Source organism: Actinia tenebrosa, unplaced genomic scaffold, assembly GCF_029948245.1.
Source record: "Actinia tenebrosa isolate PJP-AT-01 unplaced genomic scaffold, QUT_ActTen_1.0 PGA_scaffold13__45_contigs__length_12533684, whole genome shotgun sequence".
Classification (NCBI taxonomy): domain Eukaryota; kingdom Metazoa; phylum Cnidaria; class Anthozoa; order Actiniaria; family Actiniidae; genus Actinia; species Actinia tenebrosa.
Genome location: NW_028292573.1, coordinates 7,706,044 through 7,777,349, shown reverse-complemented (window position 1 = coordinate 7,777,349; position 71,306 = coordinate 7,706,044). Strand labels below are relative to the sequence as shown.

At 37.7% G+C, this 71,306-nt stretch overlaps 8 protein-coding genes and 1 long non-coding RNA gene across 9 annotated transcripts in view; 6 read left to right on the top strand and 3 right to left on the bottom strand.

Moving 5' to 3' along the window:
* Window positions 1–1,111, bottom strand: part of LOC116287373 (alpha-1,6-mannosyl-glycoprotein 4-beta-N-acetylglucosaminyltransferase) — a 7,927-nt gene extending 6,816 nt beyond the window's left edge. The window contains exon 1 of the mRNA XM_031694046.2: window positions 688–1,111. Within this exon, the coding sequence (XP_031549906.2) occupies window positions 688–781 (94 nt within the window). The 5' untranslated portion in view covers window positions 782–1,111. The remainder of the gene's footprint in view (window positions 1–687) is intronic.
* A 3,031-nt stretch (window positions 1,112–4,142) lies between these two features.
* Window positions 4,143–6,847, top strand: LOC116287376 (vesicular inhibitory amino acid transporter). The gene is made up of 2 exons (XM_031694050.2): window positions 4,143–4,454; window positions 6,378–6,847. The coding sequence occupies exons 1-2, from the start codon at window positions 4,352–4,354 to the stop codon at window positions 6,833–6,835; spliced, it is 561 nt and encodes a 186-aa protein (XP_031549910.1). The 5' UTR covers window positions 4,143–4,351; the 3' UTR covers window positions 6,836–6,847.
* A 53-nt stretch (window positions 6,848–6,900) lies between these two features.
* Window positions 6,901–13,546, bottom strand: LOC148911734 (uncharacterized). Its single transcript, XM_089029221.1, has 2 exons — window positions 7,058–13,546; window positions 6,901–6,990 (listed from the first exon to the last, which is right to left on the bottom strand). Exon 1 carries the CDS (start codon window positions 13,544–13,546, stop codon window positions 7,331–7,333), a length of 6,216 nt encoding a protein of 2,071 aa, XP_088885347.1. The 3' UTR covers window positions 6,901–6,990; window positions 7,058–7,330.
* A 513-nt stretch (window positions 13,547–14,059) lies between these two features.
* LOC148911733 (vesicular inhibitory amino acid transporter-like) lies at window positions 14,060–15,871 on the top strand. Its single transcript, XM_089029222.1, has one exon. The coding sequence runs from the start codon at window positions 14,078–14,080 to the stop codon at window positions 14,891–14,893; it is 816 nt and encodes a 271-aa protein (XP_088885348.1). The 5' UTR covers window positions 14,060–14,077; the 3' UTR covers window positions 14,894–15,871.
* A 61-nt stretch (window positions 15,872–15,932) lies between these two features.
* On the top strand, window positions 15,933–18,774 carry LOC116287243 (F-box only protein 5). The gene is made up of 3 exons (XM_031693898.2): window positions 15,933–16,492; window positions 16,678–16,792; window positions 17,760–18,774. The coding sequence occupies exons 1-3, from the start codon at window positions 16,074–16,076 to the stop codon at window positions 18,192–18,194; spliced, it is 969 nt and encodes a 322-aa protein (XP_031549758.1). The 5' UTR covers window positions 15,933–16,073; the 3' UTR covers window positions 18,195–18,774.
* A 2,319-nt stretch (window positions 18,775–21,093) lies between these two features.
* On the bottom strand, window positions 21,094–22,509 carry LOC116287215 (biogenesis of lysosome-related organelles complex 1 subunit 5). Its single transcript, XM_031693864.2, has one exon. The coding sequence runs from the start codon at window positions 22,468–22,470 to the stop codon at window positions 22,018–22,020; it is 453 nt and encodes a 150-aa protein (XP_031549724.1). The 5' UTR covers window positions 22,471–22,509; the 3' UTR covers window positions 21,094–22,017.
* Window positions 22,510–22,933: 424 nt separating this feature from the next.
* On the top strand, window positions 22,934–44,304 carry LOC116287235 (zygotic DNA replication licensing factor mcm3). The gene is made up of 24 exons (XM_031693886.2): window positions 22,934–23,085; window positions 24,319–24,431; window positions 24,921–24,960; window positions 25,566–25,648; window positions 26,354–26,439; window positions 27,220–27,350; window positions 28,119–28,193; window positions 28,868–28,951; window positions 29,606–29,685; window positions 30,101–30,206; window positions 30,358–30,488; window positions 32,804–32,860; window positions 33,756–33,853; window positions 34,850–34,923; window positions 34,996–35,130; window positions 35,314–35,403; window positions 35,888–35,972; window positions 37,266–37,453; window positions 37,857–37,946; window positions 38,891–38,980; window positions 39,618–39,668; window positions 41,600–41,816; window positions 42,607–42,721; window positions 43,229–44,304. Exons 1-24 carry the CDS (start codon window positions 23,017–23,019, stop codon window positions 43,428–43,430), a joined length of 2,490 nt encoding a protein of 829 aa, XP_031549746.1. The 5' UTR covers window positions 22,934–23,016; the 3' UTR covers window positions 43,431–44,304.
* Window positions 44,305–48,663: 4,359 nt separating this feature from the next.
* On the top strand, window positions 48,664–58,561 carry LOC116287225 (tonsoku-like protein). Its single transcript, XM_031693874.2, has 4 exons — window positions 48,664–48,750; window positions 54,654–54,803; window positions 55,620–55,777; window positions 56,873–58,561. Exons 1-4 carry the CDS (start codon window positions 48,664–48,666, stop codon window positions 57,006–57,008), a joined length of 531 nt encoding a protein of 176 aa, XP_031549734.1. The 3' UTR covers window positions 57,009–58,561.
* A 4,234-nt stretch (window positions 58,562–62,795) lies between these two features.
* Window positions 62,796–64,921, top strand: LOC116287209 (uncharacterized). The gene is made up of 3 exons (XR_004196047.2): window positions 62,796–62,861; window positions 63,675–63,755; window positions 64,716–64,921. It is a non-coding gene; the product is annotated as an uncharacterized LOC116287209 (long non-coding RNA).
* The last annotated feature ends 6,385 nt before the right edge of the window (window positions 64,922–71,306 follow it).

Sequence of the window (71,306 nt, the reverse complement as noted above, 5' to 3'; positions counted from 1 at the left end):
CCCGCTTTGTGTTTTGTGCTATTTCACGGCTATAAGGTTTGCAGTCCATTTAGCATAATGTTTGAGCAACAACGCTATATTTCCAAGCCCATCCGCTGGGTCCGCTAGATGATGACTAACCGAAAAGGAAGATTCTTCGTTCAGGAATATCCATGATACGAAAAATCAATATCCTAGTAAGCTTTTGCTTTCCTTCTCGACTTTCTTTGGCAATATTCTATTTTTTACTGCTTGGGTCTTGTTTTCAGTTGAATGTGCGAAATGGCTTGCATTCTTTTTTGGCATAATTTTTGGGCCATGCTATATTTCCTCGCTCATCTGCTGAGTTCGCTAGATAATACCAGCATATTTAGATAAAATGTAACACGAAAAGGAAAATTCTTATTTCATGATGAAAGATACGAAAAATCAATATCCTTCTAAGGTAATTTTGCTTTCCTGTCCTTCCTTCTCGACTTTCTTCGCCAATATTCTAGGTATAACATATGTATCTTTCTTACTACTTTGGGCTTGTTTTCAGTTGAATGTTTGTAATCTGTCAAGTATTTGGCAAGATTGGAGGTAAAATCTCGTGTTTGGAATAAACGGAAGATTCGCTTCGCTGTTTCACTGTCTTCCCTGGAGCTCGAACCGGTAGGAAGGAAGAATATTATTTAACTGTTAAAATTATTTTTTTCTTATTCTTACCTGAAGTCTTAAGCCAAACCGTGATGTTAGCAAGTATTATAAAGAAGCCACCGAATAGTAAGCATTTGGCTAAAGTTCTCTTCGATCTACGCATCTCTTTTGGTGAGGAAGGTCAGCATACAGCTATTTCAAAAAACGCGTTGAATCATACTGATTACTGCACCAGAGGACACTCAAGAAAAACGTTTGCGCATGCGTGCATTTCAGCACGTTTTCTAAGAATTTGAAGCGTTCGAATGAGAAAATAAATGTTTGTTTTCTCCTAGTATACTGTTGTCAGATCAAGATACTGTATTAACAAACACAATATGAAAGAATTAGCCTTAAGTTTCAAGCATGGACACTAAGTTTTGGCTTTTTGTGAAGTCCAATTTATCAGGCACGTTTATCAGACGTTTTTCACTCGTGTCGATTAGAGCCGCAGTTTTCGTATGACTGTGAAAAGCTCAGTGCCGTAAGCGTGACGTGCCATGACCGTGATGCTTTCTAGAATTTTAATTGGCTGATTTTTTACACGCGCAATGCGATTGGTCTGGCATTGCCGTGACCTTTGCGTGACCGTGTCCGCGCCGTGTTTATGCCGTGTTCCGGGTATTTGATTGGATGGAGAGTAAATTCTCGTGCAATGTGATTGGTCTGGCGTATCCCTTGCCGTGTCACGACCGTGTTCGTGCCGTGAATTTTTCACAGTCATACGAAAACTGCACTACTGCACCAGAGGAGGTTGATCAAGTGGCACGTGACCTAATCGACCAATCACAATCACGATCACAGGCAACAAAAAATATCACAAGAATTTCATAGTCGTCGTTAGTTTAAGAACCATTACTTTCCCTTCATATTACTTATCATAACCTCATATTTTTTAACTGTTGCATGGATTAATGGCAGTAATCCCTGTACTCTGACTGCATACTGAATAGTTCATTCCAAGACCCAAGTGCATTGTGGGTCATAGTGACGTTGTCTAAAGTAGGATCAATAATCATTATTTATTCTATTTTTAGTGTATTCCATTTGAAACAATATACTAACTACACGTAGAGAGTTAATTGCTGTATATTTACTTTTTATTTCAAATTACTTTTGGTCTTGTAATGCACTATTCAGTATGCAGTATTCAGTATTCAATATTTTTTGAAATAGCTGTATACTGATAAATAGTATATAGAATGATACAGTCAATTCAAAAAACGTTGTAATCGACCAACCTTAAGCCTACGTGACTGGGCCGACAGGGATACTGAGTAGAAAGAAGAGAAAATGAACTAAGAGAAGGAATTCCCCCTATATAGCCTTGTAACCCTCGAAGCACAGGAGAGAACCAACCAACAACTCTACTCACATACTACACAGGAGAGAACCAACAAACAACTCTACTCACATACTACACAGGAGAGAACCAACAAACAACTCTACTCCCATACTACACAGGAGAGAACCAACAAACAACTCTACTCACATACTACACAGGAGAGAACCAACAAACAACTCTACTCACATACTACACAGGAAAGAACAAACAAACAACTCTACTCACATACTACACAGGAGAGAACCAACAAACAACTCTACTCACATACTACACAGGAGAGAACCAACAAACAACTCTACTCACATACTACACAGGAGAGAACCAACAAACAACTCTACTCACATACTACACAGGAGAGAACCAACAAACAACTCTACTCACATACTACACAGGAGAGAACCAACAAACAACTCTACTCACATACTACACAGGAGAGAACCAACAAACAACTCTACTCACATACTACACAGGAGAGAACCAACAAACAACTCTACTCACATACTACACAGGAGAGAACCAACAAACAACTCTACTCACATACTACACAGGAGAGAACCAACAAACAACTCTACTCACATACTACACAGGAGAGAACCAACAAACAACTCTACTCACATACTACTCAGGAGAGAACCAACCAACAACTCTACTCACATGCTACACAGGAGAGAACCAACAAACAGCTCTACTTACATACTACACAGGAGAGAACCAACAAACAACTCTACTCACATACTACACAGGAGAGAACCAACAAACAACTCTACTCACATACGACACAGAACCTGGCGGGAATCCAATCTGGGTAGCATTGATGGGAGGCGAGCGCTCTCACCGCTACGCCACCCATGCTTCACATACGCCACCCATGCTTCCCATATGAAGACACTATATGGATTAACAAAGATACTGTGCAACGAAATACTCAAGCAAAGCACAGCAGTGGAGAATAAGAATGGAAACTTTCTCAGCATGAAAAGCGAAGTACAGGCTACATGGATGGAACACTTTAAAGAGGTGCCGAACAGAGAACAACCAGCAAATCCAATAACCAGCGAGGAGGAAAATGGGTTTGAATTTAGTGCAGTAATGGAAGAGATAGCTGTCAATGAACCAACTATAGGCGAGGTAAAAGAAGCAGTCAAGAAACTGAAGAACGGGAAAGCACTGGGAATCGACAACATCACAGCAGAGTTACTGAAGACCAACGTTGAGTTTTCAGCACACGTGATACACTAGCTACTGTCGAAGATATGGAAATATGAAACCATTCCAGAGGCCTTAAATCAAACCGTCCTGTGGCGAACTCGTGGTAATACTAGTTGCGCTATTTTTAGAGATTTCACATTTTAAATATTCAATTTAGCTGGTGAGATTAGAAAACGTCCTTTTATTTATTTTCCTTTTAACACCTACTTTGTTTAGTTCTTTGATATTTCGTTGAGTTTGGAAGCGAATTCTGTGATGAATTACACGTCTGAACTTCAATTACGAAAGACGTCTTCCACTTCGATGAAGTCAATTGATTTTTACAACCCAGGGCCCGGTTGTACGAAGCCTAGATAGCGCTATCCAGCGGATAAATCCTTATCCAGTGGATAAGTCGATGCTGTAAACCAAAATATATTTATCCACTGGATAAGATTTATCCCTTGGATAGTGCTATCCAGGCTTCGTACTACCGGGCCCAGGATACCACTTTTTGATCCATTGAGCATGCGCTTAGAGCAGTAGCGCAAAATTCTTGATGCATGTACACTCAATAAGCCTGAAGCGAGATGACGTTTTACCCCCGACTCTTATACCATAATAGTTTTTTAAATTCTTTCATATTAAAATGTTTGATTCCTTAGAGAATATAGGACAATAGTCATAATTAAAGAACAAACTGAAAGCAGTGTAAAAAGAATTATGGTCTAGAGACGGGGGTAAAACGTCATCTCGCTTCAGGCTTATTGAAGAATCGTTGTCGGGTTCAGAAACATAGAACATAGAAGCTGAGACTGAAATGGCACATGGGAAGTACGTTAATTAAATGCATGATGTGACCGGCGACCCGTGGCATCATCCACTGTTTTTAATACGCGTTTGGCATCCTAAACCGACTGCATGGATGGCGCAAATAAATAAATAATAATATAATTATGTCATTTCCCAACTGCCATTTCGGTCTCAGCTTTTATGTTCTATGTTTCTGAACCCGACAGAGCTTGGGCTGCGTGTGGATTTGACTGACGTCACGCTTAAAAGCTCTATAGAGACGTCACCTTAAAGGTTGTTTGATTAGCTGCAAGTTACTAACTAGATCTATATGCTTCTGATGCTGGAAACACATTTCATCGAAGAACAATGGCGATCGAGCTTCTTTCATTCAAACAACTTCAAACATTTAACAATAACGACAAAGCTGACATGGAACGAACAGAGGCCGATAAAAATCCACGCTTCACTGGTAAACTATAAGAAAAAATATGTATATGATTTTTGATAAGTTACTGAATATTTGACCAAGACATAGTTAAGATAGGTTTTCAGTGATATTGGTAATAGCATGCTCATGGGCTAGAGTCGCCGTCCGTATGATATTTCTACTATACTTCTCATAGAAGCTTGATACAGTCACTCTTTGACCAGGAATCGTTACTTAGATTTAAATTCAAATTTAAAAACTTACATGCAGCTAAGATATGAACCGGGTACCAAAGAAGAGGCCTCAATCTTCAATTGAGTTTCGACGAGTCAGCCAAAAACTCCGTAAAATAGTTTAAAATGAAATCAATAAGTTTTCAAACAATAATAAGGAATCCTGTATTCAAATGCAATGCCTGGATTGGAACCACAGCCGAACATTAAAGCAAGGCTGCAGTAACATAAAAAATGTTTTGACTACACTATTAAGCATAAGTCTGCTGATCCGAGGAAAGACAAACGCGTCAAATCGAGCAAAGACAAACACATCAAATTGAAATCTTAAGCAGCTGAGAATCGCTTGAAGTTTATCTAGCAAAATATGGAAAGTTAAACTAAGCTTTTCTAGAATTCAGTGCAAATCGGTAAACTGCGCGCAAAATGTTTATTGGGAAACCTACTGTTCTAGGTTTTTGTTCGACTTTATCCACATAAAATCAAACAAAACCAGAACTTTTATTAAACAATAAATTCGTCTTTGTATGATGAATGCAAGGGTGGATACAGCCAAAATTTTAAGGGGGGGGGGGCTAATTGAGTTTAGGGGGGGGCTAATTCAGTTTCTTCCGTCAACACAACTGAAAACAATATAAAAAAGCATCGTTTTTTTTCTGCTGAAGGGGGGGGGGGGGATTCAGCCCCCCTTTGCCCCCCCCCTGGATCCGCCCTTGGAATGTTCTGGTTGAGTGATAGCAACTATTAGATACTATTTGTCAGTATTTAGTTTGATTTTACTTCACGGTTTAATTGCACCCGCTCTATGATTTAAAGAGGATGTACACTTAATAGTGTAAAAACACTAACCGAAGCTTGTTGTCCTCTAACCGTGCACAGAGAAGGAAAAGTTGCTCCGTTTGTTCACAGAATTAGGAAATATAGAAGTTTTTTCCCTTAAAAAAACGTTCTGAAATATTTATTATTTGTTAATTAACCCTATATGATCAATATTAATTATTTATTGAAAAGGAAATTGCTCTTTTTAATGCTTTCTTATTTATCATCTAGTATCTTGACTGTATCTGCGCGGAAATATTTATTCGCATGGTTTTTGGTCATCAAATGAAAGTTTTCATTTTCAAAATGTTCGTACATGAAAATAATAAGGAAATGAGTATTTTCAGCCATACTTGCTTTGGTTCATTGTGCACGGTCAGTATCACATGATGGTACGGTTCAACCTCAAATGACCTCAAACGCAAAACAATAGCTTTGTTCTATAAGGGGTTTACAAACTATTCCGCTTCATTAACTATGGTCTAACATGCTGCAACTCGTTTCTTATTTGTAGCAACTCGTCTAACATGCAGCAACTCGTCTAACATGCAGCAACTCGTCTAACATGCAGCAACTCGTTTCTTATTTGCAGCAACTTGTCTAATATGCAGCAACTCGTCTAACATGCAGCAACTCGTCTAACATGCAGCAACTCGTCTAACATGCAGCAGCTCGTTTAACATGCAGCAACTCGTCTAACATGCAGCAACTCGTCTAACATGCAGCAACTCGTTTCTTATTTGCAGCAACTCGTCTAACATGCAGCAACTCGTCTAATTGCTGCATGTCCCTTTTGGGCCACCGTACGGCAGGCTATTGCCCAATTTCCCTTTCGCGACTGAGTGTCATCTCGAGTCAGTGGGTATACGACGAAAACAGTGACTTAAAATGACACTACTCTTTTCAATTTCAGCAAACCGCGAGATATTGAGTTTTGATAACCTAGCTTCAAGTAGAAATAGTGTTGGAGCAAGTGGAGACGAAAATCTTGACGACACTGACATCGTTACTGTCGAAGAGATAGCCCCACACACGACAAAGATGTCAAGCTGGAAGGCTGCGGCTAACTTCATCTGCGACATCGAGGGGATTGGTCTCTTAAGTTTACCATATGCTATCTTAAAAGGGGGCATTGCGTCGTTAATAGCACTGCTCGTCGTACCAATTATATGTCACTACACTGGAGTAGCTATGATTGAGTGTTTATACGAAGAAGACAACGAAAAGAGGAAAATTCGAGTTCGTTCGACCGTTGAAGACTTGGGCGAGGCGTCTTTTCCCAAATATGGTAAAAAACTCGTAATCATCTTACAAAGCATTGGACTCCTAATGGTGTCTACGTCATATTTGGTTCTAAGTGGAATAATGTAGCGGACATCTTCTTTCGTTCAGTGGGGACATCTAATTCGGTAATGGGTACACAACGCAAAACGCTCGTCGATTATATCAGCGATTTAATTCTCGATAATCTTGATGTTCTTCAGTTATTTCATTCACAATAGACAGATTTATAATTACGAGGTTCACTAGAAATAAAAAGTTACAAATTAAAAGCCTATATCTTACGGAAAATCAAATATAATCTTGACATACCATATGGTGTACGTATTACGATCGTCTTGCTGCCTGTCCCGGCTTACATCCCATAATTTCAACTTATGAATATTAATAACCTACGCTAATTAGGAAATCAAATAGTTGTCGTCTACATTACTGGCCCCAAATGAGGCATTTCTTATGGATCATTTCTTAAATCATTGTCCTGACGACAATAACAAATTAATTTGGTTTCATAGCACAATTATCAATTAACTCAACAATGTTCTTGTGTAATTCGCTAACAGTGTTTCCTTGATTCTTGAGGCTTTAATCAACTCCTTCCAGCAAGCACAATTTGTGAATGGGACGGACCAACTCTGTCTTAGACGTCTTGACTCTTGCGGAGCGTACAAGTCCCTCCCTTGCCTTGTAAACTTCTAGTACACATGCCAGAGGCCACTGGCCCCGTTTAACGGTCTCGTCCACCACCAAAACAACATCACCTTTCGCTAGGTTCCTTTGTGGGGAGATCCATTTCTGCCTCAATTGTAAAGTTGGTAGGTACTCTTTGAGCCAACGGCGCCAGAACAGATTGGCTAGATATTGACACTGTCGCCATCGACGTCTGCCATAGTTATCAGAAGCCGTGAATACACCTAGAGGCATACTCGCTCCTGGACGCAGTAACAGGATATGGTTAGGCGTTAAAGGGGAGTCGTCCTTGGGATCATCACTGCAAGTTGTCAACGGCCTACTGTTAAGAATGGCCTCCACTTGCGTCATTAAAGTCAACAGGACTTCGTCTGTAGTAACTTGCTCCCTCAACAGGGCCCTTAAAATGGACCTTACAGATCTTATGATTCTCTCCCATATTCCACCCATGCTGCTGGCTCCTGGGGGATTAAACTTCCAGACGATTTCTCTCTGTTTTAGGAAACTCTCGATCTTCTGAACATTCCATTCTTGTAAAGATTTGCGTAGCTCTCTCTCACCACCCTTATAGTTAGTGCCATTGTCGCTTCTGATTTCGATGGGTCTTCCTCTGCGATTCATGAACCGCTGCAACGCATTGATGAAGGAATCTGCTTCCAAGCTATGAGCAACCTCTAGATGTACGGCTCGTGATGTTAAACAAGTGAAAATGCATCCATACCGTTTCTCTGTGCTCCGACCTCTTTTCACTAAGAATGGACCAAAGAAGTCTGTTCCAACAAATGAAAATGGTGGTTCGTCAGGGGTGAGCCTGTCAACTGGCAAGTTTGCCATCTGTTGGGATATAGGCGGGGCCTTACGTCTTCGGCAGTCAAAGCATGTCGTCAGCACACGTCTAATTAGGGATCTTGCGCTTACTATCCAATATCGCTGTCTTACAAGGGCCAGTAGGTGTTCTCTTCCAGCGTGGCCGTACAGTTGGTGATAATGTCTAATAACAAGCTCGCAGACAGGGTGGTTCTTCGGTAGAATTGGTGGATGTTTGGCTGCATCAGAAATTGGGGCGTTCTCTAAGCGGCCTCCAACTAATAAAACTCCTCCTTTAAGCACGGGGGCTAGCTTGAAAATGCAACTTGCCTTTGGTAGGGGTTTCTCTCTTGTGGAAACTTTGACTTTCGACTTCTCAATCTGTTTGCTCAAGATATTCACTTCCCTTGTGAAGCCTTGGCCTTGTACATCCTTGATAATTGCAACTTCTGCTTCTCGAATCTCTTTCACAGTTATTCTTCCTCTTGTAGCAGGCTTAACTTCAAAATCATGCTTTGAACTTCTTAACTTGTTTACGAAGTAGTTTCTGAATCTCAGCATCCAGGCAATGGCCACCTTTAAGCGATACCAATCAGAGTAATGCTCGTACATTCGTTGCAGGAAGTTCTTTGAGTCCCTTTGCTGTGCCATATAGACCTGTCTCTCTCTCTTCACTTCTGGGTCGTCACTTGGTACCTCAGATATCTTGAGAACTGGTGCTGGCCACGAATCTTGGCCTTTCCATAAAAACTCAGGGCCGCACAACCATCGCCTTCCTTCGTCTCCTGTAATTTTCTCCGCGGTCAAACCTCTGGACGCATCATCCGCAGGATTGTCTTTGGTATTCACATATCTCCACTGCTTGGGGGTAGAAAATTCGTGAATGATAGCAATCCGATGTGCCACGAAGATGTTGAATCGTCTTGAGAAGTTGTTGATGTATTGAAGCACTGTTGTAGAGTCAGTCCAGAACGTCGACTCAGTCAGCGGCAGATCTAGCTCGGCTGTTAACATCTTATCAATTTTGACTGCTACAACGGCCGCCGATAGTTCTAAGCGAGGAATGGTCACTGGTTTTACAGGAGCGAGCCTTGACTTCCCGTTCAGGAACGAACAATGTACTTCCCCATTAATGTCAACCATCCGCAGGTACGATACGGTGCCATAAGCTGACTGGGAAGCATCTGCGAAATGGTGCAATTCATAGGTGACGATGTCTCCAAGGTCAGGTGACTTCAAGCATCTCGGTAGCTTCATATTTGACAGTCTTGGTAGGTCTTCTAGCCATCTCTTCCACTCAACGAGGTTATGTTCAGGGATTGGGTCATCCCATTTTAGTTGCTGTCTACAAAGTTCTTGCAAGATTAGCTTGGCTAACAGGACGAATGGAGCAGCGATACCCAATGGATCATAGCCAGAACTCGTTATGGATAACATCCCACGTCTTGTAAGAGACCTTTCCTTTACCTGTGTCTTAAATCCGATGCAATCTTTCTCGACATTCCATTCAACTCCTAAGGCTCTTTCCGTCGGAAATCGTTCAAAGTCTAGTTCCTTTACAGCCTTAGCTCTTTCAGATTCAGGTATCGACTTGAGGACTTCCTTACTATTGCTCATCCACTTTGTGAGACGAAATCCTCCTCGTCGTAGCAGTTCAGTCACTTCAGATGCAGTTCGTATAGCGCCTTCAACAGTACTTGTCGACTTCAGCATATCATCCACATAGAAGTTCCTATGCACGATGTTCACAATCTCATCATCAAATTCGGTTTGATTGTCGTCAGCTGTTTTTCTGAGTGCAAAATTCGCACAACTTGGCGAAGACGTTGCACCGAAAATGTGGACTAGCATTTGAAAATTTGCTGGCTGTTGACTAAGATCTCCATCAGGCCACCAAAGGAATCTAAGCATGTCACAGTCCTTGGGCTCAACCTTGACTTGCAAAAACATAGCTTCGATATCTGCTGCTAGTGCTATGGGCTCTTCGCGAAATCTAGTAAGGACGCCTACGAGATTGTTCGTTTGATCAGGTCCTTGCAATAGTTGGTCATTTAATGACATGCCTTTCCATTTGGCGGCGCAGTCGAATACCACGCGTAGCTTCTTGGGGGTAATCACAGCATGGTGGGGTAGGTACCACACTCTCTTCTGGTCAAAATTCTCGTTGGGAAGGCGACGGGCATAGCCCTTAGTCAGATGGTCATCTATAACTTCTTTGTATTTCTCATAAAGTCCAGGATCGTTCAGGAATCTTTGTTTTAATGTTGCAAGTCTAAACTCAGCCATCGGTCGATTGTTCAATGTACAATAACTGCTGTTTCTCCACGGCAGGGCCATTTGGTAGTGACCCTCAGATAAAACCGTGCTTTCCTGCATGATAGACAACGCTCTTTTATCTTCTGCTGACATGCATTCTTCGGAACTTAGTACTGCATCTCCGAAATCGGTCCTCCAGAATCTTTCAACTTGAGCCTTAAGCTCATCACCGTGGGAAGATATGTAGTGTGCGTTCAAGCTTTGTTGATGCGTAGACTCAGTCATCGGTCCTACGATGGTCCATCCAAGGAGTGTCTTGACCGCATACGGTACCTTCCGTTGTCCTCGTTTCTCTTCTAACGCCCAAAAGGCTTCAGGCGTATCATTGCCGATGAGTAAAGTAACTTCATCAGTGTCTATTTCAGGTATTTGTATTTCTGCTAGATGTGGCCACCTACGAATGTCTTCATCTCTGGGTGCACCTTCTGTAGTGATGTGCAATTTTTTGACTGTCCATACGGTCGGTATCTCGACGACATTGTCTGAGTCAAGAGCTGTAACTTCCAAACTCGCGGTTAATCCCTTTCGCTGAACGTTTGCCTTTTCGATAGTTGTCAACGAGAATGTTCGTTCGGCGCCTTCGATTCCCAGCTGTTCTATTAGGCGTTTCTCGCACAATGTCGTGTCGGATCCTTGGTCCAAAAGAGCGTAGGTGACAACAGATCTCTGACCTTTCTTTCCACGAACCTTTACGGGCACGATTGGAAGACATACTCTTTTCTCCTTGGCAAGAACATCGACGCTGTTTACGCTATCAGCCTTGACGACATTATAATTTTTAGCACTGTTCGTATTGTTACTTGAATCCTGGCTCGGCTGTTGATTAAGGTTAGAGCTGTTCGGTGGATGCAGCAACGTGTGGTGTTTTCCCTCACAGGAATCCACTTCACACTGTTTTTTCTGATAGCAATTCTTTGCTCTATGTCCTCGCTTAAGGCAGTTGTCACATAACCCTTTGTCTCGAACAAACTTCATTCTTTCACCTTGCGTCTTCTTCTTAAATTCATCGCAGCTTGTGAGAAGATGTGCTTGGGCACAAAGACCACACTTTACCTGGTCGTTTAAAGTATATGCGGCCCTCGAAGCTAATTGTGAATCCTTTGTTGTTGCCGTCACTTTCGGCGTTTCTGCTTGGTGTGTCGCTAGGGTGGTAGCTCTTGGCGGCCTTGGCGTGTTCTGAAACGGTTTACTTCGGGGTCGCATTCTGTCCCTGGACGTGTCCTTTGAGTCCATAATCTGTCCGAAAACAGGATCATTTGCGGCCTTTGCTCTCTCAGACAAAAATTCGGACATATGGTCTATGCTGGGTTTTCCTCCTCCGCTTCGTATCACTCTAGCCTTCTCGAGCCACCTAGCCTTTAGGTGGACAGGGAAACGTTCTGCTATTTTCTTCAAGTTGTCAGCATTGTTCAAGTCGTCATAATATCCAACGGCACGTAGAGTTAATTCACAGTCCTTTAACTTATCGGCGAAAACTTGCAGGCCTTCTCTATCATACGCCCTCAGCGGGGGTCCCTCAGTTACAAGATCAATGTAGGCCGTGGCTATGACATAAGGTTCGCCGAATCTTTCAAGCAATAACGTTCGTGCTGTGAGGTAGCCGTCGGTAGAGTCCAATACTACACAGTTCTTGATCACTTCTTTAGCCTTGCCCGTACAATATTGCAGTAAATAATTCAATCGTTCTCCGTTATCCTCAGTCTTTGCTTCAATGTTCTGTTCGTAGTTGCGAATAAACCTCCAGTAGTATAATGGGTTTCCATCAAAGGTTAATAGCTCTGGTTTAGGAAGCATTAAAGCGTTGGTCATGGCGCTGGTGATCCTTTCTTGCTGCCTTATCAGTTGACTGAGGACCTTCTCATGGACTGCTGGCTTAGGTGGTTCATCGTTATTGGCAGTGTCGCTTAGACGGTTATCATAATCAGCGACGTAGAACTCGGGTGTGTTCAGGTCCAGCCATGCCTGTGGTGTCGGTGCATGCGCAGCATGAACAAACTTCGGTTTGGGCTTCCTGTGTACTACATCAGGCCATTCTGTCGTCGTAAACGGGTTACTTGAGCTTCCCCTTGTCGGTGTTGCTAACGAACTGCCAGGCGTCTGGGCCATCGGGGCTGCGAATGGGTTAGTGGAGATCGGTGTTATCGGAGTTGCAAACGGGTTCACAGGGAGGCGCTGTCTAAAGTCTGCAACTCTAGTCGATTCCTTTGGGGCACTTCTTGGTGTGGAGCCAAAGGGGTTTGAACCAGGTAACACGTCGTCGTCGTCGTCGTAAAAATTGTATAGCTCAACTCGTTCGGCCCTTTCATAGATTTTTAGTTCAGTGTTTCTTTGTTCCATTTCGTGTTGAGCTTTTAGTAATGTGTGTCGACGTTTTATTTTATTGACTTGAATTGCCTCCTCTAACCGCAATTTCATCGTCATCTCTTCAATTCTTTCTTGCAATTCTTGCTCTTCCTTCAACTGTCTAATCTTAAGCTCGGCAACAGCTTGATCTGCCCTCGCTTTCAACTTTAACTTCGTTGCTGTACTTGATTGGGAACTTTCGTTAGAGCCTGCTTGGCTACTAGAATCGCAGGGTTCGACAAGAGGCAGATCAAAGTCAATGAACGGTCTTTTGTTCCGGTGGGTCCACGCATCAATTTCTCCCTCAATGTCTTTTTTAGCTTCTAGCTCTCTACTGTAAATGCCTTCAGCTTCTTCAATATCCAACTGTTCCTTCAAGCATTCTAAGTGCTGTTGACAACACCGTTCGAAGTTATCAAATGTGTTCAATATTTTCTGTCTTATCCTCAGAACGGTATCAATATCATTGAAATTCTCTGATTTCATCACTTCTTTTATATTTCGATAATTCTTTGTCAATTGGCCAATATATCCCGATCTTGAGCGTCTTAGAGCTTCAGCTCTCTCTTCTCTCACTCCGTCACAACTTTCACGATCAGCGGGATTCTTGCGTCTTGCCGGCGGGCTTCCTGTGTCATCATCCATCGCTGCACATGGAAATTCGAGGAATTCACAAGCCGTACGATTCTTGTAAACACTCTTCGGAGATGAAATAAACGCTGGATAACTGCAGAATCAAGCTTAATAAATGTCCATCAGTCGGTGAATGACATATGTGAACAATAATGTAGCGGACATCTTCTTTCGTTCAGTGGGGACATCTAATTCGGTAATGGGTACACAACGCAAAACGCTCGTCGATTATATCAGCGATTTAATTCTCGATAATCTTGATGTTCTTCAGTTATTTCATTCACAATAGACAGATTTATAATTACGAGGTTCACTAGAAATAAAAAGTTACAAATTAAAAGCCTATATCTTACGGAAAATCAAATATAATCTTGACATACCATATGGTGTACGTATTACGATCGTCTTGCTGCCTGTCCCGGCTTACATCCCATAATTTCAACTTATGAATATTAATAACCTACGCTAATTAGGAAATCAAATAGTTGTCGTCTACAATCATTCCTTACGCATGCGTTTCCAAAAGTACCGCTGAGTGAGAGAATGTGGATAATCGTGGGCGCAGTTGGTGTTCTGCCAACTATTTTTCTCAAACATCTTTCCAGGATTGCCTGGGTTAGCTTGCTAGGGGTCGTAGTTCTTATGGTACCAATTGGATTTGTTCTATGGCACGGGTTTTCGCATGCATCTTCATGGAGATTTGAAAATCTATTGTTTTGGGACAGCCAAGGGTTTTTTGTAGCTTTTGGGATCATAGTCTTTAGTTACACAGCTCACCCGGCTCTTCCTCGCCTAGAAGGATGTATGATATACAAGAAATCCTTCAGTAAGGTCCTTGGCTTTTCATTCTTATTTGTCACTCTTATTAAAGTTGTCTTCGCGTTGACATCTTTTTTGAAATTCGTCGGCTTAACTCAAGAAGTAGTTTTGAATAATTTTCCTGTAAACATTCTTTACCACGTTATCTGTGTGTTTCTTAGTCTTAATGTCCTCTGCTCGTATGCTTTTCCTGTCTCTGTCGTTGATCAAGTTATCCAAGAATCAATCGCGTCAGATTCATGCCTTCACAGATTACCCAGAATGCTTTCGTTCTCGTTGACTCGTTTATTCTTACTGTTCGTTACCTTGGTAACGGCTCTTGTAGTCCCACACTTCGCTCTTCTTCTAGCCTTCTTTGGGAGTATGATAGCGTCTTTGTTTTCATTTGTTTTTCCGTGTTTGTTTCACCTTAAGCTCAAGGGAGCTTCTTTGAGCTGGTGCATACGTTTTTGCAATGTTTCTATTATACTTCTGGGAATCTTTTCTGCTGTTTTAGGCACCTTTTTCTCAGGCAAAGCTCTCGTAGAAATTTACCAATGAATAGGTGGACACCAGTAATAAAATGCCCCCTTCAACCAAAGACATCCTCGATACAAGCTCATGCTAGGCTATAGAGTGACTCTATCTATACACAAATAACTTGTTTCAAGAGAATATGAACTAAGAGAAGGAATCCTACCTATATAGCCTTGTAACCATCATGTGCACAGTTTGATGCTATTTTTAGCTTGGAGATATTTTGAGTGAAGAACCCGATTGGTTGATTTCTTGAGGGTAGACGTCTTCCAGACTTTCAGTAAACAAAGCCTGTGTTTTTGTCATGGACGTAGCGAAATATGGCGCTTTTCGTGTCCTGAAACGAGGCATTAAAGGGAAGCATGATTATCGCGCGGGTATGGTAACGAGTTAAAAATAGCATCAAAGTGTGCACATGATGGGGCAAGGGGATTCTTCTCTTGCTTGTTTACCATACATGCATACACTACAGGCAGCTGTACATTTATTACTTAAAGTGTCTATTACCGCTAACGAAACGATATTTACAGTACTGATTGTATTTTAACTCTTAACTCGTCATATGACTAAAGCATTTGAGTTTATTTGTCAACATTTGTTATCTTTTGTTAGAAAAATGGAACTTTGGAAAATTGGAACTCTGGCGATTTAGGTCACTGGGAATTGAAAAACCAATGCGAAAACATTGTTATATCATTATTATAATTCATTCTAAATGAGATTTAAAGTTTAACTAGCGTTAATGGTAGTTTCTTGGGCGAGAGTTCAATAATGCTGTTTGACAATTTTATCCATTTTCGTTGCCAAAACCTTCTCAAACCTTTGATTTTTCTGAGAAGGCTCTGGGTACGAGAATTCGAAATGGGCTTCCTGTGTAATTTGACAATTTAAAAGTTTTTATCTCAGTTCTTAGTCATTAGTCACGAAAACAATGTTCAATTAATAAACCGAGACGTACAAGACTCGGCGTGAATAAATGTTATAAAAATTTCATAAATGAAATTTAGTTTTATGAAGAGGATACTTGATTTGGGTTACCTGTGGATTTTTTTTGGAGGGAGGGATGTGATGCTGATCGCTGATTGGCTGAAGCGGTTTGTGGCGCAGAAATCAAACTCTTGAAATCAAACATGGAAAACGCCATCAAACAATGTTGACTGCCTAAATTTTGCCTTAATTTTCCCAAAAATCTCTCGCGATTATCATGAGTTCAGCAGAAATCAAGCAAAAAAAGACTCCAAAGAACACTATGAAGCAATTTTCTACTCTTCCAAGCTGTTTTTTAACGCCAGAAAGCGACGAAAAGCCTCACAGTTTTGGAAGAGTCACCCCAACACAAGATCAGTCTTCGTCTGTATTTCTGAGTCCTCCTCCGTCTTTGGAAAGGAAATCCTTACCAAACTTTGGGATTTCTACTCATGAAGATCCACTAAAGCTTGAACTACATTTTGATGATTACCCAACAAGGATATCTTCTGATTTAAGGAGTTTGAGATCTCCTTTGCTACACGGAGGCAAGATCGGAAGGACAAGGATAGATTTAATTACAGAATTAGTACAACGCAACTGCTTCAAGATATGTCGAAGTATTTGTGAATATCTGAACGATCGAGAACTCTCCAGGTTAGTACTGATCCCTCAGTTTTATTCTATTGCAGCGATTGTGCCTTTTTTGATTTTCTTTTTTTCGTAGAAGCAAATTCGCGCCAAATATCTCAACAAAGCACGCGTTGTTTTCACAAAATTGAATTGCACATCAAATTCAAAATGATTATTCATCAACATTTATTTTTATAATAATTCTACAGGTTTGCTTCAGTGAGTAAGAGTTGGAGGAGTTTTGTTAAGGAAGAGCCTCAGATTCGCGATCGGTTGAGTTTTTATTTATTGCAGCGCAAAGAGTATTGCATTCTGAAAGGAAAGGTATGTTTCACTACATTTCTTGCACCAGCACCAAAGCAATAATAAAAATGACTCTTCTAGTCTTTTCTCTTGTATATTTTCCTCCAACGGAGAAAATCATATTTGTTTATTCCTTTGTGAGTCAATTTTTGGCTAATATGTAGCAAGATTGTTTCAAGAACAGTTTTAAAATTAAAAATTCTTATTGCCCTCCTAGTACAGCTCTATTTCTTGCTGGTGTCCAGAGGGAAGGAAAAAAGGAGGCACGATCCAATTTCATTGTTATTTATGCTATAAATTTCCTTGCAATAGTAATCAATTCAAATTGATTTGAGCTGCTGCTCCGGGGACTTATACATGGACTGTATAGCCACTGCCAAAGGCACTTTCTTATATATGCTTTTGACTTTGACCCCGTTGAATTGCACCACTGGTGTATTTTTGGTGGTGATTAGCCATGACAAGTTTTTTTTTTGTGTGGCTTAGTGGTAGTACACTCACTTCTGCAAAACTTAACATGCTAAATTCCAATTTCGATTTCGGAGTTACCCATGTCTTTTCTTAGATCATCCCAGGAGTTGTTTCCGGGTTCAGTCTGTGAGTTGGCTGTGCCCTGACTTAGATCAGTCCAGAGGTTGTTTCAGGGTTTGATCTGTGAGTTGGCTGTGCCCTGACTTAGATCAGCACAGAGGTTGTTTCAGGGTTTGGTCTGTGAGTTAGCCATGCCCTGACTTAGATCAGCCCAGAGGTTGTTTCAGGGTTTGATCTGTGAGTTATCCATGCCCTGACTTAGATCAGTCCAGAGGTTATTTCAGGGTTCAATCTGTGAGTTAGCCATGCCCTGATTTAGATCAGCCCAGAGGTTGTTAGTTCAGGGTTTGATAGGCATATTCTTATTTAGATCAGTCAAGAAAAAGTCAAGATATATTTATACATTAGAAAACAAGGCTTTCAAAAATCCTCATTTTCCATAATTATGTTTTTGTAGGAAAATCTTGGTTCACCTACAAGTGTAAAACCAGACTTGTCTTCACAGCGGATCAAAAGGACACCCTTGGTAAATATTGATGCGAACAAGGTCACTATAAGTGTAGCGAAAACAAGCAGGGAAACTCAATTACCGATTTTACAGCAACAAATATCTACACCTGTAACTAGTCCCTCTGAAAACTTTCGTCCTTGTCCAAAATGCTGTTCACCGTCTAACTATGCTAGAGTACTTGGTAGTCATTGTTGCTGTCAAAGATGTGGACTTGAATTTTGTTCGGTGTGTCTGCAAGATACCAAGACCCATAAAGAAAAAGTTTGTAGAGGATTAGATAACCCATGTGAGAGAATAGAAACAAGAAGTAAGACTAGAAGGAAAGGAACAGAAAATTTGGTAGGGAGTAGAAAGAGTAAAGAACGCATGCGGCGGTTATAACATTTAGAAAAATGTCGACTACTTATGACCTTTTTAAGGTTCAAGACTTGAGATGCACATACAGTATGGGCAGGCCCTACATCACGGAATGAAAGCAATGCATCTTCAAGTGTGAATATTCCCTAATGTAAATATCTTATTTATATAACTGTGTATCATATGTATGATTGTGTAAATACTTTATTTAGATAGGTATACTTTTATCAAAATTATCAATATATGTAGTGTCCTATGCAAGTTCAAGTGAGGTAAAAGCCACAACTAATTCTCCTTCTAAATAAGTTTGATTTGTACTTGTCCTAGCTTTTGGACAGTTATTTCAACGTCAGGAATTGAGATTTATATCTTCAAGGTCATTAGTGAAATTCCATTTACATAGAGAAGACGAAGTTTTTACCTCACATTTACCTGTGAACTTGTTACTTAATTGTCAAATGTTTAACCCTTTTTTAGTTACATTAATTTAAATTTTTTAGTTAGTAAATTTTTAAAATATTACTTAATGGTCTTAGATTGTACAAGAGGTATTTTTATGACTTAAAACACAAACCATAGTTCACTAATTGTAAGTAGTGGAACATCTGTCACAACAATTAAAAACTTATATATCATGAGGCTATCATTTGTTATTATTGGAAGTTAATCTTAAAATTAAATCTTATCTTATTTGTGTAAGAGTAGGGGATTGTCTCCCCATTCAACAGCGTATCCCAATTTGGAGGCACAACACTAACGTACTAACAAATCACTCATGATTGTAAGCTGCACGGCTGCTTATAGTGCCTTAACATGTAGCCCGTAAAGTCCTCCACTGCAATGTAAAGCGCATTGAGACATGTGATAATGTGCTATATAAGAACCCCATTATTATTATTATTATTATTATTATTGGAAGAACTTGGTAGTTTAGGATTGGGTATAAATTTTTCCCTTTTCAGACCATGTGTCAATATTCTCCTTAGAAAAAAATTATTTGTTTTAGTTAGATCCATAATCACAAGCTAAAGTCTTCTGATGATCATATGCAACTGTTAACTTAGCGTCGGTCTCACACTCCGGTGGTGCCTGGTTCGAGTCCTGCTGTGGCCACAGAGCTGAGACTGTATTTGTCCTGATTCCTGATTAGTTCAAATTCAGTTTCTCAACCATGCTTGTTAATAGCCAACTGGTTTGCCTCCTTGCCAGTTGGGATTCTTAACGCACTTTATGTTTCTTTGATCATTCATTTCAGTTTCATTAATTAATTGTAGGAGGGCCATAATGGAAACTACTGGGTTACCAGTAATGTATGTCACCCTCGTTAAATAAAGTCAATTTATTTTCACTTATTTATTTAAACAAAGAAATCATACTCTAGGAAATGACAGATGGTCTGAAATGGGAAAACATTACACCAAGCTAAACTGTATACAACTATCAAACACCTTGGGATTATAAATTGTTAGACTCTTAACATTTTTCCTCTTTTCTCTTCCTTACTCAGCTGAGTCAGGTTTTTTTCCATGTTTAGGTACAGAGGGAGTGGAGGAGAGCTTGAAGCATCATGCTGCTATTTGCATAATCAAATTAGGGAAAAAACTTGATTCAACAGAGTTAGGAATTAAAAGAGGAATTGCTAACATTCTATGTAATTTTTCAAAATTCAGATGTTTTTACAGTCCGAACTGATCCAGAATATCCGAAAGGAAACCCGGAAGTTTTTGGTTAAAAATCAAGTTTGTTTGCTGCAAAATAAGCCAACATCATTCTCAACTTCGGCAGGGAGCTCAGAAGGTCAAAATGAATTTTTTTTGAAGTTCTGAAGTTGGTTGCTAGCTTGGGAATTCCCAAACATAAGTTGAAACCTGAAGGTGTAAATTAATTAATGTGGAACCAAATGTAATGTTTTTGTGAGCTAAACAACTAATTCTCAACATGTTGTGTATTATATTCTTTTGTTTTGGCTAGACTCTAAACAACCCTAAGGATTTGATAGCTTGTTCATCATCCATACCATGTTTTCATTGCTACATACTGATTGAGAAAACAGTTCTAAAGTTTTCTAAATAAATGTGATGGGAAGCACAGGTGGCATAGCGGTGAGAGCGCTTGCCTCTCACCAATGAGCAGCAGAGCTCAGTGTCGTATGTGAGTAGAGTTGTTTGTTGGTTCTCTCCTGTGTAGTATGTGAGTAGAGTTGTTTGTTGGTTCTCTCCTGTGTAGTATGTGAGTAGAGTTGCTTGTTGGTTCTCTCCTGTGTAGTATGTGAGTAGAGTTGTTTGTTGGTTCTCTCCTGTGTAGTATGTGAGTAGAGTTGTTTGTTGGTTCTCTCCTGTGTAGTATGTGAGTAGAGTTGCTTGTTGGTTCTCTCCTGTGTAGTATGTGAGTAGAGTTATTTGTTGGTTCTCTCCTGTGTAGTATGTGAGTAGAGTTATTTGTTGGTTCTCTCCTGTGTAGTATGTGAGTAGAGTTGCTTGTTGGTTATCTCCTGTGTAGTATATGAGTTGAGTTGTTTGTTGGTTCTCTCCTGTGTAGTATGTGAGTAGAGTTGCTTGTTGGTTCTCTCCTGTGTAGTATGTGAGTAGAGTTGCTTGTTGGTTCTCTCCTGTGTAGTATGTGAGTAGAGTTGTTTGTTGGTTCTCTCCTGTGTAGTATGTGAGTAGAGTTGCTTGTTGGTTCTCTCCTGTGCTTCGACCATTTTCCGGGTTCTCTGACTTTCCTCTCTCCGTAAAAATCAACTTCTAAATTCTAATTGGAATCCAGTGGAAGAAGAGCCACTCTGTGGATTCCACTGTTAATCCAATTATTTAAATTATATTATTATAAATGTTATAAACAGCATTCTTGTTCTGGGTCTCCTACGTTTTTATGCCATCAATCAAATTGATGTGTTTTGAATAGACCTTGCTTGTCAGTAGCATTGGGCATGTCCATTTGTTTTTTATTCACTATTAATGCATTAATAAACAGTTATTTGCCTCAGGCTCAGTGAATATCAAGGAATATTTACAGAGATGTGAGTGTTCGAGTATTTTTAACACAAGTGAATTGAATAAATAACGGAGAGAGAGTTTTTTTTAAAAGATGTTATTTATCTCTGCAAGAGATATGCATGCTATATTCACCTGTAGGCTGGATTTATTATACACTTATTTTAATAAAGTTAGTCACCTGAAAAGCTACAAAGCTGAGACCGGCGACAAGGATTATGGGTAGATACATTTTACATGTTTCAACCGCTTGATAACTGTGATGGACTTGAGATCTTCTACCAGTTACAAGTTAACCTCCTCTGAGCATCCTCAACTATTGCAGTTTACGTCAAAAGCTTTACTTGTTTGATATAAAACATTTCCCCATGGTTCTCAGCGATCACAGCTTTCTAGGTTTTTGATGACTAACTTTATTGAAATAATTGTATTCACTTGTGTAAAAATACATAGAGGTTATCAGTCGGCTAAGCAGTCCAGTATTTGAGTGAGTCAAAATACATGTAATGAGTAAAAATGCACAGCCGTATCAGATGGTTAGTCTACTGATAAATTGTTTATCATTTACTTCTGCAAAGAAATGCTCAGACTCTCTCTAAACCCTATCGTACCCAGCGCGAGCAGATGAGAAGTGCTGATACGGTCTCATATCAGGCATGGTCTTTTTTCATATCACGCACGTTCTTTGATGAATTAAATGATAATGATAATTATTATTTGTGAAAATGCTTGCCTATGATTGGCGAAATTTGTTTTACAAAATACTTTGCATCAGCCAACCAAAAGAAGTCTTTTTCTTAAACTCATCGTAATCTTTGCCTTCTTCCTTTACTTTAGTACTTTGGAATATTTTTTCAATGTTCTTTTTTGGTTTCTGTTATTCCATATTTTTCTCTAAGTTTTTGAGCTTCTGTTTCAAACTCTTTTTTGATTTTCTCCTCCTCCTCAATCATTTCTTGTTGAAAATTTTCCCAATCTTTCCTCGCTTCTTCTTTGATCTTCTCTCTCCGTTTTTGGTGTGTGTCTTCCTCTTCTTTAACAAGAATATTATGACAGCTTTGTCTTGCAGTTTTCAACTTTTCTTTCAAGTCTTCAAGCAAAACTGCTTGGTCTATAGACTTTGGTATCACATCTTCAATCTGATGCAGTTTTTGCTGAGTTTCTGTTAACCTCTCTACTTCACGATCTTTCCTCTTGCCTTCAAATTCTCTAAGGAAGTATTTACATTCCCCTCCAATCACTGATCTGTGATCAAAAAGTCTTCCATATACCCCAGTTATATTTTTCATCACTTTTTCGCCAGCCATTTTGAAAACAAGAACGAAGAACCACGAAATTTACCCGAATGTATTCCGAGCTTTACTCTTTTACTTCGAGAGTTTGTCGGGCATTCGTCGGAAAAAGCAGGAATCTTAATTTGAGAAAACAATTCTAGTGCTTTATTAAATTTGTATTTTTTTTATAGAATAACTTTTGACATCTCATAAAAAAGATACAAATTGGAAATTACTAAATTATTAATTTGAAATATTTTATAATCATAAAGACTGATTTATCATTTTTCGGTCTTTAAGGCAAAAATATTTGACAACTTGTACATCTAACAAATTTAAGCTCATTAATAATAATTCTATTGAGAAGTTTGTGGTCATTAGAAGTTGTCATATTAGAAAATTACGAGGAAAAATATCCTCTTAAAGTGGGCTTCCTGTGTAAGTTATTCCATATATGGTAAAGTTCGAGTTTGGCGGGAAAATCTAATCACGTGGGTGAAGAGCAGAGCTGGTTCGTGTTGAAGTGAACATAAACCTCGTTGTTTTACTGAAGAATTCTTCCAAAATTCAACTAAAATCATGAGTTTAGACAACGAGCAATACCTCAGAGGGATTCAGAGAGAGTATCTTGACTTCCTTGACGACGATGTAAGTAGGATTTCGTTAACTTTCTAGTGTATTTTGTGAGATATTTTGATGTGTTCGCGATGGCTGTTGATTGAAGTTTGTACAACGTTAGAAAATGTGTTCAAAGTTAACTCTTTTGTCACTCGATCTCCCTCTAAACAACACTATAACACCTCTATACCTTCCTTCTAGCGAAAATGTTAAGGTTTTAACTAATCTTTGCCACTAAAGAGTTTTAACTGGAACTTTATTTTTCCCGGGAAAATATGTCATCGAGTCACATGTTTCATTGAAATGATTTTCAACTTTTCTGTTTTTTTTCTCCTCAATGTTTTCGATTTATCTTCCATAATTCTAAACATTATTCAAAGTTAAATGCAAGACAGCTAAATCTATTGTTTGAAAAAAAAAATTTCTTAAAATATTGTTTGTGAAATTTAACGTTTACTATACCTTATGAATATTCACGACTTATGTTATATCACACAAGTGATAATAATAATGATAATAATTTTTTGAATATTTTTTTAGTCTTAATTTTCATCTTTTGTTATATTCTCTTGTGGTGAGCTGTTAATACTGATCAGCATCATTACTATAGCATAGCTTTATCAATTTAATTATGCAAAGAATGTGTGTGATACAGGAAAAGATCATTCCTGATATGAGACCGCATCAGCACTTGTCATTTGCTTGCGATCTGGTACTATAGAGTTTAGAGGGAGTTTGAGCATTTCTTTGCAGAATTAAATAATAAACAACTTATCAGTAGCTAAGCATCTGATACGGCTGTGCATTTTTACTTGTCACTCATAGTTTGTAAATACTCTGTGACTCATAAAAATACACAGCCATATCAGATGCTTAGCCGACTGATAACCTCTTATTATTTACATCTTCCATGCCCCATAATGCTTTTCAATCTAAGATGGCCACCGTATTGTGGAAGAAGCCATTTTGCAACTTTTAATTATTTAAGTCTGAGGGGGGTGGGGGTGGAAATGTTTTTTAAGCAAAAATTTTTACAGACCCCAACCTAGTAGCATACATGTTTTTTAGGTACCCCCTTCAATCGTTCATAAAATCCTCCCAATCTTCCTTTTTACCTTTCAAGGCTACTCCACTAAAAGAAATTTGAGGGCCCCTCATTTTCTCCTCCACCCCCCTCCCCCCATCTTAAATAATGACTGATTCCTAACAACACCTTACGCAGTAGTTTTATATTGAAGTATATTTATTGTTGCTGTGTTGTAGGAGGATCAAGGGGTGTACCATGGCAAAGTGAGGGACATGATCTCTAGAAATCAATGTCGTCTGATTGTGAATGTCAATGACCTGCGGCGAAAAAATGAGAAACGAACAAACCTGTGAGTATAGAATAGCAGATATTAGAGTTACACACTATTGCCTTCAAACAACAATTGTTTAAAAGTGAAACATTTGGGTCAATACAACAAAATGTATTGAAATTGACCCAAATATATGAGTGTAATATAATGTCCACATGATATGCTGTCAGCATTTGGAACTTCTTTGAATAATATTTGTTGAAATTTGCATTCTTTACTTTATCTTTGGTATTCTTCGATTGCATGTTACATCATCGCGGCCTCTCAAGGGAGCGCTGATACCATTTAACAAAAGATTTCTTATTAGTATCCATTGTTAACGGCACCACAATGGCCGCCATGCTTTTGTCTTTTCACTCTCTTGGGAATGCTTACAACCCAACAGTTTGTTGATATTTAGAGACTGAAATTTGGGGTTTCAAATGATCTCGTTATCAAGAAATACAGAAGTATTTTATGAAAATGGGAAAAGATAGAATTATTCACCAATGTATATTTGTTTTCCAGATTACTAAATAAAGGATTTGAAGAGCTTTTGGCATTTCAGGTAACATTTAATTGTTAGATTTTCATTTATCTGTAGTGGTGTTTTATATGTTACTTCTCATCCCCTTGAATTCTGATTTCCCAGGGTAAAAAGGAGATTTGAGACATGAATCCTATTTTGACTTGCATCCAGCTAATGTTAGCCATTCAAAATCAAGAAAATTTTCAAAACTGAGATGTTACGTTTCCTCTTGAAATTATGGATTTTCAGGCAACAAAATGAAAAAAAAAAAAAATTTGCTAACATGGGCTTGATAACAGGACACAATAATGAGTGAATTTTATATTTTTATTGCAATTCTAATTCTAATTCTAATTCTGATGCGTTTACCAATCCTGGGTGGACAGCTTGATGCCTAACAGGCCTTGTGGCCCAATTGATAAGGCAGCTGGTTAGCACGGGCACTGAAGATGGTCATCGCCAGCGTCTTCAGTGGATCCTTTACGTCCGCCTTATACAGGGTTATATAGTGAAGCAGGCATGTTCTTATTTTTCGCTGGTCAATTTTCGCAGGCTTTATGACATCTCAGTTTTGCGTGACATCATTTCTGTGTCACTATTTCAGATTATCTGGATGACCACCATATTTAATTTTTTTTTTTCAGAATGCATTAAAGGAGTTTGTAGGCACCGTTGATACAGCTTACGGTAAAAAATACGAAGAATTCTTTATTGGTTTTGAAGGAAGGTAAGGCCATTCATTCGATAGACCCCTTGCATGTGATGTCAAAGGATCTCAATTTGGAGGACAAAACAAAAGAATTTTGATCTCCTGAGAATTGGATACCTATCGTTTCTAAACCTATTTGAGAAGGCAGCATGGTCAAGTGGTCATAGCGACGGTCTCGCAATCTGATGGTGCTATGTTTGAGTCCCTCTGTGGCCACTAGCTGAGACTGTATTTGTCCTGATTTCTGATTAGTTCAAATCCAGTTTCTCGACCATGCTTGTAAATAGCCAACTGGTTCACCTCCTTGCCAGTTGGGATTCTTAACTCACTTTATGTTTCTAAGTTTTTTCTACATTTAAGTTTATTAATTTGTGTACTACACTGTAAACTAGAGGTTAGCTAAGTGTACTCTCCACGTTAAATAAGGTTGTTTATTTATTAGAAATATAGATAAGTTATAGTGCTTGGGAACGAGGTTATTCCGGGCGAAAGCCCTTAGAATAGCCCGGAATAACCTCGTTCCCAAGCACTATAACTTATCTATATTTCTATATCTTTATGTATTTCATAAGTGCTACGCGGTCCACATATTCTCATCTTATTTATTTATTTATTGTTTTGTCCTTGTAATTGAGCGGCATTCTGCCGTACTGCAAGGGGTATATTAGTATATTATTTTACAAAGCAGCAGTCAACATTGTATTTCATTTATTTTGCCCCCAGTTTTGGTTCTAAACATGTCACCCCCAGATCACTATCTTCAAGATTTCTTGGCTCTGTAGTGTGCCTTGAGGGAATCGTTACAAAATGTAAGTATTGTGCATATGACTCTCCTTAATATTCAGACAACCATGCAGTAGAGCAATTTTCATATGAGTGGGAAACATATATTAATGACTTAAGGTATGCACACGGCACAACATGCTTTTATGGCTAAGCGCAATAGAACAGCAATGTATAAAACTATATAAATTATATTATCATCATCATCATCACCATCATCATCGCCATCATCATCATCATCATCATCACCATCACCATCATCATCATCATCATCATCATCACCATCATCACCATCATCATCATCATCACCATCATCATCGCCATCATCATCATCATCATCATCACCATCATCATCACCATCATCATCGCCATCATCGTCACCATCATCAGCAACACCACCACTGTATGGTTGCCACAAAGTATATAAAATAGACTGGAGACTTTTAAGTGTGTTTCATGAAAGCATTTACTAGAGCATGTGGCAAGAAGCGAATACATTAGTAACATGAAACTACATTTAATATAATTATACTGAGGATCACGTGTATCGTTACAGGATCATGTATATCGTTATAACCACCACCACCACCATCATCACCATCACCATCATCATCACCATCACCATCACCATCACCATCATCACCATCACCATCACCATCATCATCACTATCACCATCATCATCACCATCACCACCATCACCATCACCATCGTCATCATTTATAATATTATAGTATAATTTTCGTAAGACCACCACTATCCCTACATCTATCAACATTCAATATCAACCTTTACTTGCTTTTACCAGGTTCATTGGTCAGACCAAAGGTGGTACGCAGCGTGCATTACTGTCCTAAGACCAAGAAAACACTAGTGAGAAGATATACAGATATGACATCACTAGATGCAGCACCAACAAGCTCTGTCTATCCCACAAAGGTTTGTTGGCCTTTATACTTTAAAGATCTGTCTACTGTAGATAGTCAGGCTCTAAGAAACTCACATTATGACACTTATTATTTTGGGGGGGGGGGGGGTAGTACCGTTGACACTATCTTGTTCAGATACTAGACATTGGGTTAGTAACTCTAAATCCAGTAGCCTAGCATTAAAACCATTAAACTCAAGGCAAAGCTAATGAAAAATTATAGAAAATAATATATTAGCAACTAAAAGAACGCATAACATTTACTTGGCGACATTTAGGATATAGAATGTTCTCCTATTACGAAACTTAATGAAAACCCTGTTGCTTCATGATCAAATAGAATATGAAATAAAAAATCTAATAATAATGATAATAATAATAATAGTCAATAATAAAAAATATTATCATCAACGAAAATCTACAATGTACTTACAAAAATTATTTGATGTCTTGACTTATAAAACACACAACAAAATTACTCGATACTGATTGGACAAAAGAAGTACGATTAAATCCTAAAATGTACTTTGCATGGTCCTATTAAATTGCTTAATTTTGTTGAGCGTATTATAAACAAAAAATCACACAATCTTCAGGTACGATTCGGAATTTATAGATACTCATGATGTTTTTAAGGTTTTCAAATTGAACTCCCCTAAAAGGCTCGTCCAATTTGAGAACCTTCAAAATATCAGTCTAACCTATGAATTTCGAATTGTACTCGAGATCATGCAATTTCCTATACAAATGGACTTATTTATGATGGTGCGCCATGATAGGATGAAGATGGGAATCCATTAGAGACTGAATATGGCCTTTCAACATACAAGGATCATCAAACATTCACTATTCAGGTAATGGAGTGTTATGGTATGTTGTTGAAAACAATATCCAGCCAGAATCAGATCTTGTTCAGTCAAATCTTTGCCTTGCAAAGAAATTCATTTTGAAGAAATCCAGAAATTCAAAGTCATTATGACCATTAAACGTTGAGCCAGAAACACGGTAGCTAAAACTAATTTGACTGGTGACTGATCAGCCATTTAAGCCTTGTGTATGCCTAATCCACTGTCTTCCCATTTCAGACCATGTGTCATTCCCTAGAGTATCATTTCTTTGTTTAATGGTTGTGCATGAGAAAACACATGAATATGGATACAACTCAAACAAAGAATCTTATTCTTAAGACCATGTGTCATTCCCTAGAGTATCATTTCTTTGTTTAATGGTTGTGCATGAGAAAACACATGAATATGGATACCACTCAAACAAAGAATCTTATTCTCAAGAGAATGTGTCATTCCCTAGAGTATCATTTCTTTGTTTAATGGTTGTGCATGAGAAGACACATGAATATGGATACAACTCAAACAAAGAATCTTATTCTCAAGAGAGTGACACGTGGGCTGAAATGGGCCGGACATGCGACCAATAGGATTTGGTCCATTATCAGTGTGATTTAGTGTTTGATTAGAAATATACAAAAATAATGAAATAAAAGTGAATTTAATATTATTTTTTCTCACAGGAAATGCCAGAGAGGGCACCAGCAGGGCAGTTGCCCAGATCAGTGGACATCATCGCCGATAATGATCTTGTCGACAAATGCAAGGTACATAGTAACCAAACATTTTGTCCAAGTCCTGTGCAATATTCACTTCAATTTATAAAATAACTGTTGTAAATCTTGCATTCTGATTGGTTGGGAGGGTGTGAATTATGAGAGCACACAGCACACATGCACACTTTCTACTGGTCATTTGTATACAAAATAACAGTTAATCTAATTTGTATTTTATAAAAGAAATGTGTATTCAAAAATATATTATGGCACATTTGAGACAATGAAAATTGATGAACTGTCAAAATAGTGCAAAATTAGCCAATAAACAATGAGCTTCACTACATTCCAGCGTCACCTAATAAGCTCGGAGTGATACATGGGCTGTTGAAATTTAAATTTTAGGCCCCGTCCACACTATGCGGGATAAATTTGAATATGAAGTTTTATTTATTCAGTTCCATTTGGAAAATTCATTTTCGGTGAAAAATGTTTCCAGATTCGCCCGCGCTAGTGTGGACAGTAGGCTTAAACGAATAAATAAAAATTCACAATCAAATTTATCTGGCATAGTGTGGACGGGGCCTAAGACTGAAACAACCAAAAATCCAATAATAAACTGAATAATGCAGTGTAAGGGGTGAACACTTCATGTCATTTGGCAGCTGTAGTAAACTATTTTCTTTATTGTTTAATTGATCTTAGCCTGGGGATAGAGTACAAATAGTTGGTACTTTCCGTTGCTTGCCGTCAAAGAAGGCTGGATTCACAGCGGGTACATTCAGGTTAGTAAGACAATGGACTCCAGAACTATAGATCTTTTCAGCTCTGACGTAATGTTTTCCCATTTCAGACCACATGTCATTCCCTAGAGTATCATTTCTTTGTTTAATGATTGCACATGAGAAGACACATGAGTATGGATACAACTCAAACAAAGAATCTTATTCTCAAGGGAATGACATGTGGCCTGAAATGGGAAAATATTACCCCAAGCTGAAGAGGTCTATTAGGAAGTTTTGATGCTCTTCATAATGTTTTTATGTGGAAATCAAAGCTTGTGTGGCGTTGAATTGTTGAGAGGAAAGTGCTGTGCCACCCATGCTACCCTGGATGGGAGTCCCTTAACAAAGACATGCAGCTTTTTTTTTTTATAAGAAAGAGGGATAGCCGAGTTATTTATGTCTGTTTTATTTTCAGGACCGTGTTGATAGCTAATAATGTTCAAGTCATGAGCAAAGAAGTTGCACCCAACTTCTCTGCAGCAGACGTTGCAAAGATCAAGAAGTTCAGCCGCAGCAAACAGGTATGAAATATAGGGATGTCATGATACTCCATCCCATTCATCCCATCCATCCCTCTATCCCATTCATCCATCCATCCCTCCCATCCATCCCATCCATCCATCTCATCCATCCATCCATCCATTCTTGGCTAACAGATAGATTTTATATCAGGATGTGTTTGAGATGTTGTCCAAATCCCTTGCACCATCCATTCATGGTCATGAGTACATCAAGAAAGCTGTTCTCTGCCTCCTTCTTGGAGGCTCTGAAAAGATCCTTGAAAACGGCACCAGACTTAGAGGGTGAGCCAATGATAGTTGATAAGCCTAGTGGTAAAAAATGGTAAACTTAAATAAAACTAATGAAGCTTGATATTTTTAATGCACATATTTCATATGCATATGCTCACATGCATGCTTTCTAGATCGAATTAGAATTTAGAAGTTGATATTTGCAGAGGGAAGAAAACTGCAGAACCCAGAGAAAAACCCTCTAAGCACAGGAGAGAACCAACAAACAACTCTACTCACATACTACACAGGAGAGAACCAACAAACAACTCTACTCACATACTACACAGGAGAGAACCAACAAACAACTCTACTCACATACTACACAGGAGAGAACCAACAAACAACTCTACTCACATACTACACAGGAGAGAACCAACAAATAACTCTACTCACATACTACACAGGAGAGAACCAACAAACAACTCTTCTCACATACTACACAGGAGAGAACCAACCAAACAACTCTACTCACAAACTACACAGGAGAGAACCAACAAACAACTCTACTCACATACTACACAGGAGAGAACCAACAAACAACTCTACTCACATACTACACAGGAGAGAACCAACAAACAACTCTACTTACATACTACACAGGAGAGAACCAACAAACAACTCTACTCACATACTACACAGGAGAGAACCAACAAACAACTCTACTCATATACTACACAGGAGAGAACCAACAAACAACTCTACTCACATACTACACAGGAGAGAACCAACAAACAACTCTACTTACATACTACACAGGAGAGAACCAACAAACAACTCTACTCACATACTACACAGGAGAGAACCAACAAACAACTCTACTCACATACTACACAGGAGAGAACCAACAAACAACTCTACTCATATACTACACAGGAGAGAACCAACAAACAACTCTACTCACATACTACACAGGAGAGAACCAACAAACAACTCTACTTACATACTACACAGGAGAGAACCAACAAACAACTCTACTCACATACTACACAGGAGAGAACCAACAAACAACTCTACTCACATACTACACAGGAGAGAACCAACAAACAACTCTACTTACATACTACACAGGAGAGAACCAACAAACAACTCTACTCACATACTACACAGGAGAGAACCAACAAACAACTCTACTCACATACTACACAGGAGAGAACCAACAAGCAACTCTACTCACATACTACACAGGAGAGAACCAACAAACAACTCTACTACATACTACACAGGAGAGAACCAACAAACAACTCTACTTCACATACTACACAGGAGAGAACCAACAAACAACTCTACTCACATACTACACAGGAGAGAACCAACAAACAAACTCTACTCACATACTACACAGGAGAGACCAACAAACAACTCTACTCACATACTACACAGGAGAGAACCAACAAACAACTCTACTCACATACTACACAGGAGAGAACCAACAAACAACTCTACTCACATACTACACAGGAGAGAACCAACAAACAACTCTACTCACATACTACACAGGAGAGAACCAACAAACAACTCTACTTACATACTACACAGGATAGAACCAACAAACAACTCTACTCACATACTACAGTGACAGGGGAGAACCAACAAACAACTCTACTCACATACTACACAGGAGAGAACCAACAAACAACTCTACTCACATACTACACAGGACAGAACCAACAAACAACTCTACTCACATACTACAGTGACAGGGGAGAACCAACAAACAACTCTATTCACATACTACACAGGAGATAACCAACAAACAACTCTACTCACATACTACACAGGAGAGAACCAACAAACAACTCTACTCATATACTACACAGGAGAGAACCAACAAACAACTCTACTCACATACTACAGTGACAGGGGAGAACCAACAAACAACTCTATTCACATACTACACAGGAGAGAACCAACAAACAACTCTACTTACACACTACACAGGAGAGAACCAACAAACAACTCTACTCACATACTACACAGGAGAGAACCAACAAACAACTCTACTCACATACTACAGTGACAGGGGAGAACCAACAAACAACTCTACTCACATAGGACTAGTCTGAAGGTCAAACCAGGGGGGTCGTATTGAGGAGAGGCGAGCGCTTTTCATGCTATGCCAACTGTTTCCCAATGGTGCATTAATTGTATGCTGTATTACATGCAAGGCCCTGTCCCTCGTTCAAATCGTCATATATTGCAAGACTGTATACTGTTATCAAATATAAACGTTATATGATGCGTTTTTATATTATTATTATTATTATTATTATTATTATTATTATCATCATCATCAAATATAAATAACCTCTTGTTATTATTAACAGAGATATCAACATCCTTCTGATTGGTGACCCCTCTACTGCCAAGTCACAAATGCTCAGGTATTGTTACAATGTAAACAAACATAAGGCCAAATAAAAAAAAAGTGTTTCCTGTTGCATGAGAAAATAATAATTGGGTTCAGTAGGTCGGATTTTTTTTTCTTACTGATACAACAGCTTACTGGGAACCCTGTGGTGCTTTTGAAAATGGAAAAAATATTAGGTTCGGCAAAAATCGGCAAGAAAATTAGGGTTGGTCACGCAACAGGAAACACTTATTTTTTTGTTTGGCCTTACTAGGAAAATATCATATGCTCTTGGCAGGACTTGAACCCATGTCATTGGTATTTTAGATGTGTTAACCACTATACTACAAAGACCAACCATTCTAAAACACAGTCAGTCAAAGAAATATAAAGCAGCTGTTGGGATCCGTGGGTGATATCTTTTCTCTAAGGGAGAAAAAAGTCTAAAAAGTCGAACACTGTAAAGGGGTTATGCAGATAATAGAGTGCAGATAATAATTGATATGTCAGTTGATATGTGTTGTGTTACAAGTTACAAGGCTTAGTACGATTTCTGTCTCAACGAAAGAGTTGACATCAATCAAAAAGTTTCCATGACATTGCGGGAAAATACAAAGTTTACAAGAGCACATGCCTATGTAATGTCATGAAAATGCCTTGATTGAAGTCCACTAAAATCGAGTTTGTTGCATTAGCGAAATGTACAATTTCATGCATGTGATTGGAAGGGGCTGTAATGGTACACTGCGTGTAATAACTAGTAGCTGGGAAACACCAACCGATTGCACAGTTACTTCTATCTATGACAGTTGTTTTATAAAATTTACTAATACCAACCATCTAGGACAATACAGCAACCATCTTCAACAAATACTTGAGATTCTTGGATAATTAATTCTTGGATATTAAAATCTCTGATATGCTTCTAGATATGTTCTACATTGTGCGCCAAGAGCCATCCCAACCACTGGTCGAGGATCATCAGGGGTGGGTCTGACAGCTGCCGTCACTACTGACCCTGAAACAGGTCAGTATTAATATCGTGGTATACCTCCCCCATGGAGGGGTGGGGAGGGTCTGAGGAGGGTATATTATGTAGTACCAGAAAATATCCATACCTCCCCCATGGAGGGGGATTGTGATTTCCAAGGGGTGGGGAGGGTCCGAGGAAGGTATATTATGTAGTACCAGAAAATATCCATACCTCCCCCATGGAGGGGGGATTGGAATTTCCAAAGGGTTGGGAGGGTCTGAGGAGGGTATATTGTGTAGTACCAGAAAATATCCATACCTCTCCCATGGAGGGGGATTGGAATTTCCAAAGGGTTGGGAGGGTCTGAGGAGGGTATATTGTGTAGTACCAGAAAATATCCATACCTCTCCCATGGAGGGGGATTGGAATTTCCCTGGGGTGGAGATGGTCTGAGGAGGGTATATTGTGTAGTACCAGAAAATATCCATACCTCCCCCATGGAGGGGGATTGGAATTTCCAAAGGGTTGGGAGGGTCTGAGGAGGGTATATTGTGTAGTACCAGAAAATATCCATACCTCTCCCATGGAGGGGGATTGGAATTTCCCTGGGGTGGAGATGGTCTGAGGAGGGTATATTGTGTAGTACCAGAAAATATCCATACCTCCCCCATGGAGGGGGATTGGAATTTCCAAAGGGTTGGGAGGGTCTGAGGAGGGTATATTGTGTAGTACCAGAAAATATCCATACCTCTCCCATGGAGGGGGATTGGAATTTCCCTGGGGTGGAGATGGTCTGAGGAGGGTATATTGTGTAGTACCATAAAATATCCATACCTCCCGCATGGAGGGGGATGGGAATTTCCCAGCGGTGGGAAGGGTCTGAGGAGGGTATATTGTGTAGTACCAGAAAATATCCATACATCCCCCATGGAGGGGGATTGGAATTTCCAAGGGTTGGGAAGGGCCTGTTGAGGATTGGTATTTTCAAGGGAAATTTTTGCTGGGTAATCCAAAATGAAGGATAGTTATATTTTTTGTTTTGATTGACAGGTGACCGTCATCTTGAAGCAGGAGCCATGGTGCTTGCCGACAGGGGTGTGGTTTGCATTGATGAGTTTGACAAGGTACAACTGGATGACCTAACTTAGATCAACCAGGATTTGATCATAATGGAATATTCTTTATATGTAATTCAGATGAGTGACATTGACAGGACAGCGATCCATGAGGTGATGGAACAAGGCCGTGTTACTATTGCCAAGGCTGGAATCCATGCCAAGCTGAACGCTAGGTGTAGTGTGCTTGCTGCCGCTAACCCTGTATATGGAAGGGTAAGATACTAGAATATAATATCACTTGGATGGGGTGTATGAATAAGGAACATGTATTGGGGACACACTCTGTCATGTGTTTAAAACAACACTTGGAAGGGGTGTATGAAGAAGTTATTAAAATATTGATTCCTAGCCGTCGTGTGATGATGTAACTCAACACGCATGGGTTGTGTTTTTCAGTATGACGAATACAAGAATCCCATGGATAACATTGGCATGCAGGATTCTTTGCTGTCCCGTTTTGACTTGCTGTTTATTGTCTTGGATCAGGTATGGAGACACTCTTCACAGGCATGACTTTGTTTGTAGGGGTGGCTATGTGTGAGTGGATTTGGATTAGAGCAAGGGTGTTAATTTTTTGTGTGGGAGTGATTGTGTGTGTGGGCATGGCTTTGAGTGTAGGCTTGACACTCTTCAAAGGAATGACTTTGTTTGTAGGGGTGAGAGTGAATTTGGATTTTAGCAATGGTGTTAAATTTTTGTGTGGGTGTGACTGTGTGTGTGGGCATGGCTTTGAGTGTAGGCTTGACACTCTTCAAAGGCATGACTTTGTGTGTTGGGGTGGCTTTGTGTGTTGGGGTGGCTTTGTGTGAGAGGGGATTTAGATTTGAGCAAGGGTGTTAATTTTTTGTGTGGGTGTGACTGTGTGTGCGGGCATGGCTTTGAGTGTAGGCTTGGCTTCATATGAGACCCGATTAGGATTAAGACATATTGATCATTCAAGGTAATAAATAAACCTATGTTATTACTACAGATGGACCCTGACAATGACAGAAGGATTTCTGAACATGTCTTGCGAATTCACAGGTTCAGAAAGCCTGGCGAACAAGAGGGGGAAGGTAATAAGTTATGTAGAATAGTTATTATCTATCATTATTACACCCCCTTTAGTGTTTTTTTGAAATAGCTGTATGCTGCAAATCTAGCTTGTTTCTTTAATAGATGCCACAAGAGACAGTATTGTAGTGAACAGCATAACATACAGTCAATGTCATTAACGTTGTCCACCGATAAAAGACATTTACACATTTAAACATTTAGACATATAGACATTTACACATTTAAACATTTAGACATATGTAATGTTTAATAAACGAGCAGGAGTGTTTTATTGGGTATAAAACACGAGGCGCAGCCGAGTGGTTTTAGACCCGATAAAACACGATCTGTGAGATTATTGAACGGCTTAGAAAACTTATGATGTTTGTTCTCATTGTGTACCGATTTTTTTACGAAATGAACCAAGTTTGATAGAGAAAATCCAAGTTAAAGTTTATGCAAATGAAGACGAATCTTTATCCGATATAAAATCACCTTCATGGTCATGATTTCTATTGTGTTTTCTTCATGAATTATTAATGAGTTTTCTAAAGACATTTAGAAAACTCATTAATAATTCATGAGGAAAACACAATAGAAATCATGAGCATGAAGGTGATTTTATATCGGATATAGATTCGTCTTCATTTGCATAAACTTTAACTTGGATTTTCTCTATCGAGCTTGGTTCATTTCGTAAAGAATTCTGTACCATATGAGAACATACATCATGAGTTTTCTAAGCCGTTCAATAAACTCGCAGATCGTGTTTTATCGGGTCTAAAACCACTCGGCTACGCCTCGTGTTTTATACCCGATAAAACACTCCTGCTCGTTTATTAAACAGTACTTAGACATATAGACATATAGACTAAAAGAAATACTATTACGTGTTTCCTCGAATGTTCTGGCATAAAACAAACGCTGAAATACCATTCTCCATCTTAAATTCTCACTAAATGGTCGAGGCATTCTGGATTTTCCATTGACGAATTGAATTTTAAATTTAAAGTTCAGGCTGACGCACACAAGGCAAAGAATACATAATGAAACACGTGACATTTCTTTTAGATGTCTAAATGTGTAAATGTGTAAATGTCTGTTTTCGGTGGACAACGTTAATGACATTGACTGTATATCAAATAGAATGAAGAATATTATTCATTATGGAAAACTAATAAATGATATAAATGATTTTCACTTGTCTCACGATTGAGGGTAATGACCTCAAAATGACCCTCAATCATGAGACAAATGAATAAGTATCATTTGTATATCAAATACCTGAGAAATTCTGTTATATTTTTTTAAAGCTCTTCCATTTGGAGAAGCATCAGACATCCTGTCTACCCGAGACCCAGAAGCTGAAGAAGAAGACGAGGATACACCCATATTTGAGAAGCATGACCCCATGTTATATGGTCCACGCAAGTCTAAGAATGACAAATTTATTTCACTTGCATTTATGAAGAAGTATATCCATGTTGCTAAAGCCATTAAGGTATGTGTATGTGCACTGATGGTCAATCGCTTGAACGTATAGACATGCTCTGCTTCAGTGTTGATCGTCAGACTGTGTTTGTATTGGAATAGACCTTACTCGTGGTGTGACAATGTTTTCCCAATTCAGCGTGACATACCTCTGGGGGAATGAAGAGCTATTGTTTTGAAACTCATCGTGATATCATCGTTATTTCTTTCATATCCTTTGGGATACTCATGAATTTTTCGATGAGTAAAAACAAAAGAAAATGAATCCCCTGGAGGTTTGTCACGCTGAATTGGGAAAACATTATCACACCACAAATAAGGTCTATTAAGAATGAGCAATCTTTGTCATGCGATCTTCATATACCTTCATATGTCAAATATGACCTACTTTGACATGTAATACATTTTTTCAGCCTGCCTTGACAAAAGAAGCTGCTGATAAGATATCCAAAGCCTACTCAGAATTAAGGGATCAAGAAAATGTGTCCAACGAAAGGGCAAAGGTTAGTTTAGCGTTCACCCATGATCTAAAGATCTGAGTTTGAGATTAAATTTGTGTTGCTTTGGGAGTGGCGAGCAGTCTGAGGAGAGCCCTTGAACAAAACCACCGTACTGCTGCAATATCCTGATGGAAGCATAGTATCTTATATAAACATAGATTTCACAAATTGACATCATTTTCTTATGTGACTGTCCTCTTACAATGTGATGACGTAATTTATCGTCAATAAGTGGACAGACCCATAAAAAACTGATGTCTATTTGTTTTTTACAATAACAAATGATAAAAATTTCTTATTTTTTCTGATTGAAACAACTAATGAAAAGAGCGTGCACTTGTTGACGTCAGCTTTATCTTATTGTCTTCTTATTGAGGATTAAAATTAGCCAATAAGCACGCGACAAAATAATTAATTAGCAAGTTGTAAAAAAAAACCATTTTAACATATTTTGACTTGTATTTTACAACTATCACTACCAGTAAGAGTTCTTGCATGAGGGTTGCTCAACACTCAATGGATCAAAATTACTTAGGCATAATGTTTTAACCATTTCAGACTATGTTTCATTCCCTTATGAATGATTCTTTGTTTAAAGGGTATCCATATTCATGTGTCTTCTCATATGAAACTATCAAACAAAGAAATACTCAACAGAATGACGTGTTTATACCACATTCATTATTTACAGCACACAACACTCAAATGTTTATTTTTATGGACGGACGAAAAATGGAGAATGCAGAGAAAAACCCACATGACAAGGGAGAGAACAACAAATCGAACAAGCTCAACTCAAATGCAGCTCAGTTGTGAATTGACCCATGCTTAAACTACACCGGAATGAGAGACAGTGCAATAGTAGCGCATGCCACTCATGCTACCCAGAAATCATTTATGTCAAAAAACATTTAATATTAAATAGTTTGTCTTTGCATTATCTATAGACTACCCCTGTAACAGCAAGAACACTGGAAACCTTGATCCGCCTCTCAACAGCTCACGCTAAAGCAAGAATGAGTAAAACTATTACTGAGGTAAGGTGCTGTAGATACCAGGGGTTACTGAGGTGAGGTGCTATAGATACCAGGGGTTACTGAGGTGAGGTGCTATAGATACCAGGGGTTACTGAGGTGAGGTGCTGTAGATACCAGGGGTTACTGAGGTGAGGTGCTATAGATACCAGGGGTTACTGAGGTGAGGTGCTGTAGATACCTGGGGTTACTGAGGTGAGGTGCTATAGATACCAGGGGTTACTGAGATGAGGTGCTGTAGATACCAGGGGTTACTGAGGTGAGGTGCTGTAGATACCAGGGGTTACTGAGGTGAGGTGCTGTAGATACCAGGGGTTACTGAGGTGAGGTGCTGTAGATACCAGGGGTTACTGACGTGAGGTGCTGTAGATACCAGGGGTTACTGACGTGAGGTGCTGTAGATACCAGGGGTTACTGACGTGAGGTGCTGTAGATATGAGGGGCTACTGAGGTGAGCTGCTGTAGATATTTTTCTCAGCTGATCAATATATGTTTTTATGAGTGAATGAATAAATGGATGAATAAATGAATGGGTGAAAAAATAAATGCATGAATGCATTTACAAGTGTATCGAAGAAAGAGATATTAAGAGAATGAATGAAATAATGAATAAATAAATAACCATCAGTTGTGTTTTTAGAATGATGCTGAAGCTGCTATCAACATGGTCCAGTTTGCTTACTTCCACAAGGTTGGCTATCTGATCACTCTTAAAGTGCATATTTTTATGACACGAAAACAATTTAATGTTGAAAATGTATAGTTTATTGGTACTAATAAGAATATCATGGTTAAATTTGTTTCAAAAACACATTTCTCTAGAAATTTCAAAAAATTTAGCACAAGTTGTGATGTCATTTTGTTTACAAGTCTCCAGATTTAGTTGCAAATACACGAAGTATGTTTGAATGTAGAATCTTAATTTCAGGTAGTATACTTTTCAGTTTACCAACATTTGAAGAGTACTACGTAAAAAATAAATAGATTATGTTTTTTGTTGTTAATTTAAACGAATTACCACAATTTATATTTAGTGTATTACTACCAAATCTAGAGTATGTGTCAACAAAATGACGTCACAAATTGGGCTTAATTTTCTCACATATCTCAAGAAATAAGCTTTTGGAACAAATTTCATTACGATATACATATTATTACTAACAATCTATACATTTTAAGCAATTAATTTTTTTTGTGTCATATACACTTTAAAATACGAACAAAACAAATCACACTTTTCTTCATTCGATTCAACATATTTGTTGTTTCCCAGCTCCTGTAAGTATTGCATTTTGGAAGAGTCTAATGGGAGGGAGCACTGAACCCTTATTGAAGGCATGGATAGGATATTAGAGGCTTCATAGAGACCCCTTATATAAATTATGTTGTTGTGTAAATGCTTATAAAAACAACAGTAAATACAGGGTCTGGAAGGGTATTTGCGGAAGCTGGACAATGGATAAAATATAGCTTGGGTTCTGTGAAATTAGAACAAAATCTTACGTGATTCAGAATATTGGCATCAGTCATGACTTGGGAATTGCTTAACTCACTTGCTGAGATGCAGAATTTAATTGCTTTCGGATTTTTGGGAAAATTTTGGAAATATTAATAAATGTCGTAGGATTCCAGGAAAAGTAGCACTTAGTTGAGATCCGGAACCTCCCTTCCAGACCTTATCATAACATTTCTTCTCCAATTCAACATACCAATAATAATTAGACCTGTGAGTTTGCCATACTCTGACTTACTCACTTAGGTCAACCTAAAATCATTTCAGGGTTTGATAAAGTAGGCCTCTTTAGCTTGGGTGTATTCATTAATAATTCTGTATTCCCTTTAGCTCCACCAACCTCATGAAATAGGTACAATGTAACTGCTCACAAGTCACTGGGGGTGAAAGCACCACTAATTCAAAGTTTGAGTTCCCAAACGGAGAACAGCACAGTGAGAGAATTGCAACAACAAAACTAATTTTTATTTCCAAATTTAGTGCACTCGTTGAGACTTATTGCATGTGGTCTCCACATCCCATAATATCTGGTTCCACAGGGAACCCATAGCTGAGGATAGGCAGTTATTACGATACAATAGTTTTTAATTTTTATTTGAAAAGTGCATTGACCTTGAGCTATCTAACACATCCCTGACTGATGATTAAGAGAGAATTCTTTACGTATTCAAGCAGTGAGTGTCAAAAACTATTTTCTTGAAGAAAGGCTGTTGTACAAGGCTAAAATCTTGTTATTCAGAAAGTTTAACTTGTTTGGAAGTGGAGATGACCGACAAAAGTGGAATCAAAGTGCTAACCCAAACCAAAAAAATTGAATCGAAAATGAGGTTTAGGCCTTCATTTGGTTATTTCCCATATATTTTCTATAAAAAAGCCTGACAAAGCAACATTCTAACACAAATGCAACAAAACATCTTTGTACAATTGAAAATACCGCTTCAAACAAGCATTTTATCATAGTACATCAGTTTGTAACTGTTTAAAAAAGGTTTTGAGTGTTAACCCAAAACGAAAATTGGGATCAAAACTCATACAAAGGTCTAGTTTTTGGCACTTTTTGCCATTATTGCTCGTTATTGAAAAAAATTTCCTCTTAATGTTTAACGCAGGTGGAGAGAAAAGTAAGCAAGAGGAAGCAGCAGTCAGACACAGAAGAGAGCGGCACAGAGGGAGAAGACACAGGGGATGAGGGAACACAGAGAAAGACCAAAAAGACATCGAAGACACCTAAGAAAGCAAAGAAGCAGAAGGTCCCTAAGAAGAAAGAAGGAGAAGAAGGCTATGATCCATTTGATTTTGATAGTGATGAAGAAGAGGGACAAGAGGGTTGGTATTTCATTTATGCTTGATGACGTCCTCTTAAGCTACAGACACACGATGCAACATTGCACACAATGTTGCATGCAATTGATGTTGGAAGCCATGACACACAACGCATTTTGGTGCTCACAACGTTGTTGAATTAGAAAACTATCCTACTTCAGCAGCATTGCCTGCAATGTTGCACGCAATGTTGCACCATGACATTGTGTCTGGGCCTTTACAACAAGTATAAGAATCCTGTTCTTGGTATTCTTCTTACTGGTATCCATCCTCCCTTCCTTTTCTTCCTTCCTTCCTTTTTTTGTCTTCCTTCTTCCTGTCTTCCTTGCTTGCTTCCTTGCTTGCTTCCTTGCTTCCTTGCTTGCTTGGTTCCTTGCTTCCTTGCTTGCTTGCTTCCTTGCTTGCTTGCTTCCTTGGTTCCTTGCTTCCTTCCTTCCTTCTTTCCTTGCTTGCTTGCTTCCTTCCTTCCTTTCTTCCCCCCCTTTCTCCCTCCCTCCCTTCCATCTTCTCTCCCCTTATAAATATCACACAGCGAGGACGCTCCAGCTGTGAACACTTGGATTTTTTTCATGATATTAATTCCTACTGTTTCAAACCATGTTAAATGAGGTATTGAGTTCAAATATCCTAATTGATCAAAATAAATCTTATTTCCAAAAGTATGCATAAATAGATAGTAACAAAAAGTGTTCAAGGTTCAAGATGTCCTCACTGTAATTTGATTCTTGAAGGTTTCTAATCCCATTCTAACTAGGATCAAAATTGACCTGTTCTTAAATACCTACCTTCACAGATGTTGTGGAGAAAATAAAGAAGCGTCGCTCATCCAAGCCAAGTGCTGATGACAGCCAGGCAGAAGAACAAATGGACACAAGTGAAGCAACACAAGGAACAATAACAGATGAACGGTAAGACGATTTCAGTTGTTTTGCCTTCTGCTTTGCTGTAATGAATACGCTTGTTGCTTTAGAAATAGTCTTTAATCAATGTCCTCCTACTCATTAATAATTCATGAGTAAACCAGCCAATCAATGGGCTATTTTGGGTCACATGATGTTACTTAAAACCCGGTAAAGTCTTGTGAAAGGAGTGGATTCAGTCTGTAGTAACTGGAACAAAATTAATTCAGTCCTAGGACTAAGTTGGAACTAATTGCTTGGACTTGAAATCCCGTCCAGTCCTCATTGTCGGCTTTGAAATATTACTTTTCATACTCATTATTATTCAACTTGGAGTAACTGGAACAAAATGTAACTTGTGTAACTTGCTAACTTGGCATAGTTAGCTGAACATACTCCTTGAAAATTCATTTTTAGGTCCTTGTATACTCCTTGAATAGTCCTTGAATTTTAAGTCATTACCTCAGCACAAGCCCTGTATAAGTTACTTAAATGTGAATTATTTCTGTTTGACAGACTTGCAAAGTTTAAAACCTCCTTGGTAAATGCCTTCTCCACTGCTCATGTTCAATCCCTGCCTCTTGCTCAACTGAGGGAGTCGATAAACAAAGACAATGCTGACGCTAAGTATGACGAGCTGGAATTTGACGCAGCCATTCAAATCATGCAAGAAGCTAACCAGATATATGCTGCAGATGACAATGTATTTCTTATTTAACATCCACATTGAAGTATGCATTAGAGATATTTGTTTGCAACATAGAGAGAAGGTAGTGGTGATAATAATTGGTTTATATGTGTATTTAAGTATGCATGGTTTCTAATCATTTTACTGCCAACGATTTTTTTGGGGATTTTCATTGCTATCAGTCAAAAATTACGATAGGTACTGACTGATTAGTTTTGATTGACAGCAGCAAAAAAACAAACTTTAGCAAGCACCTCACGACTTGGTATGAAAACACCAGTAACATGTTTTTACCATGCTTTTTCTTGGTTTAAGATGAAATTTGAAACTAAAAGCAAAATCAAGGCAGGAAAATTAATTTAAGCATGTATAAAGCAACAACATCCAGTTCCTGTAAAACATGGTAAAAACAAGAATAATATTAAGCTAAACTTACACCCCAACCCAGTGTATCCCATGATGCACTGGGGGGAAAATGGTTCAAGTCACTAACTTGATATGTATATTGAGTGTACATATATTTTTCAATACCCAGTTACAATGGACATACTCGGTGGTGCCCGTAATAACAAGCCTCCACAATATCGCAAGTTATTTACAGGCATTTCTTTGTCAGTATTTTTTCACCAGGGATTTTGCTTCTGTCTGTAATATTGGGGTGCCTACGAGGCTAGAGTTGACTGTAGATTGTAATCTTTTGAAGCTTTATTCTATTTCCTGGAAAGTAATACTTTATATTACCAGCAACTTTGTTACCCTACTTTAGGTTACTTGAAGAGTCACACCATATATCTGTGAAACATTTACTAGCTATGTAAGTGCTTAAAAATATTTAGTTAACAATTATTTAGTTGTAAGATAACTTAGAATTCACTCATAAACCAAATAAAGACGAATTGAGGTATTTTTGCTCCTAATGTTCTCCTCTGTTAATATCCACTGTTTTGTACAAAATAGCTGCAATTAGACGACATGTTTGGTTTTGTCAACAAAGTATGTTAATGAAGATATTTAAAACACTAAAATTTGCAATTTATTCATTTAAACTATCAAAGGTATCTTGATATTTAACGTACAGACTTTCTGTTATTCCTCTTTCATTCACTTTTTTCTCTTCTCTTCCTTTTTTCTTTTCTCATTCTTTCTCAGTTGTATTTTCTCTTATTTTCTTTGCTAGCCTGCTTATTTTCAAGTCTCTTGTTTTCATTCCACTTCTCTTTCTTCACCTTCCCTCTCTTCTCTCTTGTCTATTCATTTATCTTTCCTTCTCCTTTATTTCTCCTCTTCTCTTCTGTTCTCTTCTGTTCTCTTCTCTTCTCTTCTCTTCTCTTCTCTTCTGTTGTCTTGTCTTGTCTTGTCTTCTCTTCTGTTCTCTTCTCTTCTCTTCTCTTCTCTTCTCTTCTCTTCTCTTCTCTTCTCTTCTCTTCTCTTCTCTTCTCTTCTCTTCTCTTCTCTTCTCTTCTAGTCTCCAATCCTCTCCTCTCCCATATTTTCCTTTCCCATTCCCATTTTCTCTTTGTTTTAGTCTTGTTTATTAATAATAGCTATAGCCAAACAGTAGCATTTACTATGGATCAGCAAAAGCTACAGCAACTGTGATATACTAACGATTTTCTTTGTTGCACTTACACGCCTGACAATTTATAATTGCCTACGATTTTTCAACTAAGAAAACTTAAAAAATTGAATTTTGCGAAAACGCACCATTCTAAGTAACTTTAATTTAGTAACTTCATAGAATGAGTTTTTCATCACCTGTTTTAATTCAAACACAGTTTCCTTGAACAAAGCAACTTAGTGCGCATTTATTTTTGTGTGGTGGGTGGTTGGGTTGGTCGGTTGGATGGTTGGTGGTTGGGTTGGATTAGTGGTTGGATTAGTGGGTTGGTTGGTAGGTAGGTCAGTTGGTCATTAGGTCAATGGGTGGGTTGGTGGGATGGGTGGGTGGGTGGTTTGGTTTGTGTTGTTGGTTCATATGGTTGGTCCATTAGTGTCCATTAAATAGTCTTCTCCATGGTGGGGGATTGGAATTTCCAAGGGTGGGGAGGGTCTGAGGAGGGTATATTGTGTAGTACCAGAAAATATCCATACCTTCCCCATGGAGTGGTTGTTTTCACGACTCGGTAAAACTCCTACGATTTGCATGATTCATTCACTATTTTACATATCGACAGGGGCGGATCCAGGAATTTTAGAAAGGTGGGGGGGGGGGGGGGGAGGGGAGGTAAATGTTACAAAGGTTTTACCAGGAACTTGCGGAAAAGAGGGGGTGACTCTAGTCACCCAATTTTACTACCCCTGGATCTGCCCCTGTATGTCGCTCCATAGTCGAAATATCCGACTTGGCTTGTCGAATTTGTGCTGGACTCAAACCTTTTCAGTAGAGTCGAACTTACTTGCGACGAACATCATTCGCTAACCATGAGCCAATTTAGAAATTAATAGGTTCGACTGAACTTAGTTCATGGTTGGTTCGACATTTGCCATGGCTAGTTGGGTACATCTATCGGTTTCCCCGCGCTTAACATCATTCCTTTAAATGTTTGGATACGCGGGTACGCAAAGTAGAAGACCCCCCCTCCACTACATTGGGGAAAAAAGACATTTTGTTGCACAATAAACGCCACCACTCTACCCTGCGAGCAGAGATCTTTTTCTGACCCTCAATGGGTTGGCTGGTCCAACACAGACCCTTATATCTATAAGTGGAGGGGTGGTCTACTTCACTGCGTATCCGCGTATCTGCGTATCCACTTCAACATATACCTTCATTGATAACGGGAAAGGAAGCACTAAAAGGACACCTAACGGTAATTTTCAATAAAATCCTAGACAACGGAAAGTTTCCCTCTTCATGGAATCTAGGATATATTGTTCCATTGCATAAAAAGGACGATCCAACGAAAGCTGAAAATTACCGTGGAATAACACTCCTTTCTGCAATTGGCAAAGTTTTTACGGCAATACTTAACAAACGGCTCTATGATTACCTAACTACGAATAATATAATTAAACAGGAACAGGGTGGGTTTAGAAAAAAGCACGGAACAACAGATAGTATTTTTATTCTGAAATCCGTAATCGATAAATATGTTAAAAGTAAGCCACGGAAGAAAAATAATTTCCTTTTTTCCTGCTTTGTAGATTTTCAAAAAGCGTTTGACTGCATCCCAAGGAAAAACTTAATGGCAAAACTTGAAAATGTTGGTATAAATGGAAATTTTCTAAGAGTGATACAATCGATGTACTCCACTGATCAATCAGCAATCAAAGTAAATGGACACATTTCTCCGACATTTTCCTGTTATATGGGTGTTAAACAAGGCTGTATGCTGAGCCCTACGTTATTTAATTTATATCTTCACGATCTGCCTGACTCATTAAATTCGTGTAACAACAATGATGTAATGTTGAATGGCAAACCGATTAGTACTCTTTTATATGCAGATGACCTGGTTCTGTTCTCTAAATCTGCTAAAGGGCTTCAGAAATATCTCGACAAGCTAGAGGCATTTTGTGAACAATCAGGCTTAACAGTTAATATAACAAAGACAAAAGTGATGGTTTTCAATAATACAGGGAAGACAATGAATAACTTCCAATTCTATTTGAACAAATCTAAACTAGAAAACGTTAAATCATATAAATATTTAGGATTAAATTTTACAACCTTTGGAAACTTTACGTTTGCAAAACAAGAATTAAAAAAGCTGCATTAAAGGCACTATTTCAGATGAAAAAACAAATGGGTGAATTTTTCACATCCAATATCAAATTAACTATAAAACTGTTTGACTCGCTTGTTACACCAATACTTCTATACGCAAGTGAGATATGGGGTATCGAAACATTAAGCACCAAAGACCAAGAGCCCATGGAACTTGTTCATTTGAAATTTTGCAAAATGCTCCTCAAGGTGACAAAGAATGCTAGTAACCTTGCATGCAGAGCTGAGTTAGGAAGGTTTCCGCTAAAATGCAAAGCATGCAGTAGAAGCTTTAAATTCTGGCATAAAATTATAAAGTCGGAACTACACCCAAAAAAACTTTCAGCCGAAGTCTACCAAGATATTAAAAATGAAACTAAAAAAGCCTTTTGGAGCATAAAAATTAAAACTACTTTAGAACAACTCGGATTGGGGATAATTTGGATGAAACAAAATGAACTTTCTCCAAGATGGTATGAATATGGAAAAATAATAACCCAAAGAATATATGACATTGAGAGGCAAATTTTATGGAGTAATCTCCACAATGATGAAAGGAAAGACGACAGACATAAAAATAAACTCAGAGTCTTTCGTCAGTTCAAAACGGATTATAACTTTGAAGAATATTTAAGTCAAGTCACCAATATTAAGCACAGAGTGGCGCTTACAAAATTAAGAATTAGTAACCATAAGCTTGAAGTAGAAACGGGGAGGTATAAGAGGCCTTATCTCATTTACGATGAAAGGATTTGCCCAGTGTGTAAGTCGGGAGTAGAAAACGAAAAACACTTTCTAGTTTGGTGTCCACTATATGACTCTCATAGAAACGACTTAAGAGAGTTAATAGAAAAAAACACCAGCATTAATTTCAACAATATGAGCGCTGACAGTCGTTTTATGTTCTTAATCAATTCAAAATCAGCGTCTCTACAAAGAGCCATATCAGCATACATTCATCAATGTATGCTGATACGTGAAAATGAATTAAGAAAATTACCTAATACATAGTATATATATATACCTATAATATATTTGGAATCAAACACTCATGTACTATTAGTATAAGGTGCCAAATAAAATTGTATTGTATTGTATTGTATACCTTCATATCTATAGGTGGAAAGGTTGTCTTCTTTACTGCGCAGGACATGAAATCAAAAGAAAAAAGATTAAAGAATCGAAAATGCGCATGTGTTATTGAAGTCTCTTCTGTCACGCTCGCTCGGTGAAGTAAATTATGAATTGAATATTCAATGAAGGAATATAAAACGCGCGCGCATGCCTCTGTACTGTGATATAAACGCGCTGTTAGCTGTAGAGCACGAAAGAAGCAAGTTTAGGTACAAGAGGCGTTGCATTCATAAAGACGTTTTGAACAATAATTTTGTACGAGTGTGTCTCTGCCCTCATGTATAATCATGGTAGCTAGCCAATCAGCGCGCGCGTTATATCTAAAATATTTTATAAATATAACTTGAACCGTAAGTACTTCTATAATCATTTTTTGTTTTTCGTTGTGTTTTCTACTGCATGGTATCCCTGTGGTGTCCCATGATGCTGTGCGGGTTTTGTCAAAAACATAAACACACAAGATGGCGGAAGAAGAAGGAAAATGTGGCTAAAAATACCATCCTTTATCCGGTAAGAAATGCTTACGTACTACACTAATATCTATACAAATACTGAGATAAGGTTTATTTCGTGTTTTCTGGGTTCATTCGTCCTTCAAAAAAGCATTTTATTTTGAGCTATCGTTTCATTTTTGCACTGAATCAGTTGTAAACTAAAAATCTTAAGCTTTAACTTAAGATTACCATTACGGTTCCATATTCTTTTAAAAACCAGGTTTTATTCATCATTTCAGTCAGGTGGGGGGAGATGCAACTGAATATAGTATTGCGTTGTCGTATTGACACCTCGATGTTTACATACGCTTAGAAATCAATAGCCCAATATTAGACGTATAGTCCAATATATACAAGAAGGAATAGCCCAGTAAGACGAAATAGCCCAGTAAGCCCAATAAGTACGTTTTAGAACTTACGAAAGCATTAATACCAACCATATACCGTATATATTGTAGGATAAGCAGAGGTTCATAAAATATTTGAAAACCAGATATAATTCAGAGCTACATATGTATCAATGCAGCCGACCATTCTTATAAACAAGCTGTGACATCATAGTGACAAACTGTACATAGTGTTTTAGTGACCACACACATCACATTCTTGGACCTCTGTACCCAATAAAGTCCTCTTCATTTTAGTATTCAACAATTTTTTATATAATGACTTGTGTCTTTATACATAAAGAATACTAATGAGGATGACTTTATCAGAAATAAAGCTACATCCAAGTTTATACATTGTACATATGAAAACTTATATTCATCATAAAGGCCAGTCTTTTATATACAACCACTGACAACCTGCAAAATATCTTTTGCTAGTGCTGTCTATTGCAATGCTCATGCAAGAGACTTCAACAATTGCACCATGTTTATGTTTGTGTTGATTTGTTCTTGTTTCTTTGTGTCTTTGAGCAAACCAAGGAAACCCAAATATATTAAATATATTAAAAAAATATTTTTTAAATACATATGATACTCAATATGATATCACCCCTAAAACAACTTTTCTCACAATTTTACTTGCTGCAATTTTTTAATGAACATGCAAACTCTATGTCTCCAAAAATTTGTTTTTTTGCTGCATGCCGCCAGTCAAAAAAAAGGTACCAACTGATTAGGTTTGATTGACAGCAGCGAAAAAACAAATTTTGAGACACAGAGTTTACATGTTTATGAAAAACCCAATAAGGCATTTTTTTCAAGAATGTGTGCGCACATTTCTTAATTTTGTCCTGAGGAGCCAGAATATATTGCAAGTTGCTGAGATGGCATCGCAGTGTAACACTTCACCTCGGCAACTTGCAATGCTATATTTTCAAGCACTGTGAAACAAATTGCTGAGAAAATTAAGAAGAGATAACTAGCTAAAAACTAGTGTGAGATGTATAAGTGTTTCTAATGAAACAGTAATGATAAAAGGGTAAATTATACACTGGGACATTTCAGACTCTAGTCTTTCCTCTTTTACTCCGACGAAGGACTAGCATCCCAAACATTAGTAAGTTTTTTCTTTTTTCCATCTTTTCAACCTGTATAATTTACCCTTTTGTCATTACTGAGAAAATTGCACAGAGTAGCATGACTTGCGATCAATCAATACTGTACATTGAATTGAACTTTGGCAATTCCGCAGAGTGGCTCTTCTTCCAATGAGCCCTGAGGATTGGAATCTAAAAGTTGGTTTTGTGTAGGGAGGAAAACTGGGGCCCAAAAGAAAAGCCCTTAAAGCACAAGAGGGAAACCTTGAGCAAATCTACCCACATATGACACCTGGTGGGGGTACTGTACTCTGCTAGGATTTGGGTAGGGGTGTTCTGCTGGGATTTTGAAAAGGGAACCCTGTTTATGGCAAAAAAACAACACAGATTTGTAGACCCTGTTTATGACCAAAGATAAAATTAATTGCACTGAGTTCCTGTTTCAATTATCATGTCAGCTCGCATATGGTTTTTTGAAGACCATACTAACCAGTTTTGGTCAATACGAAAGTAGAAACCCTGAATATGACAGGAAACTCAGGAAGAACTTGGAACTTGAGTGAAATTGCATACCCTGTTTATGACAAGAAGCTTGAAAAACCATACCCTGCTCAGCAGATCATCCCTGTATAGTACATATATGGAAGTACCCACCCCCCCCCCCCCCCTTCCCTGGGATATGACACCAAATCCAGTATCAAACCTTGCCTTGGTGAACATGAGAGGAGAGCCCTCTTACCTGTGCTACCCATGCTTACTGTGGTTTTCAAAGTCAAAAATAATGAGCTTCATCACAAATCTCTTCTCACTTTGTTCCACTTTTTCCAAAACTGTGGTAATTTTTTCAGATGCTTAGCCAATCTTGGTTCCACACTGATTAATTTGTCAAAAATTCAGTGGGTGGTTAACGTTGTTGACTCAAACGTTTTAACTCATCAACAGCCACACACACAACTTTTCTATCATTTTGTAACTATATTTATGTAAAACTCTATATCTTATTATTAAAGTTCTTTTCGTAAATTAATATCATTTTTTATCCATTTTATGATTATTGTTTTCATCACCAAAGAAAATTCACACATTACACCAAAACGAAATTACAAACAGTACGACAGACAATTAAGAGAAAAAAATAGGAAAAAAAAAGAAAAAACGAGCATGTGACAGGAGGCAGTAACAGGACAGAGTCCCAATTGACAACTGCCCCCTTACAGTATAAGGAGCAAAAAAGTGAAAAGTAGTGACAAAAGTATAAACGAATAGTTATTTATGGCAGAAGGAATATGACGGAATCTTATAGATAGTGTAATAAGCATTTGACTTGTTCTTAAGCGACAATAGAGTAGCACAGCGTTTACAGTCCTGGGGTACATTACTGCACCATTGTCAAGTGTGTGAATAAAAATAAAGTCTAAGTCTAAAGATATAACTTTGCCATTTGATCCTATCTGATGTGTGAAACTAAAACAAGCAACAAGATTTTGACAATTTCATTGTTTCACCAAATCTGTCGTATTCAGTCATACCAAGCTGTTGTGCTGCAAAGCCTTTGTGAGATGATGCAGCATCATCAAGATCAAGTCAATCAATACGATGCTGATGACCGGAATCATTCATCACAGATAAGGATATCAATATGAGTAACATGGTTTAGAAATTAAAATCTAGTATCATTCTGCAATTAAAAAAAACAAGAATTAGTCTAGCATTTTTCAGAAATTAGTTTGAAAAATGCTAGACTTATTTTTTAAGTTTTAAAAACAGAATTAAAAAAAATAGTTACTACCTAGGCTATGAGAAAAGTATACCTAAAGTTGTACTACAGAATCTACCGTAGTGTGGAAATGCTGGAAAAACTTGTCATGATCCCTGCACCCACAAACATCAATGCATATTCCACTGCATTCCTAAAGGCATGTGCAACTTGAAAATAACTTTGAATTTAACAAGTTAGCACTTTAAATTTGCTTGAATTCTTATATATACTTTATATTTTGTGGCAAGTTGAATATTTTCAGTTGTTTTCATAACGTTTTTAGCGCGCGCACTCATCATTAGAAATTTAGAGCGCGCATGAAAATACAAAAAGTATGATGTGGTTTTTTTGTCGTTAATTTAAAATAAAAGTATGACGAAGTTTTCGTCGTTAGTTATTTACTTTGTCAGTTCAGTTGTGTTCAACGTTCATTCAAAGAGAGTCAAGAAAAGTTGTGTTAATTAAGTTAGTTAAAAGACTAGAAATAATCGAAACTGGTAAGTAAAACATTGTTATTATATATTACTTAAGCATAGAAGTCTGTTTCCTTTACGCAAAACTAGAGAATGTAAGAAAAACAATTGATCTCAGGTTTGCCTTAAGCAACCGTTTTCAAGATTGTTTAGTTGTTGTTTCAAATATAAAATTACTTCAATAGTAATGTCTTATAAGTTATATCGTAAGTTGCCAGATAGCCGAAGTCGCTATGTTTGTAATAGGTAATTTAGGATGGTCAAACACCAGTCTAAGCTAATCCTACTTGCAGTGTATTTAGTGTAAGATTACAGAAATACTTATAGTCATTTGAAAAACAACATCGTAGATGTGTAATTAATCAATTTTTCTATTGATTACTTATCGTAGTTCTCGCCGTTTCGTTGTGGTAATAAACTGAGTTATAGTAAAGACGAAACTCGTACGTGTTGTTTACTTGGTCACAATTTATTGCAAATTTTTTTCCTTTGTGATTTTATGAAACGTGGCTTAAAGAAGGCTCCGATTTGTAGCCAACAATTTGTATGTTTTGAGACAAGATGTGAATGTTTGTGGGTGTAAACAATGACATGCTTTGTTTCTTGCATTTCAACACTCCAGTGGATTCCATAGTATAAACAAAAAATGTTAAATAAGAATTTTGTAGAATTGTGTAGTTCCATAAATTATCCATACCCCAGGGCTCATGGAGGAATTTTTTTAAGACACCCCCCCCACCCCCGGAAATTCCAATTTTCTTCCATACACTTCTGTAATATTTGTTCTTTCTCTGACCCCCCTACTCTTCGGAAATTCCAAATTCCTCTGTGGGTGGGTATGGATGATTTCTGGAACTACACATTTCAACAATAATATTATCATAAGATGAATTTAAAAGAATTTCAGGACTTTACCTCGGCCTAGGAGTAAATTAACTGGCTTTTAGTTAAGATTTGAGAAAAAATAATAATTAGAAGGAATAGGAAAAGTTATGTTTGGCTAACGGAATGGTAACATGCAGGACTCAAAATAACACAAATTAATGTTTGTGCAGGACAAGTGAATTTTGACTGAACATTTTTGTCCAACATATTATTCTCAACATCATAGATGACATATATAATTTTATGAGGCAGTATGCCGTGTGGGATGTGCTCGGATATCAAATAAGAACATGGGTAATAGGTAAATTACAAGCCTTAGATGAAACGACTGAAGAAGAGTGCCGTACAAGCCTTTCACAACTCCAAGTCACATAAAAAAATGAGCATAGGTGACAGTTATTTTATCTTACTTGCAATCAGGAAATTGGCATTGCATTTTTTACTGCTGTTTTGAGTCCTGCAAATAAGATTATTTCACAAATGTTTTTGTAGGAATGTTTTCTTTATGATTTACAATAATTTCATTGAAAACATCATCATTCAAAACTATTTTCAGCACACCACAGAAAGGTTAAAAAAGTATAAGTATTTTTTATTCAAAACCCAAGACTATAAATGATTCAGAAAAAATCACATATGTGAAATGTTTTTTTTTAATTCCATTTATTCCAGTTTTATTTTAATTTTAAAGAAATTAATTATGAGATTGTCTGCTATTTTAAGATTTTTTTACTATTAATTAATTTTTTGTATACCAGAAAAATGAAATAGAGCAGGTGCATGTTACATGTATGTCATCTCCGCCATCTTGGTTGACGATAACAAAGCATTCCTCATAAGCTTGAACTTGAGTGGCTTATTGCTAATAATTCTCCTACAGCTGCTATTAGTGTTGTCATACAACGCTCACTATCTATAGCGGCTGCGTAGGAGACTAATTGCTGATTGGTTCCGAAGTTATTGATTGAGTACTTTTGGGCTTCCTGTGGTGATATGGACGGACTTACAAATATAACCTGATGTTGCAGTGACTTCGCCTCTACAAAGCAGTAGCCAAAAAACTAGTAATAAGCCCACTAGTCTGCTAACACAAATACCTATTCAGTTATAACCCTAGTGTCACCATCCTAGTATCGCCATCCTGGTCTTGCCATCCTGGTCTTGCCATCCCTTATGCATAAGGTCTCCATCGTCATGTCTACTACCAGACCCATTTCCTGACCAGTGCACATGTCAAGTAGCCAATTGTATTTTTTTTAGTTTGCTATTCTTGATGTATTCATAATATTCATAATATCTTCCCCTGATTTCCACAGCTTCTAGCATGCGGTAGCTTTCTATTGCCCACAACAACTTTGAAGGACAAGGAGTGCGTGATCTGTTGTCATTTAGATGTCTCATCAACAGTGTATAATAAGAGTGACGTTGCTATGCCAACAGATGGTCTAGCTCAGCACATGGACAAGGTAAACCTAACTTGTGCATCTTTGTGCCTTTTTTTCCTATCTTTTCTTTTGTCATCAGTATTTGTTAACCATCAGTGTCCCTATAGAGCGTGTGCATGCTACATCATAGCCGCCATCTTAATTGACGATAACAAGACATTCCTCATTAGCATCTCTTGTTAGATCAACCAACATGGCGGCAGTTTGATTGTTATTCATATCTCAAGGGATTTTGAGTCACATGGTTGCACACACTCTATAATGTGGTAGACTTTTTTTCTGCTTTACAATTAGTCTAAAATAAGGGATGGGAAATGGGATTAAGACCCCCCCCCCCCTCCCCCCTCCTTCCTTCAGGATCTTCAGCTACAGCTGGGACATTAATCATCATTAGAATATAATTTTAGAGTTGAATATAGAGTTGAGTTGAGTGCGCAGTAATTGGTTGAGTGATCAGTGATTACGGGACGATAATCACTGCTTGAGCGGGGATTTAGCAAAGTTTGCCAGAGGGGAATTAATACTTAAAGATTTTTTAAACCAGAATTTCATCTTTTCTCTGATATTCAATCCTAAGATTATATACTCAAGAATTATGGAATTATTATTGGCACAGGACACAGGAGAGAGGCATGTTCCCTCCTCCTTCCCCCTCCCCCTTTTGACCAATCAGCATGCATGTACTATCCTAACTATATAATAATTTCATTGAGACTTTCTTCTTCATACAATATCTTTTGCCCCTTCACTCATTATTCAACATTAACACTCTCATTTCTCTCTTTCTTTTACCACCCATTATCCATTAGTTTAATTTTGATTTCCTTTCCATTACAGGATGATTGTGCTTTGCAAAACCTAAATCTTAGCAATTGCTGTTTGGGAAACCAAGACATGGAACCTCTGACAGACAGGCATTGTTTTAAAGATGTTCTCCAAACACTGGACCTTAGTTGTAATTATATTGAGAACGATGCTACTGATCTTCTTAGCAGGTATTTGTTTGACTGTTATTATTAACATCATCATCATCATCAACATCATCATCACCATCAGCAGCATCATCATCATCAACATCAGCATCATCATGAAAAACATAATCATCTTCACCATGTTTCCCCTCCCCCTTTTGACCAATCAGCATCAAAGTAATTATGTTGTTGTTAATTCACCATCATCATCACCATCATCATCAACATCATCATCATCATCTTCACTATGTTCCCCCTCCCCCTTTTGACCAATCAGCATCAAAGTAATTATGTTGTTGTTAATTCACCATCATCATCACCATCATCATCGTCATTATCATCATTATTGTCATCATCATTATCATCACCTTCATTATATAAGATAGAGCATAGAAATGGCTTCCATGTGTCATGTTACTGATATGGATTCCTGAGATACAGCATTGAAATGGCTTTCATGTGTCATGTTAATGATATGGATTCCTAAGATACAACATTGAAATAGCTTCCATGTGTCATGTTACTGATATGGATTCCTGAGATAGAGCTTTGAAATGGCTTCCATGTGTCATGGTACTTTGTCAAATATTGAAAAGATTTTCTATCTCTTCTGTGCCTCTTATTACTCAATGAGGTGTTTTAATGATTGACACCTGTGGGTGTGTTAACATTGAAGTGGATTCCCAATTTAGCACTTAAGTGGCTTTCCTTTCTCCTGGTATGTCATCTAATTAGAGTGCTGAACATTAAAAGGGCTTTCTAGTTATATAGCTACAGGTGTCCTAATAGCTTCAACCTAAAGGGCATACACAAGAGTTGTTCTTCATATGAGTGGAAAACGATAAAGAAAATTAGTAGTCGCTATAAGTCAGTACCATTTGTTTCCCACTCATAAGATAACTATTCTTATGGGAAGCCATTTCAATGTTACGACATGTTGTACCGTGTAGGTGCTGTAAATCAGTAACATATGTTCCCACACATACATAACCATTCTAGTTACATGTTTGAATTTATAAATTTTCTCTAATGAATCACAATCATGATGGTCTCAGCAAGGCACATGTAGCCATGTAGCCTTCAGTTTCCTAATGACAGGATTTTCTATTTGCTCCACAGGCTGGTAAGCCATAGCCAGACCCTTATCAATCTCAGCATCAGTGGCAACCCTGGCATTGATAGTGGTTTTCTCCAGTTATTCCTGGATGCTCATAGGACAAGCTCGTCTGCAATACATCAATCTATGAGCCTGTAACATTAATTCACCAATATCAAACGAAATTTTAGGACTATTGTGAAACCATTCTACAGACAATTTAATGGAGTTAAACTTCTCATTCTGCCCTTTAAATCAAACTGACAAATTGTGCATTGCCGAGACATGGAAAAAGGATGCTGGAGGCGCTGATGAAAGGGAGGCAATGGTACAAGACTGTTTGTGCATCTTCAGGGCCGTAGCCACCAATTTCTGATTGGTCCGGTTTTTGAGGGTTTTCAGTTTTTCTTATACTTTTTTATTATTTTTATTATTTTTCTTATCTTTTGTTTCCCGAAAGTTGGTCCGGTTGAAACCGGACCAACGTACCGTGCCGGTGGCTACGGCCCAGATCTTGGGACTGCACAGCAATAGGACATTGAATTAAAAGGCTGCATGTTAAGTTTTATGTTCAACAGTTGCATAGTGATGCTTAAGGGGAGAGGGACTGGAAAGGAGTTAAACAAAGGAAAGTTTTTGAATATTAATTAGGGAGGGTAATACATGTATCAAGTGTTCCATCATGGTTCCATCATCACAGGTTGTAAACATTGCTATATCTTAATTGTATTTTTCTTATCAAGCACAATTTTCATAAAGTATTCAAGAGCAAGTAGCGTAAAGCTAATTCCAAATCAAGTCTACCAAAATATAGCAATTTTTACAACCTATGGTCCCACTTGTTGACCCTTTGAGCATGTGCCTAGAGCAGTAGCACAGAACTCTTGATGCGTATATAGCAAAAACAGTCTCCTCCGAGTCCTCCTCCCCTTCCTCCTTGATTCCCACCCAAAGGCACTCCTTCGCAGCCTAACAACAATGTTAAAGAACAAATCCTTGAAAGCCTTTTATAGTTCATAATTGTTGAAACAATCCACGGTTTACATAGAAACTTGTTTGACTATGAGGTTGTTCCTTAAAAATAATGATGACGATGATGATCATAATAATTATTAATGATAAAAATTAACTTTGTTTATAGAGTATGACGCTTGACTGTAATTCAACTGATAAACTTGTGGTCAACTTTTAATGTCTCTAGTTTATAAGGGGTGGGACAGCCATTCATGTTGTCATCCAAACCTTGTGAAAGTGTAACCATTAGCAGATGTATCAAGAATAATGATATGAAATTATAAATAAGTTGGAAAGATTATTGTTATCAATGACAAAAGCTATGATGATGATAACTTTGATAGATATAGAAAGCCAAAGTGGCATGGGACACAGAGTGGTTTAGCACCACCTCTCACCGCTGTGGTCTGATCAAGCATGGTCTGAGACTGGATCATACATGAGTTGAGTTTGTTTGATGTGTTGTCCTCTTCTGTGCTGCGATGGTTTTTCGATTTGTATTATTACACAGCTTTTCTTTGCATGATTTTACACAAGCATTACCTTGCAATCGGTGTCTAAGGGTACATTCTTCCCATTCAAGCACAAGATTTTAGGTTTTGCTCTGTGTTTCACTCCTTTCATTCCCAAGTCCATCTCATTCCAGAGGAATTATACAGGAAAACAAATGCGAAGGATTAATAAAGTGTTGCAGTGTGTTCTTGGTTGATTTGTTAATATGTTTAGTACATCGTCTTAACTATAAGCTCATTATTTAATATCATTGCCCTAACATTCAACTTGGATAATGTTCTATTATTTCAGCATATTAACTTCCATTTGAATGAAGATACAGGTAAATCACCCAGTAGCTAACTGTGGTGAGCTGTGTTTTAAAGTAATCAGTTCATCCCAGCAACAGAGCAGCCAGTCTGGCAAGTAAGCATGTACATATTTATAGAGATTTTAAATTATCTTTCTGCAAAGTGTTTTGGGACAGTATAGTAGACTTTGGGGAAGAAGGGATGGATGGAGGGAGGGAGGGAGGGAGTGAGTGAGTGAGGGAGGGATGGATGGATGGGTGGATGAATAAACTGATGAAGTGGTTGGGAGGATGGATAATAGATTAATGGATAAATAAGGTAGAAAATATTATTATTTCTGCTTTGTGTTTTTAATGACAGAGACATGAGTGAATGACTTAAGAGATGACTGCGATGAGCTGTGTTATGAAGTCATCGGTTCAACCTGGCAACAGAACAACAAGTCTGACAAGTAAGCATGTAAATATTTATAGAGATTTTAAATTACTTTTCTGTGTGTGGGAAAGAATAGTAGGCATTGGGAAAGATGGATGGATGAATGGAGGGAGGGAGAGAGGGAGGGAGGGAGTTAGGGATGGAGGGAGGGATGGAGGGAGGGATAAACTGAGTGAGGGATGGATTGGTGGATGGGTGGATGACTAGACGGATGCTTTGATGTTTTTAATGACAGACACTACTACTGCAGAGTCAAAAGAAGGGTTTGATTAGTATGGATATTGGGAAGAAGCCCACTTGAAGAACAGAAAGAAAGAAACAACCATTTACACAACCATATGGTATTATGTACAAATGCCTATGATGCCACTAAAAGGTAGGAGGAAACATGTTAAACAATGTGCAAACACTCTTATCCTGCCCTGCCCTGCCCTGCCCTGCCCTGCCCTGCCCTGCCCTGCCCTGCCCTGCACTGTACTGCCCTCTCTCTCTCTATTCTATTTTTTAAATCTATTTTTTGTTGTCAGTCCTCTTTTCTCCTTTCATTCTCTGTTCGAATTCCTCTTTTCTCTGTTCTTTGTTCTTTTCTCTGTTCTCTTCATGTAAGCAGACTCTCAGACGTGCACACTGGACAAAGATTATCAAATATATTAACCATGTATTCCTGATAAAGAGAGGTTATATTTCGTTGCACTGTTACATTGATTTTTGCAGGTGGACAGCAAGATGAATGACAGAATAAAAGAAGAAGAAATAAAATAAAAATGTAGGAAGAGAGGAAAGAGAAACGAGATAAAATAAATAAATAGGAAAAGCAAAAAGGAAAATAGGAAATAGAAGAAACAAGTAGAAAGAAAATCACAGAAAAAATGTGAACAATAGAGAAAATATGTGTTAAAAAAGACGCGATGAATAGTATTAAAATGTAAAAGATAAAACAGAGTGAAAGGAGAAGAAAAGAGTTTGAAATATATATAACTGATAACTGTAAAAAATGCTAAATTAAGTGAGTCTTATTAAAATACTTTTAAAAAAATACAAAATCTCAGTCGTCACTATACGTCCCAACCCCAGACCTCTGGACCACCGCTTTCAACATTATCTTGAATGCGAGTCTTACAGGAAAAACATAAGAAATACCACACCAGAAAAGCTGTGATTTCTTTTGTATTTTCCTGTTCTGCTCGTTTTTAGGATAATCGTGAGAGTGACTGGACAATGACCCATCAACACCGTGACCGTCACAGAGAAACAAAGAAGTAATTCTTAAGGGATTAACCAATAAACAATAAAGGCACTTGTTCATAAAGTGCTAGATTCTTTAAGGCTTGCTTCTTATCGTATCATGATGAAGAATGTTAATTCTATGAAAGAAAGAAATGATGCTCGAGGGAACGACGTGACTAAAACACAACTTTCGTGGCCCTTTTTGCTTCTAAACAAAAAAACCTTCCACGGGTTTCTAGTATTCACCCAAATATGACGTCATGTATTTGATTACTTAGGGCGTTGTGTAGTCACGTGTTATTCTCTCGGGAAACTGTTTTATTCTTAGCTTGAAAACACTTATTCAAACTGAAATAAAGGAGAACAAATTAATGCGCATAATTTACTAGTATCAAACGGTTCGTCTGTTCTGTTTCGCTTCAAGAAGTAAAGCTCCTGTTTTGCGCGCTGAAATTATTGGCTAAAACTTGAGTTCAGTTGCAAGACAAGATTATTCACGGGGGTGGAACACGACACAATTTCGTTCAAAAACTTCCTCGCGAAGTTTCGTTTGCCGGCACGAGTATAGTGTGAGCAAGAAGTTAAAAGTTTCAACGTGTGAAAGTACCTTTAACTGCATGAAATCGAAACAGGCGCGCGAACTGGCGAAGCCGCATGAATCAATAAAGTTGATAAATAACTTGAAGTGTAATAAAAAAATATTGGCGCTTCATGCGTCTTGAAATATTTGGTTGTTCCTCTTTGTCTCTGGGTGTATTTTATCCTTGCTCGGGTGGAGTCTAGACATTAAAGGATATTTTTCAGCTGTTGTTTTATTTCTTTTATTTTTTATTTTTATGGGTCAGACAATAAATATCACACAATAAAGGTTCGATGTTCTTTTATCATCAACTGCGTGATTTATTGAATTTGAATGGAAGGGTTACTTCAAACCCACGATTTTTTTTTTGTTATGAAAATTTAAAACTCACGCCTTAAAAAACACAAAATTAAGGGTCACGTGACTGGTCACGTGACTAATTACCATAATAGTGTTTTTTGCCTAAAATAAGCGTTTTTTCGGGTTTTTATCCTCCGTAGGGTACGAATATAGCCTTTTCTGGTCATGTTTCACGTTTTGGGCAAAAAATATTACTCGAAAACCGTCTATTTTTCGACAAAAAATAAAGATTTTCATGGGATCCCTGTGTAAAATGCTAGTTCCAGGTCCTTGCGTGAATTTGGTTCATTTCAAATCTTGCCTCCTTCGCGGTTCGACGTGTGTCAATCTGTGGAAATATAAAGAGAAGTTTTTACAAGAACAAAAAAATTTTATTAGCTCGTGCTCCATCTAACAGAGAGATAAGGACACGAGAACTATGAAAGGTAAGAATTATTCTGTTTTTCTGCGTTATTCTGGCGTTTTTCCGTATTTTTAACCATATTAAAGATTTCGAAAGTTCGATTGACCGCCATGACACGTGTTGGCTTTGAACTCTAAGAATTTCACTTTTTCTTGCAAAATACAATTAAATTTGCCACAAATATGTAATTTTATAAAGTTTTCAAACAGTTTGTGAGCTTAATTTGAGTATATTTTTATTTTTTCCGTATTTTGAAACTTTGGTCATCATCGTTACACGAAACTTGGTTCGTGAAATTTTAAGACCTCCCCTCCCTCGTTAGAACCATGAAAATCCTAAATATTAATGTCCTGATGATTTAACTTTCTTTGTATTGCAGTCTTAAAAGTATAACTTACACGTGAAACACTCCATAAGGCTGTCCAGTGAGCATGTAACAAGATGGAAACCTGAAATCTGAGCCTAACTACCATACTGCATCTTGACTCTAACCAATATATAATGGAATACTTCAGTATTAATCTGGTAATGATGGGTATACTGCACTAAAACAAGAAGCAAAAACACTTGATACAATGTTGTCTATGAGTAATGAACTGCAAATCAACCTGTTGATGACCCTGTGACCTTCATAACAAAATGGACTCACACTGTTGCTGTATGGATGTTGACCTGAATATCAACCTGGGGATGACCCTGTGACCTTCATAACAATATAGACTCAACTTGTTGCCACAAAAATGTTGTTCATATCCCAAGCAGCAGTTTATTACTAATCATCAGGTATGTATATTACTCTGCAGAACAATTTCATACATAAGTTAGTTATACAATGCTTTGTTGAGGCACTCTATGGGCTTTTATTTCTCATAACCAACATGATAGATGTCAGACAACCACAGGGTTCCCACTGTACAACATGGTCTACTGCTGACTAGTACTGTATAGTGACAGGACTGAAGGATTGAAAAGGATTATGCATTATAGAGCATTTATACAAGTGCAGTCCTAACTAGTAACTGCTAGTAATGTAATCATTTCAACAAATATCTATGATTGATTCAGATTTCTAAACACAGATCTCTTTTTCTTTTTCAACAGCTTGATGACAAGTATTGATATGTGTCATCATTAGATTGTGATGATACTACATTGCATCAAGCTATTGCCAGCAGATGTATGACAGACAAGTAAGTTAAACTATTAGCTATGTTACAATATAAAAATGCATCCAAATTAGTTTTTTCTTTTGTATTCATAAAAATGATACCAGCCAAAAGTCATGCTTTAGCATTTTGGTAGAAGTAGTAGTAAAATGACGCCATCATGCAAACTGCCTATTTCAGTCATGCTTTAGCATTACAGTGCAACTACTGTAACAGGGGTCAATTACAGCAGTAAGACAAGAGAACCAATTTAAAATCTTCAATGAAAACAATGCATTCCAATCTTTGGTATTCAAGCCAATCAGAAACCCAGACTGAACTAGATCATCATCATCATTTTCTCTATTGTTTACAGCTGCTTTCTGATTGGCTCAACTACCCAAAGTTAGAATGTATTGTTTTCTTCCTACAATTTGATTGGTTCTTGCTGTCTAGGTAGCCCCATTTAGAGTAGTCACACTGTACTTTAAGGAGCCCTTTTGGCAAAGTAGACCACTGCATACTGGCTGTCTTGAAATAGTGTTTTAGTGACCACACATATTATGTGCTTGGATCTCTCCATTCAATGTCCTCTTCATTAGTATTCAAGAAGTTGTTATTATGTAATGCCATGTGCCTTTATACATAAAGAATACTAATGAGGATGACTTTATCAGAAAGATAAAGGTATATCCAAGTACATCAAATTCTCACAAAGGTCAATCTTGTGTTGTACAATCACTAACAACCTGCAAAATGTCTTTTTCTAATACTCTGAAATTTGCATGCTAGAGAAATTAATTAACTTAGCGTAATAAACACTCAGGTTTCTCAACACATCTCTAATTTTTTCAACAGCTTGCCAGCCTCTCAACCAAGGATCATGTTGTCATGGTGATGATGCTGTCAAGTTCTGGCCATCAGATAGATGACAGACAAGTAAGTTTAGCAATTGGATATATCATGTTTGATATCAGCATGTCTCTCACATACTTGATGGAATATGTAAGACATAATCTAAGACTAGCAGTCAATAAATAATATTGTTATATACACCTACTTGCAAGAAGGTTGTCATACAAGAATGGAACAGTAGTAATTTAGCGAGAAAGGAATACATAAAAGACAAAAGAAAAAGTTCAGCTTCAGTGATCTTCTTTTGTTCTTTAATATAATTCCTATCCCACTAAACCACTAATGTTCTATTTTCGTATGACAACGTTCTTGCAAGTAGGTGTACCAACTGTAAAAGTCCATTATCTCTTGTACTCTGATTGGGTAAGAGGTATCATGTGAACAAGTTTCAATGTTTCCCCGCAATGGCTTTCGATTGGCAACAATATGTAGCTGCTTTGCATTCTTTGGCACTTCGTATATAACAAAACACTACTTTATGTGATGTTCCAAAAACCATCCATTCCCCCTCCCCCACTAAGCAATTCCAAATTTCTGAGGGGAGAAGGGTCAATTAAAGGACAAAATTTTAAAAAAAGGTAATGGAAAAATTTGGAATTTCTAGGGAATGGAAGGCCTATAAAAAAAACCTGCTGGGAGGGAGGAAGGAAAATTTTTGGAACTGCACATTCACTAGAACCTCCAGAAAGCAGTGTGTTTTATGGTCCCAGTCAATAAGCGTTAAATAAATAACACCCAGAGAAAAACCCTTGAAGCACAGGAGAGAAACAATAAACAATTCTACTCAATACATACCGGTAAGCAACACCAAGTCCAGGAATCAAACCTGCACTGCCTTGGTGAGAGGAAAGCACTCTGACTGATAGGGCACCCATGCTTACACCCATTCAAGCATATGACGTTTGTCATTTGATCCTATCTAATGTGCATCACTGGAAACAGGCAACAGGATATTGACAATTTCTTTTTGTTTTTCTTTTCTAGCTTCACCAAATCTGTCATATTCAGTTATACCAAGCTGCAAAGCCTTGTAAGATGATGCAGCACCATCAAGGGCAAGTCAATCAGTACTGATGACAGGAATCATCCACCAAGGATATCAATACGAGTAACATGGTTTAGAGGAATATAAAGAAAAATAGGAATATAAAGAAAAATAAGTTAATCTAGCATTTTTCAGAAATAACAAAAAAAAAAAAAAAAGGAATTCAAAAAAATGTTACTTCCTAGGCCTAGGAGAATAGTATACCTTGTGTAAACATCTTAAAGCAAACACAACCAAAAAGACAACCATTTCAAAGAAGAATTTGGTAGAATTTCAAAAAGTTGGAAGATGAATTTAAAAGAATTTCAGGGTTTGCCCTAGGCCTAGGAGTAAAAAAATAGCATTAGTTAAGATGTGACATGAAAACCTAGTAGAAAAAAGAAAAATGTTTTTGGCTAGAGGACTGGTAACATGCAGGGCTCAAAATAACACAAATGTTTTTGCAGGACAAGTGAATTTTGAATGTAAAATTTCTGTTGACATTTTATTCTGAAAATCGTACATGATTTTTTTTTTCTTTTCCTTGCAATCAGAGTGTTGGCATTGCATAATGCCTGCTGTTTTGAGTCCTGCAGATACGTTATATTCACACAAAAAATAGGAATGTTCTGTCCATGATTTACAATTGAAACCATCTTCATTCAAAACTCTTTTGTGCACACGTACTGCAATGACAGTAAAGATTCCAAAAAATAAGTTTGTTTCATTCAAAAACTACAAGTTCAGATATAATTCAGCAAAAATAGCAAGATAATTTTTGAATGGAAAAATGCTTTCAAGGCTGTTTAAGATAAAGATAAATTTATTGAACCCATTGAAAATGAAGTCATAAGAGACCTCAACACATCAAATCTTATCTCACCTATCAATAATCTAACATTAATAAATACTTTTGATTGCCAGTTCTCTAGCCTCAGATATTAGATATAGGAGAGTATTTCAGGTTATCCAGTGCTTGACACCAACACTGGTCCACTAATCTGGGACTAGTAACTCTTTGCTGTGGGCTAGTGAAAATGAGGACACTCTAGTCCTGACCATAGGCTAGTGGGTTTTTTAAGGGTTATGAAGGGAACGTATTCCATTGTCCAGGAAATATTTTCTGGGCTCATAAATTACTCTGCTGAACTACTAGATTTATAGACTTACTAGCCCATTGCCTTGTATCTGCAAAAGTGAGTGTCAAGCACTGTTATTTTAATCAAAACATTTTACAACTAGTCAAGGGTTCTCAGTAAAAACCAAACAAATTTGTTTTGCTCATGCAGTTTTAATTTTAACAATTTGAAACAAATTAAGATTGGCTGCTAGTTTTAATAAATATTTTTATTCAAAATCTACTGGGAACCCTTCACTAGTTAGAAACACTCTCCTATATCTAATATTATCATCATTTATTATTTGTACCAGAAAAATGAAATACACTTGATACCTCCCACGAGGTCCTACCAGCACCAAACAGAAGCTGCTCCAACAGGCCAGGAAACCACAAAAGGCAGTACAACATTGCTGCTCTTGGCAGAGTCTAACCTTGAGGCTATGATCAGATGATTGCTCTGGCGGTGAAGGTTGTAGGTAAGGATACCAGGTGATGGCTCTCTGCAGATTTCATGGGAGTACGCTGATGGTATGGATGCCAGTACACTGTGCAGGTTAGTGTGAGTAAGAGCAGAGATAATCATATCTTACTATTCATGGGTGTGTACAACAGTGATAACTTTAGGGGCGGTGTGCTCAATAGACTTGCACAATACACCATTCAGACTTTCATACAAGTAGATTATCAACCTGGGAAGACTAGAAGTTGAATCATTTCTAGGTGACCTAATCTTGAGTTCAATGATGTTCGGCTAGACTGATATACAAGGTTCTATCATAGGATTGTAATTTAATTAGTTTTTTCACCAGCAAATAAGACCTCAGTTTCATATTAAAAAATAACAATAAAAAATCTCTTATCAAAAACAAAAAAGTATATAAACTAAAAAGAAAAACAAATGAAAAGAGTTATGCCATGAGTTCAGCAAAGTGGACTTAGCCAGGAATTTCCGAAGGGCAATGCCCCAAATTTAATAAGCTGCCATTTTATTTGAGGCCCCAAAATGCTGAACCAAAAGGGGGAAAAATAAAAAATTATGGTATCAATTCTAAAAAAAGCTACCATTTTGTTGCAGTAGAACCAAGAAAATAAATGAAAAATGTGGAAAACTCTTATTACTCAAAAGTTACAGTGACCACCACCTGAAAAAATAACTATTTAAATATTATAAAAGCAAATATATTTCACTATTTTATGACATGAAACTGAGGTCTTGATAATTTCCTTGAACAATAAAAAATATTATTGGCAAATGATACTGTATTTATGAGAACAATTCAATTCCAAACTATTCGAAAAGGTTTGTAAGTTAAATAACAAAGTCAATATATATATATTGACACAGAGCAACTACAGTAAATGTATGATTTGACGGGATTTGATATAATCAAAGCTTCTGGTGATTTGAAGCTTATGACATATTTTGTCTTGCAAAATTTGCAGACTTTTGAATGAAATTTCCCAAAATTATTTTTGGCATAATCTGTTTGAAAATGGATCATTATATTACAATATTTACCAATTTAGTATATTACTGATTGACTAAAGTTTGGTATAAAATCAGCTGTGCAGAATCATGGAGTATAATACGCCAAAAGTGCAAATGAATCAATGATTACAAACAAGGCAAATGTGAAATGAAAAATCAATGAATAGAAGACAAGGTGAGCCATCAGAGAATGGCATTGAAACACCATACCTCACAATCAAGAAACAATATTACAATTGAATGGAATTAAACTATTAATACAAGTAAAACCAAGAGTTGTTTTACCATGAATGATTATGTTCAAAGCACTTGTATTATATGCACAAGCTGTACAAATTCAAAGATTCTCATTTGATCCAAAATCAACAACTATGGTATATATTATGCTTATATATACTTTTAATTTGGCAAAGTCAATTATCATACATGTAGTTGCTCACGATTCAATTCAAAATTACGAAGAAACATTTAAATTTTATTTTTTCATTCATTATGGCTTATTTACTTCTGCTAAGAAGTTTCTTGCTGGTGGAAAAACTCATCTTAGGAAACAAGATAAGACTAAAATCCTAATAATAAACTTGACTAAGACTCGGAATAAGACCAAGGCTTTACCAATCCTCCCCCATCATTTAATAAAATAAACTTTGATGTAAAGTTGATAGAGTGGATTTGTTATCAGCTGGAGTAACGGTTACTCACACATGTTGATGTTGCTGATCTGTTCATGTCTTGGTCCAAAAAAAAATGTGATCGTACAACTAAATCATGCATTGGGCTCCAAATACCAAATCCACTCTAGTTATTTCTAAACTGAAGTGTTCTACGAACAACTCCCTCAGCACTGATTTTCATGAAGTAACCTTCAAACTTGTTCTATTTTGTAATGACATCACCATGCAGTAAGCCTTACTCACACAGCAGGCATGTTGAATGGAACGATAGATTCCTCAACACAAAGCCTCACATTCAAGTTCTCAAAAATAAATTGATGTAGGTCAAACCAAAGGTTTATAATGTCCTGAGAATAAGCATGACAGCTTTGCATGAATATAGGCCCATGAACCCTGCAAACACTGGTTTAACATTAGGAAGAGAAAGATTGCACATTCAAGATTTCAAACTTAATTCGGAATTCTGGTTTTGCCATAAAAAATGTGATGTGATGTCATTATGATATAGCAACATGATAATCCCTATTCCCTTGAGATTGATTGAATAAATAAATATAGAAAAATAGGCCAAATCCCCTAGCAGACTCTGAATACATTAACACTTAATGGAATAAATTATAGACCCATTCCCTTAGCAGACTCTGAATACATTAACACTTAATAGAATAAATTATAGATCCAGCCCCTTAGCAGACTCTGAATACATTAACACTTAATGGAATAAATTATAGACCCAGTCCCTTAGCAGACTCTGAATACATTAACATTTAATGGAATAAATTATAGACCCAGTCCCTTAGCAGACTCTGAATACATTAATACTTAATTGAATAAAATATAGACCCAGTCCCTTAGCAGATTGTGAATACATTATAGACCTTAGTCCTCTAGGGAAACATAAATTAATTGTTGAAGGGTACAGAGCCTAGGTTAGCTTTTCATATTAAATTACATGGTGGTAGTTTCCTTTTTGGGATAGACCAGCTCATTTTTCACAAGTTAGTAGCCTAGAAACTTCATGTTAGTCTTCGCAAACCAGGGTTGATAATCACATACACTTTAAGGAAGTCTGAATACCGCCTAAAGTCTATTGATCACATCCTAAGATATACATCACTGCTGTACAGTAAAACCTATGGGTAGTGAGGTGTGGTTGTCTTATAAGTCTCTTACTTGCACTGATCTTCACAGTACAAAGACTGGCTTACCATCAAGGTACTCTCATGAGTCTGTAGGGAGTTCAGAGTCTGATATCCTTATCGACAGTGTTCGCCATCAGAGCAAACACCTGGTTATGGTTTCATAAGATGGCTCTTGTCGGGACAGTAAGTACTGCGTGGTCCTGGTCTACCGGGGTAGTGACACTTGGTGCTGGTGGGATCTCGGGGAGGTATTTTTTTTACAAGTCCAAAAAAGGGCGTGGAGAGGGTAAAGATGGAATTCATTAAAAAACACAGGGAAAACCACTAAGTCCAAAGTGAAACTTTATTTTTAACACACAACATGCACAATGAGACCCATTTTAACAACTCCAGAAAGAAGGGGAAAAATTTCTAAGTCAAAAACAACTTACCAAGTCAGTCATCATCTTCATTCTTCTTCTAAGACTGAAAAAAAAGCAAGTGAAAAAAATTCAAACTCCAATTCTGCAGCCTTACCAAAAACTCCTAAGTCCCTTGGCTCCTACTTGTCATCTGCCTGAAATCACTAGGTATACAAAAAATATCCATAATAAAATAAATTGTCCCCCCCCCCAAAAATTAAGAGCAATCCCCTCCCCCCATCAAGCATACACCCCCTCCCCCCTTCAAGCATTACACCCCCTCCCCCCAATTGAAGTTTATTCCAATCCCACCCCTCCCATGGATGTTTATCCCCACCCCTCCCCAATGAAGTTGATCCCCACCTGTCCCTATATAATAAGTTCAACCAGTTGTAATTGACCACAAAAATTTTATTTTTCAAAGTGCCATTCACTTTCAATTTTTCAAAATGTAGTTATTATAGTAGTATCATATAATTTGAAGGTTACCACTATTTAAGTAGTTTTGTCAAACGTTTTGAACTTAGCAGTAATGTGTCCGATTCTCATAAAATCTTTTGTATCTTTGATTTTTCTCCCCCCCCACACCCCCCCCAAAAAAAACAGTTTGGTCCTTTGCAGTTCAATGCATAGAAGAGTGATTCACTTCAAGAAGTCTCTTAGAGGCAAAACAAAGTATAACAGCAAATGTTTTGAAAGCTTTTGCAAGTCTTGTGTTACTGTCACATTAGAATGACGAAAATATAACACGAATGCCAATGTCCCAGACAAATTGAAGGTAAAATCACTCTCTTTTTTGGTCAATTACAACTGGGGTTGAACTTTATCTCTCAAATCAATGATGGACAACAGACAATGTAAGTGTGTTGTGTTGGTGTGGAGCTTGTGATAGTTCGTTTGAGGCATGCTAGAAAAGCTTGACTAACCCTATTGCTGTAGGCAAAGACGCTACAGAATTTCACAATTCATTGGACTCAGGAGAAATTGTATCAGCTTTTATCTAGTTTGCAAAATATAAAATTGCAATCAGTGAAGTCCTTCATTAGGAGCAGCATACTACAGTGTAAAAGTATGCAGTACTTTACAATCAACAGCAAACTATTTTCAATTCTTGTTCATAGGAGTATTGCTCTTTTTCTGCAGTGTACATATACATAATGCAGTCCTACTGAGATACACTCAGTAAATTTTCCTCAATTCAATCTGAAAATTACTTGCTTGGGGAATTTGTCTATTGCCAACAAAAAAACATAGGCAGTCACTTTATCAGCAAATGAATTGTCAATTAAACAACAAAATTCCCTTTCTGGGAACTTGAAGTAAGTTTTACTTTGACCAAAATTTATAGAGAAAATGTTTGAAATTGACAGAAAAATGTTTATTTATTATGTTTTGCCCTCTACCAGGATTTGCAGCTGCCTCAACGAAATTAAGTGTGGTATGGTAGTTTCAATCAACCCCTCCCTCCTTCGTCATATTTTATTTCTCAATAGTGACAGTAACGTATGAATAGTCTAGTCGCACGGGCCAGAACGCTAGGGGCGTACGCGAATTTGGCGGGTATGGCTAATCGTTTCACATCACTCATTATCATGCAATTCAATCAATAAAATAAATCTTTTGCAACTTAACACGGAGATCGAATAACAACTTGCATAACTAATTATGCCTTTTTTATTAGAGCAACAGGCATTTAACCCCGTGAAATCATAACAACTACTTCAC

Coding starts and splice junctions, on each gene's coding strand:
- LOC116287376 (XM_031694050.2), top strand. CDS start 4,352: ATGGCGATCGAGCTTCTTTCATTCAAACAACTTCAAACATTTAACAAT. Junction 4,455..6,377: donor TAAAAATCCACGCTTCACTG/GTAAACTATAAG, acceptor TTTCAATTTCAG/CAAACCGCGAGATATTGAGT.
- LOC148911734 (XM_089029221.1), bottom strand. CDS start 13,546: ATGGATGATGACACAGGAAGCCCGCCGGCAAGACGCAAGAATCCCGCT.
- LOC148911733 (XM_089029222.1), top strand. CDS start 14,078: ATGTGGATAATCGTGGGCGCAGTTGGTGTTCTGCCAACTATTTTTCTC.
- LOC116287243 (XM_031693898.2), top strand. CDS start 16,074: ATGAGTTCAGCAGAAATCAAGCAAAAAAAGACTCCAAAGAACACTATG. Junction 16,493..16,677: donor AACGATCGAGAACTCTCCAG/GTTAGTACTGAT, acceptor ATAATTCTACAG/GTTTGCTTCAGTGAGTAAGA. Junction 16,793..17,759: donor ATTGCATTCTGAAAGGAAAG/GTATGTTTCACT, acceptor ATGTTTTTGTAG/GAAAATCTTGGTTCACCTAC.
- LOC116287215 (XM_031693864.2), bottom strand. CDS start 22,470: ATGGCTGGCGAAAAAGTGATGAAAAATATAACTGGGGTATATGGAAGA.
- LOC116287235 (XM_031693886.2), top strand. CDS start 23,017: ATGAGTTTAGACAACGAGCAATACCTCAGAGGGATTCAGAGAGAGTAT. Junction 24,961..25,565: donor AAGAGCTTTTGGCATTTCAG/GTAACATTTAAT, acceptor TTTTTTTTTCAG/AATGCATTAAAGGAGTTTGT. Junction 32,861..33,755: donor GCCAAGTCACAAATGCTCAG/GTATTGTTACAA, acceptor ATATGCTTCTAG/ATATGTTCTACATTGTGCGC.
- LOC116287225 (XM_031693874.2), top strand. CDS start 48,664: ATGCTGTGCGGGTTTTGTCAAAAACATAAACACACAAGATGGCGGAAG. Junction 54,804..55,619: donor TAGCTCAGCACATGGACAAG/GTAAACCTAACT, acceptor TTTCCATTACAG/GATGATTGTGCTTTGCAAAA. Junction 55,778..56,872: donor GCTACTGATCTTCTTAGCAG/GTATTTGTTTGA, acceptor TTTGCTCCACAG/GCTGGTAAGCCATAGCCAGA.